The 72,089-nt window shown below is 39.8% G+C and overlaps 3 protein-coding genes and 1 long non-coding RNA gene across 6 annotated transcripts; 2 read left to right on the top strand and 2 right to left on the bottom strand.

Annotated features, from left to right (window-relative positions):
- Positions 1 to 52,939: 52,939 nt before the first annotated feature.
- LOC145937638 (uncharacterized) lies at positions 52,940 to 57,082 on the bottom strand. Its single transcript, XR_014425593.1, has 3 exons — positions 56,937 to 57,082; positions 53,453 to 53,743; positions 52,940 to 53,078 (listed from the first exon to the last, which is right to left on the bottom strand). It is a non-coding gene; the product is annotated as an uncharacterized LOC145937638 (long non-coding RNA).
- A 1,793-nt stretch (positions 57,083 to 58,875) lies between these two features.
- Aos1 (SUMO1 activating enzyme subunit 1) lies at positions 58,876 to 61,931 on the bottom strand. Its single transcript, XM_083040166.1, has 6 exons — positions 61,815 to 61,931; positions 61,418 to 61,589; positions 61,083 to 61,339; positions 60,823 to 61,004; positions 60,612 to 60,744; positions 58,876 to 60,510 (listed from the first exon to the last, which is right to left on the bottom strand). Exons 1-6 carry the CDS (start codon positions 61,910 to 61,912, stop codon positions 60,348 to 60,350), a joined length of 1,005 nt encoding a protein of 334 aa, XP_082896292.1. The 5' UTR covers positions 61,913 to 61,931; the 3' UTR covers positions 58,876 to 60,347.
- Positions 61,932 to 62,277: 346 nt separating this feature from the next.
- Positions 62,278 to 66,132, top strand: LOC145937230 (FERRY endosomal RAB5 effector complex subunit 3). Its single transcript, XM_083040165.1, has 10 exons — positions 62,278 to 62,573; positions 63,243 to 63,751; positions 63,950 to 64,171; positions 64,274 to 64,477; positions 64,584 to 64,699; positions 64,804 to 64,940; positions 65,026 to 65,146; positions 65,229 to 65,347; positions 65,432 to 65,557; positions 65,644 to 66,132. Exons 1-10 carry the CDS (start codon positions 62,547 to 62,549, stop codon positions 65,755 to 65,757), a joined length of 1,695 nt encoding a protein of 564 aa, XP_082896291.1. The 5' UTR covers positions 62,278 to 62,546; the 3' UTR covers positions 65,758 to 66,132.
- Positions 66,133 to 66,395: 263 nt separating this feature from the next.
- LOC145937188 (uncharacterized) lies at positions 66,396 to 71,380 on the top strand. 3 transcript variants are annotated; one of them, XM_083040112.1, is made up of 5 exons: positions 66,396 to 66,603; positions 67,123 to 67,325; positions 67,735 to 68,091; positions 68,217 to 68,818; positions 69,251 to 71,380. In XM_083040112.1, the coding sequence occupies exons 2-5, from the start codon at positions 67,212 to 67,214 to the stop codon at positions 69,543 to 69,545; spliced, it is 1,368 nt and encodes a 455-aa protein (XP_082896238.1). In that variant the 5' UTR covers positions 66,396 to 66,603; positions 67,123 to 67,211; the 3' UTR covers positions 69,546 to 71,380. The 3 variants fall into 3 exon arrangements, with proteins under 3 accessions (XP_082896238.1, XP_082896236.1, XP_082896237.1); XM_083040110.1 differs by having other exon boundaries at positions 66,931 to 67,325; XM_083040111.1 differs by lacking the exon at positions 66,396 to 66,603 and having other exon boundaries at positions 66,788 to 67,325.
- The last annotated feature ends 709 nt before the right edge of the window (positions 71,381 to 72,089 follow it).

Genomic DNA, 72,089 nt, shown 5'->3' with positions numbered 1-72,089 from the left:
TTTTTTAGGAGAGGATAAAATATTATGTCGCTTGAAAGCAATTATTCCACTCTCTGCGATTTTCATGAAAAATGATCATCATGACTCGGCATGATGAATACACGAGCATAAAATACACGACCGACTGCAGCCAGTCCCATAAAAAGCGACGCTTAATGTCAGTTCCATGCAAAGCTCGCGCTGCAATTTCTTCGTGAAAAAAAAAAGAGTGAACATTTCGTTATACTTGGAAAACGCATCCAATTAATGACCGTAATCCCGTCGTATCCCTCAGCTCAATAAACGTCAGCTCTTTATCATTCGTCAGTCATGCGATGATAACGACCTCACTTTCTATCGAGCACGTTTCCGATTTTCTACTTTTTATTTCTTTTATTTCTTTTTTTTTTATTTTTGCGTAAAAGGGAAATGCTCGCTCTCGTTCGATAAAAAAGCGCCGAAGCGAAAACGAGACGTGGACGCGCGGGACCTATCGCAAACGCGGCTGGCTTTATATTCGCGTAACAGGGTAAACAAGCTCGTAGATCAAACGGTATCCACAAGAGTGTATGCGTCGCGCATGGAAAAGAGCGACAAACGCGATATCTGATTTTCAAGAGCCTCGATAGAACGCGAAAAAATATGAGAAAAGGAATAAAAAAAGGAGTAAAAAAAAAGAAAAGTTCTTATAATCCGGTGGAAATTCGTTCAAAAGATAAATAGAAGAGTGAGGAAGATCTGTAGGTCTCTCTCGATACTTTGAAACGCGAAAATCAAACACTCGAGCGAATGTATATCGAAACCACGCGCATCCCGACGCGTCGTGGCTTTCTCGCTGCGGCTTGAGCCATCAAATGATCGGTGATAGATAGAGGTAAATGACGGGTTTCGCAACGTAGGGTCACGGCGTGCAAAATACCGCGGAGGACATCGCATGACCGCACCCGGCTGCAATACAGAGTGCCAGGCCTGAGAGACTGGATGTTATAACGCTGTTAACACCAGCGATCGCTTTCAATCCACGCAGTTCATCATCCTATATTGATTCCGTCGCGGCGAACCGACAACGAGACGAGAGGTGAAAAGGACCGACCGTCACGACATACGTTCTTAATAAAATACAATCCTCTTGTTATGTTATACACAGAATATCCTAAAATCACGAAATGTTCTCTTAATAATGATTTTTTTTGAACATGATTTTTCCTTAGTAAAAATATCGATAACTTTCAAGTTACAAATAATAGAAGTTTTTCACAAATTAAATTTTTGTGTGGAGTTAAAAAATTAATGAAACATTCAACAATTAATTTTATGTGAAATTTATTTTAATAAAAATTTAATTTGACGTTTAATTACAAAGATATATGATAAAAATTGGAAATTTACAAAAAATGATGATTTCCCTCGTTTTTTTTGCTAGAAAAAAATCAACCGGAAAATCTAGAAGAACATCCAATAATTTTAGAACATTTTTATTATATCACATACACGTTTTAAAAATATTAATCATGACTACTGATTATTGAAAAAGTCCTCTCCGAAAGTGGACATTTTCGACGCCATGCTGTTATCCACTCAAAGCAATCACCGTATTTCATTGCATTGTATGCGTCATCCACGGCAGAAACCATCGAAACTCTAACGAGATCATCAGCTCGGGCTACAATGATAGTCATCATCATCGCCGTTCTGCACGTGGATAGACGATCGCCTACTCAACTGTGCCCCGAGGGTCGATGATGATTGCGCGGGGCTTGATTTATACTTTCATTCGGTTATACTGCCGCGAAACAAGACGAAAACATTCATCCTGTTATTTCATCAGTTTTAAAGCCGCTTATAATGAACGTCCGATAGGATTAAATTTCGTAAATAATACATTGTGAAAGTGATAGTGCAATTGCAGCGTGCCGATCCGTTCGTTACCTCATATTGACGGAAGGGACAGTGCTGCGATATAAAGGGTGAGAGAATAAGAGAGAAGATGAGAGAATCGGGGGAAGGAGAGCCGGGAGCTAATGAGCGTCCGTGCATCATTGGAGCTGCAGCTCAGCGGTCATCGTATATCGGGACACCGTAACGATGACCATCGTCATCATCATCATCGTCGTCTCTGCGGCCAACAGTCACTCATTTGCTTTTCAGCGAGGGACGACGGCGTAAAAGCCACGTGATTGCAGTCGCCCGATTCGTCGAATGAATATCCGCGAACTCCCCACACTTTTGATACCTCATCGCGGCTACTCGAATCTCTATATATATTCTCCTATCGCGATTCGATATCGAAAAATACGTTCGCAAAATTTCGTAACTTTTCTTTAAATCAACGTGTCTGTAAGAAAAAAAAAACGAGAGATGCATACATTTAATTCTCCCTCCCCCCGCCGCGAAATGCACTACTATATGTCGCGTATAATTTTGTTTACGGTACACAAAATTGCTTTACGCCAGACGGTTTTCGGAAACAGCCCAGGGGACGAAAATTTCGGACGCGAGCTAAACGGATTATTGAAATTCGAGTTAATTCGTTTATGCGTTTAAATGCGACAGCGAGCAGGCGCGTCATGCGATCCGACGCGGGAGAGCAAATCTTTTCCGGGGCGTCGGCTTGCAAAAACAGCCGGTATACGTCCGCGGTAATAGCGTTAGCGCGAATTTTAAAAAACACAGAGAGGAAAGAGAGAGAGAGAGAGAGAGAGAGAGAGAGAGAGAGAGAGAGAGAGAGAGGCCTACTCCGATATAATACACCGTGAAAGTTCGCGAGGGTGAAATAACGGGTGCCATTTCTCGAAACCGGGCGCGTGGACGGCCGTCGGAAAATCCAGGGAAAATTCGACGCGAAAAATCCTGTAAAACGCAACGTCCGCCAAACTGAAAAGTTAAAAGAAAATTTGATCAAATTCGGCGGTGTACGCGCGTGCTATTTCATTTTGTTTACAATATGCCACGATCGTTAAAATGATATAATAATATATAACTTGTAAATAACACTGTATTATTTTTTAACTTGCTTTCTGAGCAGTACATTCTCGATAGTTTCGTTCAAAGATTTTCTAACGTTATATTCCAAATTAAACAAACCACTCTCTTTTCCTTTGCGTTTCTTTGAAAAAAGTTATCTTTTTTATCTTGCAGTGTATTTACTTATATAAAAAAATGTAATTTAATTTATACCATAGCAAAAAGTATATTTAAATACTCGATGCAAAATACGCCCAGGAGGGATTAATAGGATTTCTGTCGAAACGGTCAATTGTACGTTCGTTTCAGCTTTTAATTTCATAAAACGAAGTCGTGAACGTCGAACATTGCGAAATGGCTAACGCGCGATTTCAAAGCATTGACGAGCGCGTTGGAAAATCTGGAAAATCTCGAGCCCGAAAATTCCATTGAATAAAAGAGGGGCGGGAGGGAAGGAGGGCTACTAGCGATGGTGCTCAACGCTGGACGGTTTATGGCCATTGTGCTTTCGCCCATGGCGCAATCAAAGCGAGAATCGAATGGCGACCCGAGTGAGCGCAATTTCACAGGGCATGAAACACTGACTTCATTATCCGGTTGTTAATCCTACGCCATGGACTCCTCTCATCTCGCTCGCTCCACCTCCCGCTGCGGTGTTAAATTCGAAATCGACGAGCCACCCGTCGGTGTTCCGAGGCCACAGTTTGAGATATTTGTCGAAAACGATAGTTTCCAAGTTGATCGTTCAAGTAAATTTTCCATAAATATTAATAACATGCACATGTTCCCAAGAGATTTGATTCGCATTTGTATAATACGCAATGTTTTTATACAAAATAAAACGAATATATAGTCAGATAACTGTGATCGGGAAACATAATTTCGTTAAGATAATTAAATATAAAAATAATGAAAAACAAAAACTATTTTATATTAAAATATGTGATGGATGAAATAATTGTATTTTATTTTATTTTATTTTATTATAAGAGTCCAGCGAATTGTGAAAAATTTTTATTTAAACAGATATATGTTTTTTTATCTCGATAAATTCCTATAATCCCTTAAAGATATTTTTGCTTCGATCAGAAACAGAGCATCAAATTCAACGCGACTCGATATATCTCTTCCTCGGCTATCAACCATCCTCGACGACACACCGCCTTCAACTAACACCTGCGACGCCCGATTTATTATTCATCGCGGAATAAGACTGTCGTATCTCGCGAGTATATACGCGCCGACTTAGCCCGCTTATAAAAGATGCAGGTGCCGTTTGCACCATTTGCGTTCGCGCATTTGCACAACCACGCAACCATTACCTTTTACCTTGCCCCGAAAAAGAGGGAATTAGGTCGAGCATTCGAAAAATTTCTTTTTTTCTTCGTTTCCTGCATATACATCCGGATGTATTCATTTCGTTTCGGTTGCAACCCGCAAAGTTGCCGCACGCAAAAACGGCTATTCTTTGAGAACGAACCTACGTGCGCGCATGTATGCGACGACTCGTACATGCGTTTCGTGCGTACTTGGTTGAGAGAGGAGGGCCGCGGTATGTAGGAAGTAATAAGCGGGGTGAATAGTAGCGTATTCATAATGCAACGCCGCCCTCTTCTTCCCTATATTGTGCATGCGTTTCCCACCGGGTTGCGATCTCTCTCTCTCTCTCTCTCTCCTTCCTTTCCTACCCAACGCGATTCAACATTATCCCGGACCTCTCCAACCATCGTCGCCGTATTGCATACACCACCAACCCTTTCTAGCGTATTGCATAAGACTGCACTTACATGCGCATTCATCGCAGCAGCCGGATTGACCGGGTCAATGCGCTCGGCTGCGCGCGAATGTTGACACGTCGTCGTATTTCGATTCGATGACGCGCTTGCAATTTTTTTCTCCGATATCGATTTCCGTTATTCGACATTTCTTCGTCACTTTTACTTTCAACGATAAGAGATTGAATTATTGCACGTTATAACTGACACAACATAGATGTAAATTTATCTTTGATGATGATGTGAGAATATATATTATAGAATTTAAATCTTATAAAGTATGGCGAGATAATAAAATGTGTACGATTATACGAAACGATAAAAATGACAATATTAAAGTGTAGCGTGCGCAAAAAGATATAGTTTAGACGACCCGAAGCAAACCTCTTCAGAGGGCAACCCACCACTATTTGATCGCTATTAAATTATTCATTCGCGCGGCTCCTCTCTCCGTGCTCTTCTGAAATGTCAGCAAGGTTCAAAGCCTGGCGGCACAAGCTGTTATGATTAATAGAACGCATAAATCGTATTGATACCGGTTTCACAGCGCAGCTATATCGTGTCTAGAATTTTCGATACATGTACAAGGTCTATTTGTAATCTCTCGGTACGAAATACAAAAATACAGAAAGATTTAAAATCACAGGCGAACAAAGAACCCGTACTTTGCTCGGAATGAGAAAAATTTAATCATGCGACACGTTATCGCGCAATTATGCCATATAAATCACCGAGCAAGAACGTACATCACCGCGTGACTCGTTACCAGGCTTACACACACGTCCCATATTCCCCGAGAGCACGGGGTAGCGAATGAACGATATTTCGCGAGAGCGGTGAGGGCAGAAGAGGACGGAAGAGGAGAGAACTCGCATTCAACGAAAGAAAGAGAAAGGATCGCCCGCGGTGCGAATAAACGACGTTCCGCGAGTGCGTATAACGAAACGGAGGGATAGAGGAGAGAAGAGAAAGACAGCCTAATACGTTGACTCCTCTCTCCTCTGTATATATATATATATGCGTACATGTCTATCACCCTCCGTGCTTTCGCATTTTCATACGACCGTCATCGCCTACCCCTCGCTGTGTCGCAAAGAAGTCTCTGTAATATCCTCTCGTCTCTGAACGGTGCGCGATACACGGTTCAGAGTCCGCGTAAGGACTACCCTCGTATGTGTTTCACCAGGTCAGGTCAACGTCCTGCGCCTGACGCGGCGGTCCGTGGCGAACGGAGGGCTGAGCGGGGAAAAAAGAGGCAAACGCGGAAGAGAAGGAGAGACGAGAAACGAGGTCCTCCAGATATTGCGTCTCCCTTCCTCCCCCGATGAATGCACTCCCTTTTCCCTCCTTGTGCGCGATGCGACGCAAAAGATCGCGCACTTCGCGTCGCTGCAGCTTGCAGCAGCATCCACGTGCGTGTGCCGCTACATCCGCTCGCCGTTGTATTATTCAATAATAGTGCATACGCTTCCGCCAGCTCGGCGCGAGGTAATTATTCTCTGAAATCTGAATGTGCGAGGCGAAATGTCATTGTACCGCGCAACACAGTTTCGTTATATATTGTTTTAGCGTATTTTCGACATGAGTCTCACACACATGCGCTTAGCGAGGCAATCGTAAGATCTGAATGTAATGCAAAATGTGTTAATCGAGCAATGTGCTAGTCTACGATAAAAAAAAAGTCAGTATTGTATATATATAATCGATTGTAATCAATTTAATCACGATATTAAAGTCCTCGATGAATCTGCCCTAGTTGAAGTGGACCTTATCAATCATCGATTTTAACTTCACGAACCCTCTGAGAAACGAACAGGTGCGTCTACCGATATTAACATCGCATAATGAAATAGAGGTGCTATATAGAAAATTAAATGCTATTCTATAAATATCCACAAACGTATTTTGCATATACTTTACATCGATTATGAATAAATATTTCATCGATATATTTGAATTATATGTATTTTCGAATTTCCTGTGACAGATCGCGCGCGGTATCTTCTTCGGTTGATTTACTTCACTTAAAGAGAGTTACACGCTGAAACGTACTAACAGCCACTTGAGAGCTTCATATCATCAGATTCTAGGTCTCTCTCAAGCTCTCGGGTTATTCGGTCGCGTATCTCTGTGGTCATCGGTTAGATGACCATCATTAGCTGCGAGCGAGTCGTCCTTTTCATCCCCCCGATCGAATTGAACGCGGAACGATGCTTTCGAAAACCGAACTCATCGAGCGAAAACACTCGTCGGGAGCGATGTGAAAAGCAGTTTGGTCAAAGGAAAAAGAGGCAGAGTGGATTGCGAGTGGGAAAATGCGTAGAGTGGGATTCGATTTTAAAGGCGTGGCGTCGGTGCCTCTCCGACGAATCGCTTCTCGAATCGATTGTACTCGCTTTCGTTGTGTAGCTCATCATCTTTCGAGCTTCCATCTATCGCGATGGTCGTAACCTTCCGGGACAGATGACGCGTTGCGCGACTATCGCGAAAGGGAACGCAGATTTAATATTTCGCATACATCCTCCACTTCTACACGATTGCTACTGAATAGAGAACACCTTTCGACGGAATGCAATATGTGACGGCAATGAGTACGACGTATATCGAATAGCTTCGACTCGAATTCTCCGTTATTGCAGTTGCGCGACATCGAGAATGATTGCGCCGTTTCATGTTTTAATATTATTGGCTACTACACACATATGTACACGAGAAGATATTTACATAAGAAAATCAATAGAGATATGTATTTAATAGTGAATTAGTTATGTTCCTTGCACTAAAAGGAATATCTAATGATTCAGCTATAGAAGAGAGTGTGAATAATACACGTGAGATATATACCTATGATATAATATGTACGTAATTGGAATTTCCCTTTCTCTCCTAATACATGTCATATTGAAATCGACAACAATATAATATGCGAAAGGGAAGCAAAATATGTGCGAGCATAAAAAAGTGCGTTCTATTAACGAGAATTTTATTTATTACCCTAATAATAGAGATAATGATACGTGACTATATGCGTTAAATTGACCTAAGCCTATATATCATAGGTATATTGTGTAAAATCATGTCTTTCATACGAGAAATATATAAAATTAAAAAATTCTGAAAAAAATATCGCTTTTTACGAAATTAAGTTGCTATCGAGATTTGTTGATAATATTATAATCAAAAGAAAGGCGTAAGATGACACTAATGTATTTAATCCGCATGGGATTATCAAAAGAGAACCGGTTATTATCGTAATATTCGCCGTTACATTGAGAACAATTTTCAAACCGTGGCGAGCTCGTTGACGACACCTTTCACGTGACGTGACGAGCAATAAATCGCCGTGAAAAAAAAAATACATTTTAGTAGGTTGATACGAGGTTGGTGAACCGGTTTCACGCTGCGTCCGATGCAGATGCGCCGAGACCCCCTACGAAATCTTGTAATGAGACGATTTAGACGCGAAATCCACGTCTAAGAGCCGAATGTCGACGTCGCTTTCTTTCGAGACCGGTAGAGATAGAGAGACTGATCCTCTCCGTCGAAATAATGTCACGAGTCTTTTCAAGTTCGTACATTGTTAACAGCTCGGTACAATCATAAAGGAAAAGTAATATCGCAGTCGTCCCTAAATCTCAGCTGTCTAGACTAGATCTGCTTCGCATTTGCTAGCCGGAATGCTCGCGTGCAATCAATGTAGGAATAAAACTCGATAGTCACACCGATTGAAAAAAATTATAAATGTAATTTTGAGATATTATTTTCATTTCCGATCAGATAAAAAAAAATATGCAATTTCAAAATCTTATTGAAATCGTAATCATTTGAATAAAAGATTCATACAAGAAAACATAATAAGGAGAAGAAAAAGACAATTTTCTGGGAGCACTATATCGCCTAATTCCACTCGTGTCACGTGAGAGCTTTTCTCGAGAGTTCGCGAAGGAGATGAAGCGATCGTTTCTGCCGGCATGACAAATCGCGAGCCGCGGTATCGTTTCGCGGCGACAACGCAACTATTCCATTAAAATTCGCAGCGACGGCGGCGACGATAGCGAACGATAACGGCGCCGGAGGTATAGCTGGGTGTGTCGTCATCGTCGTCGTCGTCGTCGTCGGCGGCGACGGCGCCGACTAAACGCACGCGAAAGTTTCGTCCGTCGCATTGCGCGACGCGACGCGTCGCGGCGCTGCTTCAACCGTCGGCGGAGATTATATGCGGAATCCGTATCTCTCTCGGCGCGGCGGTAAACGGGTTTCTATAGGCTCGTGCGAAATACCGGGTGGCTTGACAAGAGCAATTTATCATGCTCGATCTGTATTTGCATACGTCGTCGGAGAGCCCCACGTCGCTCATGCCTGCCGCGACATCACATAGTCGAGTGCCTTTTGAAATTTGCGTGTTTGCGAATACGGGGCTGTTCTCTCTCTCTTCGTCTTTCTCCCGCACCTTCACACGCACGGCAATTCGCCCTCTGAACTCGGCGAACCCTCTTCCCCTCTTTCTCTCGCTCCGTAGCTCATCGCTTCAAACGTCCCCGACGAATGCCTGCGAGCTTCTGTTCGAGACAAACGATGCGCGAGATATGAATTCGTGCGAGAGACTTAACTGATCGTTTTCGAGGGATCCCGCCGATATCCACGACGCGGTGCTAATCGCGGGGATGCCGGACGCTACGAAAGAGGTCCATCCATATAATCTATATAGCTGTCAGTCGGCGGTATTGAAAGAGCCATCCCCGTAAATTCAGTTACGTGGACGTCCGTATTCGAGTCTCATCAGGCGCGTTTACCTGTTCGCGCAATGTAATGCGATGAGCGACTGACCTGGGAAAAGCGATGAACTAACCCGGGGTAGATAATATCGAGACTATATTTCACATTTCCGTTTACATTCGAGAGGATCTTTTAAGCCCCTCTCTACCTTTCTCGCGACACCAGAGTGTCCAGTTTCCAGCTCTCGGTCCCAGCTCAAAGCGGTGGTCACGCCTCTTCTTCTCAAACGGCCGTCGGGACGACGGCAATCCTCGATACAGATAAGTCATGTCCGTCATTTTTCAACACTCGCGCGATTCTACCCTTCCGAGGCCCCGACGATGGGAGAAGTCTTCCCTCTTTCAACGGTCGCAGCGGCGACCGGGCGATATCGGACGGACAACGATTTCTCATCGGCCGGACTTTTCCAGCAGCGCGAGTTTTATCTCGCGCTTCCACCCTTAATTTGATTAATCGACGAGGATCTTGACCCTCCGCGCCGGCATTAATCACCGTCCGGTCGTATGCATACATGGCCGCGGCATTAGTAGGAGCGCGCGCACGGAAGACGCGGAGACGGGCAATGCCATTTGTTAGAACCGCTTGTTTAGAGAAGCTTTACACACTCGACCGGCTCTTCCGCCCCGGCGCGCCGATATTAATGGCGGATTAATTCGCCGGAGATCCGTCCTCTCGACGCAACGTGAGAGACTCTCTCGTACGGGTTGCGAGGCCTCGCGCCTCCTGTCACCTGCCCCGATCCTCTTTCGATTGCAACAATACACTTTCTCAATATACGCAGAGCCCATTTTATTTTAAGCCAGAAAACATTGGAAAGCAAATATAAAATTTAATTATCGTTGACTTGTGTATGTGTGAAGATAGAGAGAAATTTGTATTTTTTAATTTTCAAATTCAAATTTATTTTTAAGTTTTCTTCGCCTTTTGCCTTATTTCGCATTTTCACGTCGAAATAATTATGTTTATATAATTCATTCGATATTAACGCACGCAGTAAAGCGTCAACGTGATGATCACCTGAGCGAGCAGCAGGCGAGCAAAAACGGCCGCGATTAAGAAAAGACTCGCTATTGCGAGCGCTAAACATTCGCCCTGATTTCGAGTCGGTGGCACAGACCCCTGTTACCGGAGGGTCGCAGGTCGTGATTTACTAGCTGTTTATACCCTTTTCAACCCCTAGAGCCTGCATTATAACCGTATTTATACTAATAGCTTCGCGCTAGGTTCACAAGTCTAGGTGTGATTTACTGACAATGTTGTCGCTATTAACGTGACGGTAAGAAGAGTAAAAAAAGAGCGACACAATGGCCGCGCATACGACTAAAAGGTGACGACAATGACATTCAGCTATTACCTGTCAGCCGCGTAAGATTATGACTTCCGTCTCAAAGAACATTGGAAGAGAAGAGCCTTGGGAAATATCGAAATACGTGTGGAACAAGTATCTAGTAGTTTTTGTTGATGGAAATTAAATTGCGCGTCCGTTTAAAAATATCGTATGTCACTGCTCAAGAAAAGAAAATCTGAGCAATAAACTGAGCAATAAAACATATGATAAGTGAGAGTATCTCGAATAGAGAGAATATACGAAGCATAAGTTTATATATCTCTTTCTCGATACACATTTATAAAATCAACTCTTATTTATCCTATCCTCGCAAAAAATATCTTATATATAATTAATTAGAAATTAATTTAAACGGTAAAAGATGTTTTCGAATAATTTCGTGCTTCGATAAACAAATAAAATAAACTGGGCTTTGTCAACAAAACTGCGGAAGATTGAGCCGTTTCTCTGAAAGTCAATAAATCAGTAATTCCTGGAGGATGTCATCGCGGAGAGCGAGTAGATGTAGGAGGAAGGAAGGAAGGAAGGAAGGAGAGGAACTAATGCTGGGATCTCCAGTAACAGGATGTAATTATGATCGGTGAGATACGTCACGCATAACCCCCGTATTGACGTCCACAAATCACGCTGCACGACCGGCCATGCGGTATCTCGCGCTACTCGGGGGACTACGATCCTCAAACTCAGACGGCCTAACGCGACACTAAATCCAGAATTATGTACGCCGTTGCGCGTAGACGTCGACGTGGACGCGCGGAATCTCCCGAGGATTCGCCGTGTCAAACGTGGGAAATGTAACGCCCACGAAATTAGCACTTAAGGCGCACACGTGAGATACCGATCATCTGTTTGAGAAGACTGGAACATCTGTTAGAACGCGTATGTAGCATGTCACGGCGAACGATTCATCTACAATTTCTAAAATATTATTTTAGATTATATATTAGATTCAATTTTTCATAAAACATGCTACTTTATCGTTATCCGTAGCTAACATACAAATATTCATAGCTTAATAAACATATAGATAAATATATCTCTTAATATATCTTCTTCTCTCTCTCTGTGTGCACAACTTATCTTATTTTACTACATTTTATTGCATTTAAAACATTGAATTATACAACTAATGCCCTCTCTTTACGCTTGCTGCCTTTAATTACTGTGAAAATAACTTTACAATTTACACACGATTTTCTCTCTGCCGTCTTCTCGTACGGCAGCATCCCGAACGTGATATCTGTATATACGACGGCATCGTTCACAGACGCGAACGGTTAATTCGTCGCGGATAATTGCATTTCGCCAATGCGTCGGTGCAGAATGTGCGCGAATGTGTCTCGCTAGCCGTAGGCGCCACGAAGCATCCAGGAACCTGTCCGGGACTTCCGTCTCGCCGGATGTATCTCTCTCTACGCGGCCTACCATCCTATCCTCTCCAGCTCCCTTTAAACTCCCTCCCGCCCCTCCTCCCCCCCGATAATGCTGCGTTTCTATACGGCCCCGGCCATTAACTGCGATATAGCGGACCATCACGTGACGTAACCATGGGTAACATCAAAGCCAAAGGCATAGTTGCACCCCCGGGACAGCCTATGACGTTAGCCTATCTCGCTGCAGTCCGTCTGCAACTGCACCGCCTCGAGGCGTCAGTTGACGTTACCGCCGACGCAGTTAGCTAGGAATTTCGGCTTTAATGCTTAACCACTTTCCAGATTGTCGTGGCTGACGTGTATGCGTAGTTGCGAATTATTCAGTCAACACGTTCCCCTACGCCGAGTATGCTTTTACATGCAATCGATAATACGATAATTATTTTATATCATCGCGCAGTCGATTAATTGATTTTCATCTACTTAAATGTATATACTAAACTTGCTATTTCAATACTTGATATTAGAAACGAATCGTATATGTATCGCAATGTGTTACGAGTGGACGAACAAAAGTCGAGAGCTCTCTGAGACTAACAAGAGAAAAATACAATTTGTGTATTCCGGAACCTACAATCAAACATCCGCACGAAGGAAGTAGCAAAGAAATAGAGACGGCTTCCATACTATTTATCGTATTCTCGTAGCTTCCTTCCTTCCGCCCATCTTTGCCTGCCCCCATTGCGAACGACGAAAGAGTTTCACGGTATTTAAGCAAGTTGCGCATAAAATAGTGGCAAACCGTCAGCCATATGTCGTCTACTATACAATGTAGAATCGCTCCGTGAGACTTGATAATTGCTCCCAATTTGTTCCGTTCTGATTCCTGAACGATCACGGAAACTGACCTGAGATAACTATTACTTACAAAGTCTATTCAATCCATCCCCCTAGCACGCTTACGATACGTTATTTCATATAGGGATTCAACTAAAGAAGATTATTGTAATACACGCTCTGAGAGAAGTATTATATTTTTTTCGGTAAGATAATCAAATAAAGCGAAAATTTATTTTACGAAAATTCGCATGTAATTAAAGAGTTTTACCTTCCAAAAAAACATTTTTTTATTTTCTCAAAAAATAATGATATATAACAATGATATTAAATATAATTTTTATGTATAGATATAATTTTTTTAATATAATAAATATTTATCATAAATATGTGCATATAAATGCAATATTTTGCGATATAATCTCTATTAAAGAAAGAATTGAAAAAATAGATAAAGAATTACAGAACAAGTGCCAAGGGACGACAAAAATAGGAGGGACATGCAGAAAAGGAGGAAATGGTATAGCAGCGCAAACGTTTTTCGCAACAATAGACAGGATGTGCGAAGGGTTACCATTGCAAATCACAATAGCGACCGCAAAATGCGAACGACAGGTTGAATAGACGTGGCTAGAGAAGCGAGTCCTGACGGTAACCTATTATTACCGCGATCTCTTTTATACAGACTATGTTCTGTGGGAAAACTACAGTCCGTAAGGTTTTTAATTCATCGATGAAATAGAAATACCGCATCTTCGTCTCGTAGAATTTTTTTTCAGATCCTATATATATTCGATAAATAGTCTGACAATAGCTAAAGTAACGCGATCGATGGTTGAGGAGATAAAACACAAGATAAAAATAAGATTTACGAAAGGAAGTAAAATATATCCTTTATTTTTAAAATTATATTGTTAAAGAAATTATATGTCCCCTGAATTTAAAAAATAAGAATTCCCAATTTAAAGATTCACGTTTTAAGTATAAAATATATTCAATAAAAATAAAATTTATTTAATCCTTAAATATTTCTATAAAAGTAAATTTTTATTTGCTGTAAAAAAAAGATCTGAAATATCGTGTTGGCGTTAATAAAATGTTTCATTACAGTCTCTAATGACTTAAATCGCGCACACCTGAAAGCGACTGTGAAATATGCCTGATCGCGTCTCTCGCAATCTTTCACACGTCCTAAAGCTCAGGTGCGTCGAAGTTTAATTTGAAATGTTTCCACGCGGAGCACACAATGCTCTAATCGTCGAAAGTTGAAACACTTTGTTACGTGAAAGGCAGAAAACGAGCGGAATTATTAAAACGAAATTGCGACGACGACGAGAATAAGCGTGATAATAATACATACTTCTTGGCACGCCATATGCGGATAAACGACGTCGTGGAAAATAGTGGCTCGAACCTGAAACCTTGAAATATTCGCCGCGCAGGTACTCCGTTTGATTATCCAACATGCCGCGAGATAATACCGTCTCCATTTGCCAAGTAGTCAACGATATAATACCGCAAAATCGCTTTACCTTTAATTCACTGTCCGCGGTCACGTAAGCGCATGACTTATCCCTGTTACGATACCGTCACGGATTTCCGTAAGAGAATACAGATGGTGTAGATACATCAATGTTGAGAATAAACTAGCTTTGCCAATGACGCTATAAATCTTTAATCATGTAATCACGTTCAATTATCGAGGTACAACACAATATGCAAGTTAACAAAAGAATTATTATCTCGAAGTGAACTAAAATGGATGAGACTCGTAAACTGTGTCATTCTAATTAAGCATTGATTAACTTGTTCTTATGTATAATAGATAGTCTATATTAAAATGCGAAGAAAGATTTTAAAATTTCATGTTATTTCCACAATTATTCTAGCAATAACATTTCAGTCGCGTTGTTTGTCTCTCATGCATAATTTTTTCTTACGATCAGCTTTTGCACATTTACACTACGTGCAAAATACATCATTTCTGATTTGACAAAATTCACAATTTACTTAATCAATTTGTCTCCAATATTTTTGATGAATTTTACAAACGTGAGCTTCACTGACGTTAATAAAAGAGAATGCAGCATCATTGACTTATATATGCTATATATACATTTTATCGTAACACGTAAGAAATTATTATTGCAAAAAAGTGGAATATTAAAAAAGTGGAAGTAAACAAATTTATAAGGTAATAATGAGAACTATAGAATAACTGAAAATGGCTACATATATATATCTACATCTTCAATTTTCTCTTTAGCGCAATAGAATCCACGAAAATCATCTCGTCGTAATATTATATTATAATTTTAATAACAGCGCATTCCTAATGAAATAGTGTTGTCGCATAGCATTATTATTATTATTAGACATAGAGCATACTCCATGCACAGTCATTTCTCCTTTCTCTCTCCCTTCTTCTCTCTTTTCTGTAGACTTACGAGGCACTTGGACAACAGCCATTACGGTTTATAATACAGTTCTGCGCGGAATAGCAGTTGGCGCAATACGAGCCACGGGAGGAGATAACACTGATTTCATTAGCGCAAATGAACTCGCATCACAGCACTCGGCCCGGCCGTTCGTCTGATTAAAAGTCATAAAAGTTTTCGTCCCGCTTTCCTCCATACGTACACGCACGCGAGAGCATATACGTCACTAACAAATGATCGTGGCGTATCAACCGACATTTTCCAGAGTCGCCAGAATACTCTCGCATATCCTCGGAAATTTAACAGTCGCGTTCGCCCCGGCATGGCTTCGACACAAATAAGATAACGGCTAGTGGTTAGAGGAATATGATATAATCGGGAAAGGAATAGACAGCACAATTTACAATGATGCGCATATAGGTGAATCGTATGAATAAAATGCGTTCTCGTAAAAGAAATATTTTTAATTCATAGTTAATAAAATATTAGTACGAAATAAAATTTGCTCGGTCGGATAATTATATTTTTAATTTTTCATTAAAAATTAATGTATATAAAGAAAAATTAAATAAAAATAATACAATAAAAAATTGCGATTTTGTCGAAATTTCCGGATGTTTAAGCTACGGGTTCAACACGAAATGAAAAGGAGGGAAAAAGAACTGGAGAAAGAAAGAACGCGAAGGAAAAGAGTCGAAAGATTGAGTCGAAACCGCGCGAAACACTTTGAATAATATCCCAATTCAAAGTCCGTGAGGAAACGAATTTCATATTTCTCGCTGTTCGTGCAACGAAAATTGCACCCCGTCGGTGCCAGCCAGTCCGTCTAAGTTTTCCTTATATAAATGGACGAGTGCGACGAACACGAATTTATGGCGCGAGATATTTTATTTCACCCACCCTGTAATGTATAATTAAATAACGCTACAAAAAAGTCAACAGCTAGTGTCCTAAGTACATTTCTGACATTTTACAGAATAAGATGCCGCCCATCTTTTTTCAAGCGTTTAATTCATGATAAGATTTATGAGTTTCTCTTCGCGTGAAGGGCGGAACGATAATGATAGGTATCAAGATGGAGAATCGACGATAAGATTTCAATTTCTGCGATAAATGTAGCGGTACGAGATAATCATCACGGGGCGCCACTAAAACGTAACCCATTCCAGCGGGTTACATACATGTAACTGCGCCGATTACACGGTCCCGCGATAAGAGAGAGAGTGCGCGAATGCGCATCAGACTCGGGGCATCTTCGTTCCGTGAAATCATATTCCACGGTAATTAACTGTGCCAACGATGAGAGACGAGAAAGGGCCGGCGCCTCCGCGCGCCCATTACCTTTTCCCCTTTCGTTCGAACTTCGTACGACCTCCGTCAGTGGGATAGGTCAGCGCGCCCTTTTACGCGTGCTAATGCCATATTACCTTCTCCTACGGCTATAATGGATCATGCTGCCGTCGTATATACATCCCCGAGCAGCTCTTTATGTCGATAAGCTAAGACGAACTTCGTCACGGCATGCGCCTTGTTCGAATTTTCAAGTGCGGATAATTGAAAATCAATAATAAGAGTTTTTTTCAGGCAAACGATAGAAAATAATAACGTATTGATAAGTGGAAGAATTTTCAAGAGATATAAATATAAAACACAGACGTCAATAGTCAATTTTGTCATAACATGACAGGAAAATATAAATTATTCCGATAAACAAGAGAGATGCGTAGGGTATATGGAAAACATGAAAAACTTTCGCGATATAGAACCAAGTAATGACTGTGGAATTAATAGCGGCTTCGAAGTAAACCGGCACGAATGACACTCGTTATCACGATAATTCGCCCTCGAACCTAATTGAAAGTGGCGCAATTTGAACGAGTAGCCTCGGGACTCTTTGACGCCCTTGCGCAGCGTTTCTCAAATTTAAATATACGCCTACAAAAAAGCCTTTTAAAGCCCACAAAAATGTCGTGTTTATCAAACATTTTAGTTGCAAATACTTTCAGAGCTTACTTCTGAATATTTTTCAAACACATGCTTGGACTGGATCTAGAGGGTCGAATATCTTCCTGTTTACAGCAAACATTAACAAGGTTTGAGAAACACTGCCTTGAATACGCGCTGTTGCGAAGGTCAGTCTGCGTGCACGCAACCGTCCTCGCACGTCCGAAGGAAAGAGGATGGTGCACGCAGCACGCACCGTAAGGCATATATATATGCGTGTCTCACGTGTAGACGGCGACAGGAGGGTGCTCGCGGAGACACGCATTCGATCTTATCGCGTTCCCGCCTTTACGCACAAGCTACGCAGCTAGGTACAATACGTACGAATGCTACATATCCCCACCGAGGCCTCTCGATCGTAATAATTATTATAGGACGCGTCATTGTCGTCGATGCAAATGCGCTTCGCTCATCAGGAGAAATAGACGTGCTAGATCGGAGGAAGGGGCGAGAGAAGTCGGTTAGGGGATGTTATAATAGAAACTGCGATTGTGACTTGCATCACAGCTATGTAGAAAAAATGTAGAGATTGTAATAACTCAGTTATATACGTAAAAACTCTCAAATAGCGAAACAAAGATATTTCGCGTTTGTATTATAATTTAATTGTATAATTAATTCAATATTATTTTCAATAAAAAATGTATCAAGTTTCTGATAATTTTTTTCACACGAATGAAATTTATCCAAAGTAACGTTGAGCGAGTATATTTCAATTATATCGTGGACAACCGTGGAAATTGCATCTTTTCCCGATGATGGATTTTCGGAAATGCGCTTGTTTCACGGCCTGCATTCGGAACGCAGCGGTATCAAAACGCACGGAAACACGAAACGGCGCGTAATTTGCATAGAGCAGAACATTAGTTAATTACCAGAGACATAAACAATGATTGGTGATCGAGCGGAAGCCACAACTCACGCCGCAGTTAAGCCCGAAGTTATTGCCCGGATCATCGTTAAAACTCGAAATGTATCAGTCAGCCGCACGCGCGCAAATGCCGATATGCCTGAGCTTTAATCCTGTAAAATGTGTGAGAGCCATCGCGATATCGTGGCCGGCTATCATACGTTGATATTTAAAGGCATTATTTCTTTTCCATGCCGCGTTAATTCGCAATAATTCTCCTAACAAAATTTATGAGGAAAGAGCTGCAACACATGTAATTTTCAAACTACACACGACCAAATAAAAATAATTACATACATATATAAAAATATTCATAAAATTAAAATTTATAAGTAAGTATATATATGTGCGTATTTTCTCTTTCTACCTAATTAACATAAAACGCGATTATAAATAAAGCTATTAATATCGCGATTCAAACGCAACAGATTTCTTTCATATACGGTTATGTAATTTTTCTTAAACGGGAAGACTCGGTGAAAAATTCAAATAAGCCATCGATGTGTCCAAGATTATTATCGGATGTTTTATCCGCTGGATTAAGAGAGAGAGAGAAAAAAAAAAAAGAAAGAGAGAAAGGCGGAATATGAAAAAGTTGTTATACTCCGAGCAGGAGCAATGCAGATCTCGGCAGTAAATCTCTTTTTCTCATCGACGCGAATAACGAGTTCCACGTGTACAAGGAAGATTTACATATACGGATAGCGATCATGAGGACTGTTCACTATGACGACGATGACGACGACGATGTTACTCGTCCAGTGTATCTCGCGTCTTTTCGAGTTATCAACAGGGGTTTTATTAATGACAGTTAGACGGGGATCGTCCGGGTTTATGGAGGGACATAAACTCTAAACTGATTAACAGTAGCCAGTAGCCTTGGCTCTCCCTCCCTCTCGCTCTCTCTTTCTCTTCGTTCGTTCTCTCACTTCGCTCATGGTATGCAATACATATGCAATCGCGGCTGGACCAGGGAAACCAAACTACCCCGCATTGCGTCTCGTTAGCAATACACCCATGGTTTATAGGCCATCGTCGGCGGAATGAACATTGCTCAATTAAATTGATAGATGTCTCCGATGGCATAAAATAGACAATACCTGAGTAGAAAGAGGCGTAAATAAATTGTGAATCAAATGCAACGTTGAAACTCGAAAGCGCGAGTAACTGCGGTCGGATTTTATCTGGAAAATCGTAAAGCTTACCATAAATCTTCGTAAGATAAATGTTTTGAGAAGATATTACAGTCGTTTCGAGAAACACGACGAACAACGATAATATATTCGGCTTATCGGAAAATACAGCGGAATACCGAGCGTTGAAATAAAGCGCGATTAAATACACACCACGCCAGTGGCGTTGACCCGATCTTCGTTCTTTGATCCTCTCTCCGTTGTAGTTAAAAAAAAGGCTCCTTTGATCACCGTGAAACGCAGAGAGGATTAAAAGGCAGCATGAAAATTTCCCCTCGGACATTTCGTCATTCACCGCAACCTCTTTCTATTCCGGGTATTTCTCGCGTAAAAATGGAAGGGTCAAACGCGAGATCTACTTGACTCGTATATCTGACAAGTGCGCTGCAAAACGATCATTACCTATTCAAAGCCAACATTCATAGAAATATATATATATATATATATATAATCGAGGTCATTCGATTCCTCTCTATTGATTCGTCGTGTCGTGTGTTATCGGCGAAATAGTCGTAAACCGCGAATAAATAATATCTATTAATTACGTGCACCCGGATGAACTCATCGCGCATAGACACAGAGAGCTACTCGTACGATCCTTCAAGGGTGGTAGAGGGTGGGTTTTTCAACGGGTGGGAAAAGGGGGGAGAGGGAGGGAAGATACCAGTGGCCAGGATAGCACAGGCAATAAACGGCGGACGCGGTTTATCACGGTGCGGAATTAAACGGTTTACGACTGGACCACAGATTAGTACGGACGCGATGGACGAATGCGAGGGTGGACCGCGGCCACCCTCCCCCTTCCACCCGCGATCCACGATATGGGTTAGGTTACCGAACTGTGCATCCCTCCCTCTCTTCGTCGCGCGTCCCAATCACCCTCAACGGTCACCACGACCCTATCGCGTGTTCGCCCAAACCCTATGTAGTGGTGACGCTTCCGATTCGAATAGCGTCGGATCCGCTCGCGCGAGCGTTTAAAATCCTCGAAAATTTGGAGCTCGATGATTTCGGCTGGAATCGGCGCGAAGATAAAATGTTACTGCATACGCGGGTCGATATGTCCCGATATACAATGCTCCCCGTTGTTTAATGCGGTCGCCTATATTACACGCGTAAAGTGAAATATGTTTTAATCTCGCGTGCAAAACCGATATTTTCGCTCGCAAATTTACCGTCTCTCATACATTCCATATAATGATTTTAATTTTGATACTTGACTTAAGTTATATTTAAAAAATATACTAAAAAAAAAACAATTTTTATATACTTTAAACCTATAGAGATACGAGAAATGAATCGTATATCTACGCGAATCGCCGTTTTCATTATAAATAACTAGCAAATTGGGAATAAACGAATTCGACGAAAGACATCAGGCAGTATATCGTGATTCTCCGATAATTGACTCGGTTGTTTGCAGTCTAGAACGCGAACGACGATGAAATCGTTAATTCGAGAAAATTCTATGGAAATGCATAGCCCAATATTCCATTCCCGTAATAATAATAACGTGTTCCCGGAACATTTCATAACGAGTTCCGCGACGCGCAAGTGAAATTCACGATAAACGCCGAGAATGTCGCGGCAGTAAAGCGAGAGATGCACGTTACAAGGCCGTAAAATCGGCCGGATGAGTTCGTCACGGACAATCAGCCCCCTCCGCCCTTTACCCCTCCTTCCCTCACTTCACCCCAAAGTTTATGCCAATCCTCCCCCTGTGTCCCTTCTTCTGGAAAGCGTCAATTCTACACGCGATCACGAAGCCGGATCGGGAAGTTCGGCGCGGCTGATTTATTCAGAGGCCATTTTCCGAGTTCCTCCACTTGGCGGTGAACCGCCGAGGGAAGAGGTACTCGATAAGAGAATTACGATAATTGGACGTCGCGCGCGCTACCCCGCCGATCGATCTAACGAGGTTCTCAACGCCTCCGCACACAACTGCGCGATCTAAAGGGACGACACAGTCTGCACGACGATCGTATAAACTCGATAGCGGGAACATCTTAGACGCGTTTAAACCCCCAGAGACAACCGTTATCAGATTTCGCTTCCGCTGTATACGGAATTTTCTCTCTCTCTGCCGCGAGAGAATGGAAATCCGGAAAGAGATAATACAACTTGTGTCTTTGGAGAACCTTGCGCTTTCTTCTAGCTTGCAGTTTTCAACGAAAACTTTGAGAGACAAAGGTCTTTCAACATTAATTACAATTTATTGAGAAAAATAAGAGATTTTATTACCCACATATTCTCTCTCGTATAAAATAATATTAAATAGGTTTTTATAATTTTAATTTCTACCGCTAATTAAATGTATCGCGAGCAATAATCACCTCCGCATTTTCCGGAGAAAAAAAAACGCGTCTCGGGGTTGCTCGATATATATAATAGGGGCAAGTACGCGAGAGTATCCCGTTTCACCGTGGCGGCGTATTATTTCAATGATCGTCGTGTTCTCATTACCGCGGCGGCGCTGATGGAAGATCGTGGATATAACTCTTTCCGCAACCCTCCCGACCTTTCCCCCGCGAGGGTGAGAGCGAGCGGACTGAGGGGCTGGAAGGATATAAACAGAGTATTATGCGCCGTCGGTCTCGCGGTCTGCGCGACGTCGAGGGCATCGGAGACGCACACGGAGAAGACCAAGGGCGGATACCCTGCGGGCGATCCGCCTGCACGTGTATTAAATTAACCCCCACGAGAAGCTCGCGTGTCCGGGAATGCTCGAAAGCCGAGCGCGCGCGGACACTAAGAATTCATTAGCCGCTCGCTCGCTTGCTCATCGCTCGTGCTGCACGTTGCTGGTTTAACACGTGACAACGTTATTTGCGCTGTCCGTGGAGATCGATATATCACGTTCCAGGACTGATACAAAGATCGATACGCTGATAACGGTATCACGATCCGCCTAAAATGAGACCGGAACGAGCGCATAAACATAAAAGCCGTTTTATGCGCTGCATACGAAAGTATTAAAACCTGAAATATATCATTCGTGTATCTCACGAATAATATTCTAATTATTAATAAGTATTTTTTAAAATTTTAATAATTTTGAATTCGAATGTATCTTTTTTGCTATTTTTATTTTAAATAAAGTTGAACAGTTCGCGCATGTTTTAAATATATACTTTTTATACTTATATCAATTATTACTCATAAAGTAATAAAGAGTAATGTCAATTGTCATCTGATAAAACATTGCGGTAAACGATTTAATAGTCTGTCTCACATGTAATCACCACATGCGGTTGGACGAATGATAAATGTACCGAGATGAATGATACACGAATGAAACAATACTACGACGCTTTAAGTACACGCATAAAGCTTGAAGGTAACGTTGTGTATGGCAGCGTCAAAATTAAGCAAATTTGACGGAGCCCATTCCCTCTTCATTTACTAAAATAAATCGTACACCGGAAGAGAGAGACAGTACGGCGGGAACAGCACTTAGCTGATGAACGCGCACGTATTGCACTATACTACGTGCACGCAAGTCTGTCGCGTGTTCTGTCGCGCGCGCGATGCGCGCACGCTTGTTTTCCGCGTGTCGAACCGAATTTGAATAAAGCACATTTGTCGGGAAGGGAGAAATTCCCGCATATATACCGTCCGATCGGCGTCTTTCGTTTTTCGTGCGTGTCGGCCGATCGTTCTTTTAAAAAAACACGTGTAATCCCACGCCCTCGTCCCTGTAAATCGTACGCAAATGCACGCCTAACATCTGAACTATGTAATTAAAGAGCGATAATCTTGGATAACAAACGGTCCTTTATTTATCTGCTATCAAAGAAACATAACGAGATTGTCTGTCTGTCTGTTTCTCTCTTTTTCTTTGACTGACTATAAAATGATATTAATAAAATTTCTGAAGATTGTTCGTAATACGATTATAATAGAATAACATATTCTTTGCATAAAAATATATAATAAAATTCTTTATATCCTCATTTGTAAGCTGACATAAAGCCAGATAATTTGTATGCATTTCAATCTATTATTTAATCTTAATTCCCACGTCTATTCGACCACGAATCAGTTGAAGATTGCAATTGACTTCGTCGACGAAGAAAAATCGATAGAAAAGGGGTAATATAATATACGAGGTAGCGCTCACGCATATCCGGAATACTATATTCGTAATGCGGTTGAACAAAGGGGTTAAACGTGCTAGTGCCCGAACCTATCGTTAACTTTCCACAGATCACGTGCAGCGTTCGAGAATAACCGAATATTATCGAGCGGACACGCGTCGAGAAAAATATTCGATACGTGATAGCGGATCCCTTTCCCCACCGATGACACATGACATTATAAATACGTTATAATTTTGCCGCGACAGGCAGCTCCGATCGTGGGATTGTGATTTAACGTACAAAAGAAAATTACACAAGATAATTATATGTTCTAAGTAAGTGGATTTCCGGTATCGAAACCGTGTAATACGATGTATATATTCGTTAGCGCGATATACCACACGTGACACTTGTGGGAAAATTTATTTTTTAACAGAAAATGCAAACATGTTGTTTCGAAAGACAATAGATATTACGTCTATCGTATAAGATAATAATTTATAAAAATTCCAATCTATAGAATATTTATATATTTTATATATAAGTATATATAATAGAATAGATCAATAAATATGTGTATGTAAAGAATAAAACTTTGTTATATACACGTTTGCGTTCTTTTCGATATAGAATTCAGGAAAAAAAGAACTTACTCATAAAATATAAACGAAAAACCCTGCTGGACTATTACCCCATGAAATATTTATCCGCCAGCTATCATAGATTCGATACATAGACCGGAAATACGAAGCAAAATAACAATAATAATAAAAAGACAATTCAGGTTTCATGATCATAGCTACGCCGTATCATTCAACAATAATGATGTATCATTATCGTAATCGCTTTATCAAAAAGTGAACATTACACACTGCTGCTATTATGCAGAGACCAAGTTGTATCATTATTTGCACGTTATCATACCTTCCAATGTCGCTCATTTTGATCACGAGTATTGTATTATGCAGTTGGAAATTTTGAATAGTTTCGCGAAGGAACAATTGCATAGATTGCATAAATGAAGTAATTATTAATTTATATCAAATATTATAATATGTGAAATTGCCCAACTACTGTCAAATTGTTAATTATTGAATATTATTCACGAACTATTCTTCTTGATTTTTTGAAAGAAATCAATAAAGTTTCGCGTTTCTTATTAATCTCGGTCGCAAGAATAAGAATCGAGCGACGAGCCGGAAGTGCGCTAACTATCATATCAAATAAATGCACGTCATTAGGCACGAGTCGTTATCATCCGTCTAACCCCGAACGTCTGCGACAGGGGAACGGGGTTAGAAAAATCGCTGCCGCGCCGCACAATGGCGCACTTTATCCGCGTAATTGACTCAATGACCACTTACCAACTGTGGAAGCCCATCGCGCAGCCGTCCGTCGTCATCTTCGTCGACATCGTTCCCCGACGATGCGAACATCGGAGGAGCTTTCTTTATCCAGCTGACCCATTCGGACTGCAACGCAAAAGATCTGCCATTAACGAACGGAGCGGGCGAATAATGAGGAATGAAGAAACGAAAAGGGGAAGATGGATGAAAAATTTGCCACATAAATGATTACAGCGTCGTAAAATTTCACGACGCAAAATATCCAATTAAATCTACTTCTAAACATTTATCAATTAAATATTAGAAGATCGCTGCGCGTCATGAATTCGGCATTAATTAATAATCACTATGTTATTAATTAGATCTAGTGTAAAAATTAAACGCTCTTTCTTGAAAAGAAAAAATTCTTTGATTAAAACGCTGAAAATGTAACGAATAATAGACTGTAACATATGACTGCTATAATTCTCTTCAACTAGAAAAAAAAAGGAATGGTGTGCGAAAAAATGGCCGTGAAGAAAAACGAGAAATAAAAGATACGTATGACGAGTAGAGAGAAAAATCAAAAAGTGTCGTAAAGAGAGAAATGCTCAAAATAGATAAAAAAGATGGAACGAGGCAAATTATTATTTTAAACTAAATGAGTCGCGGTCCCCATGCAATGAGATAGGAAGAAAGAGGAAGATTCGCTTGGCAAAAACTGGCCGATAACCGCTATCTATATAACCGCAGCCATTGTACATGCCATCGCGACTGATATTTATATATCGCGTCTCGTTGACTAACGAGCGATTAACGAAATTCGATGCTTCAATCAATCAGCGGGTAATCGCCCCTCCGAAATAACGACGATCGGCATTCGCCAACAATGCGATCGCGCCGATTCCACGAACGTCGTTACCAAGGATTCGACTCGGGTGAAAATAAACGTATTAGCGCACATCTCGGGGACGATGCACCGGCCAAGTGGGTTACTCTTTAATGCGTTTTCTGTAGCGCCTCGCTGATTAGTACAGTCGGAGATAACATTCAGGCGCGCTCTTAGACACCAAAGAATTTTTATTCTCTCTCTTCAACGAAATAAATCATAAAAAAATATAATTCCATTTAATACGAACGTAATAAAGCGATATGCCCACGACAATCCTTTCCCCGAGCTTGTAATTTATCGTAAAAAAAATGATCCATCTCTATTGTTCCTTCCCTCGGTTTCCTTTATTTTCTCTCTCTCTGATCCGCGGTGAGGAAGTAAATTCCTACTGTCTCGCGGGAAGCGAACTTTGAATATAGAAGTTCGGGAACTTTAAACCCCGAGGTTTATCGACTAATTTTCGCTCAAAACCCAAGGACAGTCCGGGTCTCGAGAGACAGACTTTGTGCGATGCTCCGTCCGATTGGACGGTCGACTAGTTTCGAACTCGATAAACTCGAAGGCGAGAGAATCGCGGCAAAGTTTCGATTCCGAGCGTGGTTACGATGCACCGCCAATCAGGTGAGGAAAATGCTAGAGAGAGAGAGAGAGAGAGAGAGAGAGAGAGAGAGAGAGAGAGAGAGAGAGAGAGAGAGAGAGAGAGGAAGGACGAAAAGATTTCGTTAAAATCAACACGAAATCCCACTCAACTTTAATCCGATTAAAGTACGTTTCACTTCCGGCATTGTATGAGGCATCGCATCGTATACGCAGTTATTGTCGACGCCAATTCCGTGTATATCCCGCCCATCTAAAATGCATCGTTTCGAAAGTAATTCGCGCAATCGTTTAAATATTAACGAGCTAGGCGAAAAAAATCGAGTCTCGCAGACGCGTTATCGAAAGCTGATAATGGCCCATCGATGCGAAATTAAAACGGTAAATTATCGCGCGCGTCTCTGCGTAATTACCAACGACGATTGAAATATCGATACGTAAATAAATAAGGATACATCGAGCACAATCGAACGCCGCGATTACGAAACAGGTATAGGCATTTTTTCACGAATGTAAATTTATTTCGTTACATCGCGCAATCTCGCGCCTGTTGATACAAAATTCTCATTGTACGTTATCTCACCTTTAACCCCTTTCCTCATCGCGCACGCAACGACAAAATAGAAATGTAACTTGTCACGTTTCTCGCTACTCCTCTCGCGCGTTCCTGCTTATTACATACTTACGTACAAGCGCAGGCTCTAATCGCGCTCGCGCTCCGACTATTATTATATACGTACGCACGATGTGCGTAACGTTTGCGCGCGTGCAGGCACACATGCACATACGCATAAACATACACATCGGCCGCCAAGTTAGTTCTCGCAACGTAAACACTCTCTTCGTGTTGCTGTTGTGAAAGTCGAAACGTTTACCGGTTTCAACTCTATCGCGCGCTGTCTTCAGCTGTATCGTAAACTCAAATAGTTGGAAATTACAGTGTTTGTTCATTTAAATCCGATAATTTTGTATAATATTAATAAATATATTATATATATTTTTTTTTCATCGTGTGTTTTATATATGTAGGAATCAAGATGCAGCTTTAATCAAAATGATGAAAAAATTATGGCAGAGTTGGAGAAATAGAATTCATTATATAAAAAAAGGCAACCGCAGATTCGAATGAATTTCTCTCAAATTAAATTTCTATTTTTATCAAAAAGCTTATCGTCTAACAGCATTTCTCTATTTGCATGCAATTCCATTGAAAGGCCGATGAAGGAGTTTAAAGCTTTCCAACAAACACTGTCCTCCCTCGCTTTCGCCATCGATTTGTTTTGACACTCGGTGACAATTTCAGACAAATCCATTAATCTATTGCGGCCTTTTGTGTTCCAGATAGGTCCCCATTACATTATCAGTGTAAAGTAGAGGCGGCGCGCAGTCCCGGCTACAGCGGAGCCTCGGTCCAGCTGTTGGCGTCCAATTAGCCTCACTTGATAAGCTCAACAATACTGGTATTATTGCAGAACAACCGGCCGCTTGTACGTGCCTCGTAGCGCCGTTACATTTTGACGTTTCCATCATTCACTCCCCTTTCTCCTAACGCGCCGTTTATTGTTGCCCCATTTTGTTACTTCCCGGTCTCGTTTCCTTTTTTACACGACTACTGCTAAGCTCGCGTCGCGATGCACGACCACGTATCAATTTGCTAAGTCCTTGAGTGTACTCGCGCGTTCTTTTATGTAAATCGAAATTTTTATCGTAAAATGGAGCAAAACTGCGTGAACAGAGTTAGTTCACCGCAATAATGTACGTATCCTTTAAAACAATGCGACATATGAGAAAGTTTTCGTAAGTTTTACTTTGTATCTATGTAATATATATTTATTAATATATTATCCGACAATCTCTTTACTCTTTTTATTTAAATTCCCCCTCTGGAAATATAATCTATACTATAAAAAATAAATGTTAGAAAAAAATGTATAGCAAAGATATGAGAAATAACGACAAAAAATTTACGTGACATTAAAGTATGATGAAAAGCTGCTGTCGAATAATTTCATCGTCCATCCTGATAATAGAAGAATTAATATTATTTCTTGTAACATAAATAACTTACGAATGACAACTGTACTCATGACAGAGTTTAATTTAAACCGTTTAATTTAATATAACTTGTTATGATCTATCTCCTTTAATATAAGAAATAAAGAAGGGTAGCCACTTGTAATAAGATAGCCTGTATAATATTCCGCTCATTGTCGCATGTAGTCTCTTTAAATTCGTAATGTGAATAATAAGGAAAACTTGTCCGTGGCCTGATCCACGTGTCCACCCACGCATCCGCAATACATCCTCCCGCGATATGAAAGCTATCAGTCATCCTGCAGAACGTGTTATCGTTGCACCGTGCGCCGCGAAGCTCGCGGGCTCCCAGTTCTTCTTCCTCTTTTCTTTTTTTTTATTCTTTTTTTACGCTCGCCCTCCGGCGTCCTCATCCCTATCCCTTCTCTATCTGTCTTTCTCCCGTATTCGCCGTCGTATTACGTGTTACACAGATACGAGCCATTATTACTCTCAGGGTCGGCCGTCGAACTGACATATGTAAATCGCGCGTAATGCAGTAAGCATCAGTGCGTGAATCTGAAATAGACGTGCATAATCAATCGGGGATCGATCGCTTCGCATTGACAGCCGTGCGGTGAATACCTCTCTTCTGAATTGACGATTCGACAATTTTCTGAACTTTCTGTTCTGCAAATTTTCGAAGGAAATTTTGTCTCTCCGGCGAGGAAAGCTTAGGAAAAATTGAGAAAAGAATATCGCGAGAAAAATTTCATCGAATAATAACATTACAAGAAAGATGCAGTGCGCTAAATGACGCATATATATCAATGCACTATAAATATATATCACAAACATCCTGATACACACATAATATATATATATATATATATATATATATATATTTCAACATATTTTCTAAAAATATTTCGGGATCGGAATAAAGAAACATTACTCGCTTATTTTGGCTGAAAATTCGACACGGTCCATTTTACGATACGCAAGCGCATCTCTCGCGAGCGATGGATTCCGTCAGGCGCGTCGCCGACCCTGATCGCGCACTCGATGCGCTTTATCAAGCAGGCCGATGCACTTGTGTGCGCGAGCGTACGTCCGCGAGCCAATGCGTGCACTCTCGTTAACGTCTTACACACGCACGTGCGTATAGTACGAGGCGTAGTACTACGCCACCGCCCTTCCCCCGCTGCGTCCAACGACCCTTTATCCCCCCGTTGAAACCGGCAGCAGATCAGCCAGTTCCCCCCTCATTCCCTTTGCCCCCCTGTCCTGTCCCGCTTGTTCGCCGTACTACACGCGTGATCCCCACCCATGCGGCCTGTTTTATCACCGTCACGTGAACAGCCTTCCCCCATTCTGGGTTGTGACGTCACGCGGTCACTAACCATATTATGTTCGCGGCACTGACCTTAGCCCGCGCCGACGAGATCACTTTTAAAAACCTTTTCCAACCTTCGGGAAAAACACTCGCTTTTGGTTTTCTCGCGAACGGTAAACGGCGGTACCGTTAACCGCTACCGATTAAAACAGCAGAAATAATTGGTACCGCCACGATCGTCCATCAGATATACAATTAACGTAATCTCATGATGATTAGATTGAAATAAAAAAGTTAGGAATTATGTAAAAGAGCTGGAAGAACGAAAATTAAGTACATCATCCATTTGTCATTTCGACAGAAAATTTCACGGATATTTTTATCTAACGATATATAATTCTGTCATTAAATTATCAGAGAATTTGTCGATATTCAACGCCTGAGATAATTTAGTAACAGATGCTTGAAAATTGATGACATCTCTTTATTTTCATATTCGAAATTTCCAATCTTACAAACCTATATAATTAAATCAATGTTAAATTTTTGAGATAATGGTAATTGAGACAAGGGAGTAATTGATTCATTAAATTGTGTTTAGAGGATCGTGACATTACCTCGGTAGATTGAGGACCAAACATGTTTGTGAACAATTAACTAGCTAAACCGGTGTGTCCTGTATTATACACACCATAGGCTGCTTAAACTTAATCAATTTGAAGCATATCGATTGGACAAATTAATTAATTATTCCGGAAACTTTCACAGAGAAAGGACCTTACCTTAACCGGCTTGTTCCCGAGCCAGCGTCTCAAAGGCATCCTTTATGCGAACGGATTAAAGTGCCATTAGGCTCATTAAATTGCATTCAGTGTCGGATTCGTGGAAGACGATGTAATTTCGCTTCTAACGATTATGAAGTGACATTCGATCAGTCATCAAGCTATAGTAATTACGCGCGGCCTTTAATTACTTTTCCTCTTATTTCGCGAGCGCATGTCGTCGACATGGCAATTAAAATGTATTGCAAGTGTATATTTTAACTGAGATTATCCCTCGTGTGAGATTTTAAAACATCCATATGTATTTGACTTATGTAACGTTGAATATAAGCTCGATCGCTGCATAGTCAAGAAATATGCAACGACGATAGCAGATAAAATAGCAATCGTAGAAAGAAGGAAGAGGGATATGATGGCAAAAATTAGAGGGTAGCCAAGAGGATCATAAAAGGCGGAGGGGTTCACCGTCATAAATCTTTCGATGAACCACCGATATCGATAACCACACGTTAAATGAATTTATGCGGGCCGCATATACGCGCGAGTGGTAGCTATCGCTATTATCGCCTCTTCGCCATTTATCATCATAACATAAGAATAAATATAGAAAAGAAATGTAATGAATTATATATACTTTATGGCTTACAGCTCCAACGAAAAATATTTTCATTATTTTTTTATCAATCTATCATTTACATTTCTCTATAAATTTGCACGATAGATAATTTTGCATAATAATATCATTCGAGATAATAACATAATTTGCTAGATAAAATAATATCATTCGAGGAAAAAAACGTTGGAGTATAATATTTTATGCGGAGGAAAAAAAGAGATGTTATATTCTCATTTTTTTCACACACTGTAAAGTTTATATGCAGTTCAATTACGCTCGACTCGACCGTACGTACAATAAACCTTCCTGCATCGTGTATCAATTTCATGCGCAATATTTTGCCACAGGACGATCTGAGGTCCATGGCACCGTTGACGCGGCTATACTCCACTTCTCCCTCATTCGCGATCGCAATATACTGACACAAACCCGTTCCATAATAAAATAATAAAAGACCTTCCTTGCAGGAAGCAAAAGGACGATGAGCATGCGATACGTGCGCATACACAGGCATGTAGTATATAAGTGTACTTATATATAGGGTGTGCCTCGGAGAATTATCATCTTTAAAATATACATTATACTCGATACTCATTTTATTATAGTAACTATAATATAAAACTATAATATACTGTAATATATAAAGAATTAGAAATTTCTAACTTTTCGCGCAAAAATATATTATTTAACTTATGACAATTATTTTTACGTTATTTAATTTGTAACATCTTGTGCAGAAAATTATCACTCTGTAGCGCCAATAAACTCTTTACTAAGTTTTAATAATTCATTTCTTCGGCAGAAATTTATATTATAAATCCAAACAATACAAAAATTAAATACATGTCCATACTTTTAAATAAATTATTTTAATCTTCCTTCTAAATTGAACATTTCTCAATTCTTTATGTTGTATGTGAATATACCCTGTTTTACGATTCACCCTATATATATAAGCGTTGCACTGCGTGCATCTCAGTGGAAAAAAGGCAAGTATAGCTGGACGCGAGAGGCAGGAGGAAAAAAAGAGAAGCTCTACGGTGAGTCAGGAGCAGAGCAAGCAAAAAAAAGTAAGAAGGCAGAAGTAACGGCCGAGGGGTCGGAACACACGTGGTTGAACACGTGTCCACGCGGAAAGAGCATACGGTGAGTTTGTTCCTACCTTCTCCGTCGATTCTCGCGCGTTCGATTAGTCCCGGTGCATCTTCGTCATCGTCAACTCCGATCTCCGAGATACCTCGAATAATTGTACGATCATAGAGATACCTCGAAGATCTCGCACGTCTTTTTGCGCATTACGCGCTTGAATTTACGATTGAATAAGCCCCGCTAACGCCATTGGATACTGAGCGTAAGTCGTTAGACACGCTCAATTACGACTGCAATTAATTATTTCGAAAAACACAATTTTTATTAATATAAAGAGAAAGAGAAGTAGACATATAGCTTCTCCTCGATACTAATTGTAAGAGTACTAAAAGTACGAAAGGATTACGACGTGGAGTAGGAAAGATTACGTGGAAACTATCAAGGTTTAGAAACTGGCAATCGTTATAAAAGATGGACGTAACATCTCGCGATAAAATCATACTCGTGCTAAGACACGAAGACGTGCTTTTCGAGACAAACTCGAAATTAATTTCGGAAATAAAATTTAAGGGCCTGTCACACATAATTTCGTAGTTAACGACCGCATATCCCGCAGCCAATAACTATATCTCAGATTGACAGCGGGCGTAATTATTACGAGAATTTTGTTTAATACGGTTCATTAAGCAGGTATATATCCATTAAAACTCGCGCAGCAGATCGGTCAGAAAATACGGATGATCATCAATAATAAAAACGATAGAGGGACGAGACGGGATGAGAGCCGTAAAAGCATAAGGTGCATCGGACACGCAAGAGTATGCTCGCTCGCTATTATAAATACCGGTAGCACGACGGATTTACATTAGCAAACACAGATATCACGATTACATCTCCATCATGCGACCCGCTGTGATGCGCGGCTCACCGTAATATAATGTCATAATGAACGAAATAATCCTACGAGAGAAGAAACGGAAGTCTCTAAGAATAGCACCCCCCTCGTTTATATTCTCTCACTCACTCTCTCTCAAAAAGCAAGTGTTACGATATCCTACACTGCACGGAAAATGCACTGACGATGCATTTTAACGATATTTATGCGTTTGCGACATTCGTGTATGTGATGCACAATTCGCGAATAGAAATATTATCATAAAATATAATATTATTATTAGAAATAAATACTATAAAGTATATTATCTGAAACAATTAACTTTTTAGAATACAGTTAATAATTTAAATAATTTTTATATAAATAATGCTTTTCATGTTTCGTGCAATTGTCATATATAATAGCCAATAAACGGCATAAGAATTTCTAGCAATTGCAACGCTTCGTTAAGCTTCGTTAGCGTGACCAAACATTCGCGTAAAACACTCGCGCCTCTCTGTTAGCCTGTCATTAAGAGGATTCTCGCCGCGACCCTTTCGTCAGCGGCGACGTCGAATCCAATCAGACCGGTCGACCGCACTTACACCTGGACAAGCGAGTCAGAAACAATCACCTGTTCTCCTCGCGTAATCGGAACGTCTCGAATTTCCGATTGCGAAACCGACACGTTCAAACGCTCCTAACCCCCGGAGGGACCCACAACCGCAGTAGTCAAGGAGACACACAAGCGGAACGGAGGCGGCCGTGGCCGGATCAGGTCGTACCAGATCGGACCGCATCCTCAACCTAGGTCCGTAGATTGGCCCGAAGGATCTATCCCGCCTGGATCAAGTAGCAGAGACCAATCAACGAACTTCTACCGATCTATCGCGCACGGCTGATGATTTACTGCGATTATAACGCATGCTGCAAGGATCCTCGCGCATTTGCACAATCGTACCTTACCTCTGTCTCCCTGTCTATCTCCCTCTCTCTCTCTCTCTCTCTTACTCTCTTCTCGCTCTCTATGATCCTCACCCTCCGGAACACGCTCACGCTCACGTTCCACGTATTCACGCGTACGTGAGCGTGCGGTGTACGGTTATAGGTAACCCGGTCCGATAATTGCCGGTACATCCAGAGGTCCAGATGCTCCCCAATCGAACCGTGGTCCTCCTCTTCCGCCTCCTCCTGCGCCAGCAAGCTTCTCTCTTACGGAAAGAGAGAGAGAGAGAGAGAGAGAGAGAGAGAGAGAGAGAGAAAGAGAGAGAGAGAGAGAGAGAGAGGGAGAGAGACAAACCCGCGCTGGGACGTGCAAACGCGTGTGCGTGCAGATCCGTGACCGTGTTGAGAACGGCCGGTTAGTTCCTGACCATACGCATGGCAGCACCGTTTAATTGGCACTGGACACAATGGATTATGGAACGCCGCGTCCCCTCTCTCCCCTCCCCCCTGGTCCGTACGCACCCTCTCCCGCACTTCATGTCAAAACCATTTCGCTCGTTTTATGTCGGAAAACGCTGGTCGCTCGGTCGAGACGAGCGAGAGATGAGCCATGGACCGACCCGATCCCGGTACTTTCGCGATTTTGCGCCACTTTGCCCCGGGTTCTTGGAATGAAAGTGACAGTGGTGACGATAGGCACGAAAACGTGGAAACGATTTCGCTCGAATAATGACGGAGAATATTCGGTTAAGTCGAAGTACTTACGATAGAATACGAGAAAGAATCGATTCGATTGACACGCATGGATAAAAATGCATTCCGCTCTCTGTCTGTTTCTCTTCGCGTTACGCGTTGCTTTATATATATCATCGGTCATCAAATTATAAATTACCAAAGAGCATAATATAATATGATTGTCGGAGTATTCCGGAAGGACATCACCGCTCGGCGTGTGACAAATAAATGTCATTTCTCATCGTCAATATATGTATTTTCGACCCTTTGATTCATCCTTTCGATGTCGAAATGTCGAAATTATAATTAGCTATTATTAATCACGATCATTTTACGTTTATTAAAAAAAAACGTATAGCGATAAAAATTTTATTTAAAAAACGATAGAACTTGCGATTTCTCCTCCTCGCGATATTTTTAATAATCTACACCTACACGGGTCATATACTCGTGTTTTACGACGAAAACGCGATGATCTGACATCAAGACGATTTCGCGGCGGCTCTTCGCGAAACAACAAGCGAAACGGGCCGTCCGTGACGATTCGCAATTACGAGAAATACTTCGAATTTTACGACGGTACCTTTCTCTTTCTCGCCGCAGCCATGCATCGCGATAACGATAATAATGACGGTAATAAAAGTGCGACCTCACCTTTTTGCTGGCAGCGCCGTAGCGCTCCGGACTTTGTACTATAGTCATGTGGCCGCGAGGCGAGCGAAAAAAGATGGAGAGATAATAAGAGGTGACGGCGCAACCGGGCAATATCTGCGGCAGCGCAGATAAATCGTTACAGTTAGGAATTCCGTCTAATAAAACCCGTCCCGTACCGATATTCTCTCCCCGGTGACGTGGCAATAACAGACAAGCGAGAGTAAAGAGAAAGATAGAAAGAGAGAGAAAAATAAAGCTCAACCGAGGCCGACCAATCTAGATGTGCGAGCTACATTTCCAATTTCAGCGATGGCCGAGTACACACGCGGGTGGAATATTGCCAATTTGGCGTGCAACTGTTTTGTCTGTGTGTCCGCGAGTAGGTAGGAAATAGTATCTACGCGGCGTGGGCCATATTTTTGCGGCCCAGGTTTAACGCGACCAACTATTACGATAAGCTCTTGCTTACGTTTGATTACGACGCCTCTTGAATTGGAGCCGTCCGAATTACCGTTGTGAAATTCACGACAGATCAGATATATTACGTATTTCTTTTATATATTTCATTAAAATTGCATATATTTATAAATACATTATGATTTCAATATGTATGATTAAAGAGGTCGCGAAAAAAGGATATATCACCGCCCAAAGAAACGGAGACTTTGTATAACGTTCTCAACTTCCAAGTAAGAGACTGATTGTGAGAGGAAAGTGATATAAACTAGATTTCTTTCAAGGTCGAAGAGATAAAGCGCGGCACACACCTTGTCCGCGCTATAAACTGAAGACAACTACCGAGATAAATCTCTGGATTGCAACCACATTGCGCTCTCACAGATAACGTCGCGCCATAATTCCGGTAGCTGCCACAGAGTTTATCGTTCCGTTCTTATTTCCTCTCAATATTTTTCGGAAGCTCATCGCCGCAGCAGTCACTCAATTTCGTTCCTCACGTCGCACCATCGCATCGGGCAGGCAGTAAGCGTCTTAAATTTATCGTTCGACCGTATCGACAGAGGCCAGGGAGTGTGAGAGGACCTTCTCCGAAACGGAGGGAGACCGAGAGACAGGAAGAACACCATGTAAGGAGGAAGGCGAGGCGGAAGGGAAATAATAAAAATGGACAGTTGCAGTTAAGGCACGGTAGACTAACCCTCGACAATCGTCCTTAGCTATATTTTGAGAGTCTCATTACGCGATTCCCAGAGATCGCGTCCCCTCCCCCCCCTCCGATTTCCTCTTACCCTCATCTGCGCATCCCGTTCTATTTCCTTCCTACCTCCTGACGTAGCGGCGGCGATTCGCCCATAAAACTTGGTCTTTTCCTGTCTCCGCGTTGGTCCCTCGTTACCAGACGCGAAACACGAATTCTGGAGAAGAAAGGGATAAGACGAATCAGATTCTCCGGAGAGGGTAAAGAAAATCGGAGCGCCCCCGAATGGCCTCGGACTCTCGTCCGAGATTTCTTATCGCGACGAATCGTCTCCCGCTGTCGTTTACACTTTTCGGAAAAGGAAACGATTTCCACGGTAGATGAGTGGCGAAAATCGATGTGTTCTAGATAATGGGATACTTAATGAGCATCATAAAATTTTTTTACACACCTAATCTATCTAATTTAAAAAATGCCGAATTTACAACTTTCTGAAAAGAAAACAAAGAACAAAAAGGATAGGATGCATCGAAGAAATAATAATTTTCTAATTATATTTCTAATGTTAATTAGTCCGATCAAGTACGCAATCATGCGTAATTGCTTGTACATATATAAAGGAGCAAAGAGACGCAATAATTCCAACTGTATATTTCTCGTTTCGTGCACATTCAAGGGTCTAGATGCATCGTCCCGATCGAGACAAGGCATAATTTAACGCGCCCATTGGCCAAGGGTGGACGGTACATAACTCGAGCTCTCCGCTCTCCACGACTCTCGTTCCATTCGGCAGACTTGGCGCCCTTCTCACTTATTCCTCTTCACCCTATTCGACCCTCATGCCCATCTTTCTCCGTTCCCTCCTCGCTCCCTCACGCCGTTCGCCTCTCACTCCATCGTAATATCGTATGGTCAGACTACGTCGTACAATGCGGCGCATTCAATTCTACGCCCGGGACTGTATAGAATCCTCCCCGGTGTTGTATGGCCGAAAAGAGAATAAGGAGAGAGTGACGGAGTCCCTAGCGGGAATAGCAGGAACGGAGAGAAGGAGTGCGTCTATAGGAGACACTCATGTGTCATTTAACTGAAATACCTCCGATGCGCCGAATTGATTTACAACCGGACGTTACGCGGGTAAAATGCGCGTGTGTTGTAAGGCTCTATGTGTGTGTGTGTATATGTGGGTGGGTTGCCCGAGTCAGTCGGTGCCGATCCACGAAATGGGTGGCGCGATTTCTGTAGCCCGGCGAAGAATTGTGAGCGTCGCGTGGCAAAACTTATTTATTGCCCCGAGACCGAAGCGGGTCGCGCGAGACCCACAAAGGATCGCGATAAATACTGCGCAAAGGATCGATGATCGATATCGCCCACGAGGCGTTTAATGCCATGTATAAAATCTCGTACAAGCTATTTGAAAATCATGTACAAATTGTGCTGATTTATAATCGGTTTTGTTTGGATCATTAATCGCTTAAAATTGATGACAATTAAAATTTTTTTTAAATTATATTTTTATATCATTTTATGAAAATATATACGTCTTGTATAAATTAAGGATATCTTATTTAATTCCTGATAAAACGAGTAATCAAATATCCACCCTATACGTACCGAGATTATATTTAGTCTACACGTTTAATCTACAATTAAGTTTGACGTCATAATCAATTATTAGCTTCATGCCAGAGGCTATTTGCTTTTGACTCGAACTTTGCGACAAGTTCCTGGCCGCAAATTCACGTACAAATCTTGCTTAAGCAGTAAAACTGTGAAGATGAGCATATACATAACGTGAACATATAATGTAACGCGATATTACCACGTGCATTAAACTTTTTAAAAAACATATCAGGAATGCTACAACTTTTTAAGAAAAAAATTTTTTCGTCAATTATATCGAAATTTCGATATCGAATTTTTATCAAGAATAAAGTGCTAACTTTGAAGATCAGATAAAGCATTTTTATCGAATAACTTCACAAATTCACGATGTGTTTGCAGTTCTAAGAACGTTTAAATTACTTGTCGCAATATAAAAATACAAACCAAGGTACTAGTTTCGAAATTGCAAAGATTTTCGCAAAGATAGTACTTATAAGACACACGAATCTCTTCCAATTTTACATGAATGCATGTCGAAGGTACGGAATATAATTCTGCGTAATTGTAATTAGTAGACACGTTTCCATCAACATCAAAAGCGGTAATCACGCCAAGTGCTGTATCCATCGTCGAATTGAAATTGCAACCCAGTTGGCGGAGTCAAACTAGTAGCTAGTGGCGGAAAAGTTCTCTAATACGTACGGTATATGTTGTAAAAGAAATTATAAGCTAATTATTTAAAGGAAATCTTCGTAGAAATGTGTTATTTAGGTGATTTTGGAAATGATAAATGCTCTCTCCTATATACTACCGGCATATAGCTGTCCGCATCAACCCTTTGAACGCAACTCGAACGTCATTCATTAACACAAGTTGCATCTCCAATATCGCAACCGTGTCGTGCAACACGTTGCACCTTCCGTCGAACCGTAGATTCGCATTAGGGAATGGCAGAACGCAGATGACAGCAATCGCGGTAGCTCGGCTGATGATAATCATCTCGAATGGATACGCGATCGATCAAGCTCTACCTTGGAGATTGCATGCGAGTTTGCAAGATTCCCTCTCCCTCTCTCTCTCTCTCTCTGTAGCTGCGCCTCATCTTGCCTTTATTTACGCTCACCTGTCACCTCAGATCGATTCAAACGTGACATTTTCATCTTTTCACATCGAAGCCGTAATTCGTCCCAAATAGCGGTATACCGGTTTTACCTCGAGAGAGATTAAAGTTTAATGATCATTGCACGAGCGCTGTCATTCGTCATGAAGTAGCGACGTATCGATACGCGATTGCATCGCGGCGAAGACCAGAGGTCTTCTAACAACAACACCAATCATAGTAATTTCCATCGTAATAGCCTCGACAACACGATGTATCATAACCAGAGAAAATGCAGCGGTTATGTTCTAGGATCCATTAACGATATAATTTTTTTTTAACGCACACACCCTTACTCGGCTTTTCTAATCTCGCGCGACTTACGTCGTGTTCTTGTTTTGACAGGTAGATGCCATGCGTGTTGCAGCTATGTCATGCTACACGTCGCGCAACGCATTGATTTGTAGACGCATTAGAGAGAACGTGCGAGAGAGAGAGAGAGAGAATGCAGAGACATGCAGCACCTGTAGCAGCTTCCGAGGCTATAATTATCTTGAGTAGCCGGAATCGATCAGGCGTATTTGGAAATTGCATGGAATTGATTAATACTGATGTCTCACGTTACTGTATCTCGGGTGTAATCATGTGTACAAGCTTAAATCAAATTTGAGCCTTGGCAAACTCGTTAATAAGATCATTTCGATTGTCGCGAATTAAAGGCGATATCGTTAAGTTCGCGAAAAAAAAGAAAAGAAAGAAAATGGACTCTATCCAAATTTATATCGGCTTCCTAATTCCGATGTAGAACATAAGATACAAACTTTGTACATTATATTGCACACATATATAAATAGCGTAAACCAGCGCAAGAAGCCCGAGTTTGCATGACCGGGGGTTTATCGTAAGCACAGTATTGTTATCACAGCACAGACCGTAGCATTTGCTCTGTAATATACAACCTGCTGTGTATTCAGGTTTAGACGGATCGAAGCGCACATAACACTATGTTGTATTAACTGCAGGCGCGATTATCATCTGCGTAGACGACAATGCTACACTGCATAGACGCGATAAATTGATCTTGATACCCTCGCGACGTATTGGACGGGCCATCGGTTTATTCAACCGCATTCGAGAGCCGCGACTACAATCTCGACGTAAATCGTCCCAAAAGAACCGATATAACAGCGACGAAAGAATGTCTCTTCATCGTTTGTAATTCGAAAGAACGCTTTGAACGTTCAAGTATTTTCCATGAAATCTCGTAATGTCGGAAATGGGAAAACGTTGTCCGTGTAAGCGTCAGTTAGTCGATATCGCGACAGTTCCGCAGTCCGATGCGCAATAGACAACTCGAGATATATCGAGATTAAAGACGATGAGACAGTAGTTAAAGCCATGTCGCTACCAGCCGTCGCTGATAATTATCATATCTAGCCACGCAACACGCAGAAATACACTCAAACCCGTACAACGCCTTAGAAAGTCGTAGAAAGCCTAATGAAATTGCCGGCGCTATGTTACTTATTTAAAAAAAAACATATTACATAATTCAACAAAAAAATAATCAATGACCAATTATTTTATTAAATTGCGTTATTATTGAAATTATATATTTATGAAATAAAGCCCAGTCCGTTACGAAATATAATAAAATATAAAAAAGAATCATTGAAATATAATAAATTATAGTAATCGAAAATATAAAATATTTCTATACAATTCTAGATATAATAGTAGAATAATAATCTCTTTTACCGGATAATTCTGCTCTTCGAAAGTTAAGCCCGGTAAAAATGCAGCGAATGTAAAATTGCATTTTTCGTACACTTGAGAATCTAAATATAGTTGCGGTTACGCACACGCACGTATAAACGCACGCAAAGTATCGCGTGCAAAATTGCTGCGTTGCAGAACTCCCGTCTCAAAGTTATAACCGTCGCTTCTTTTAATCTCTTTCTATTATCGGCAATTAGAGGAAGAGTGATACCCGCATCTCGCATTGCCAGTTGCACGAGCGGGATACATCGGCCATTACGCGATTTGCCGCTTGGTAGAAGCTCTAAAATAAACTGGTGAACGCGATAAAATTGTATTTGCGCTATGCTGTGTAACTCGCATGGTTCGTATCTCTGTCAATGTATTTAGATCGTATATCAGAATGTATGCGAGAAACTTATGATATTGGTTGCAATCTCGTACTACCGACGATAATTATAATTATTTCACGCTTCGAGTCACGTGCATTAATTGATGTAAGCGAGCCGATTTATACAGATATATTAATTTTATATAATTTTTTATTTTATATTATTAAATTAATTTTGTTTCTCGTTATTATTATTTCAATCATGAAGCACTTGACTCACGTCTTTACAACAATCAATCGAATCAATTGTTAAATATTTGACATGATGTACAAATTATCGCTTTGTTGATAGAGAAATGATAATTTCAAAATAGTCATATTTAGAATACAGACGACTATTGTTCTGCTGTATTAACTCTTGCTCGATGCAAACACACATCACGCTGACTTTCTCTTTTTCTCTCTCGCTCAATTCCTTCTCGCTACCACCGATCGCTTAGGCGCATGACGTGTTTTCAGCACCCGCCGCCGGAAGTACCATCCATTAAGAGCACCATGTTTAATCAGAACTCTAAAGTTTCTCTCCGGCACGGCATAATTGGTCGCTCGCCGAGAGCGAGTATTTGCATGGCGCTTTTGACTAAACTCGCGGAAATAAAAAAAAAAGAAGAAAGAAGAGAAGAGAGCGCGAAGCAGGAGGAAGAAAGCGACGAGGGAGAGAGAGAGGCTGGGTTGTGTACGACTGTATCGCTCTCGCTGAAAAAGAATAGAAAGGTAGGAGAGAGGCGGGAGTGCGAGGAGGCTCAAGGGGTTGCGTCCAGAGTAAACATGTCAAGCACAGTGCCACCCATTAATTAGAATCCTCCCCCGTCTCGCGTCCTCCCTCCAGCTCTGCGCGGGAGAAAGAACGGAGAGGAAACGAGGTACAGAGCGAACGCTAATGCCTCCCTCATCCTCTCGCGGATGTATCATGCCAAAATCTATCGAGCCGGGAGCCGCCTCCGCGACGAATCAGGTTGCATGGGTGACGCGATGCTAAACTCTTCTCTCGCTCGCTGATCGCGCGACAAAGAGTTTAATTAATGGCGCAGCTCTCTCGGCCCCGTTCTAAAGTAGGCAGAGCCGACTCTCGCAGCAGCGCACCGAGACGTTCCTATTTATCCTCGGGATGTTTCCGCGAACGTTTGATTTATGGCGCTTCGCGTGTCATTCGCGAGAGTGTATAAATTTTCCAAGTCGGTCTGTTGTGAACACGTCACTCTTCCGCGATGAAACTCTGGCGCGATTCAAAATAATCTTTGATAGTTGCAAGATAATGTAATAAGAAATTAACTATGGAACAATAGAAATATTCTTGATGCAATACTAATGTTTCGAATAAATTAATCTTTCGTTAGTGCACGCGGGTGTGTGAAGTTGGCACCCCTATGTTATGCTATCATAGTTCTGTTAAGAGTTCTGAGTTATTTAGAACCATAAAAAGAGTTCTTGATAATTTTTAAAAATAGTTCCGGTCATTAACGAAAATCAGTTTCAAAAAATAGGGGTGCCAACTTCACATTTTTTTACACATCGAGTTCTAATAGTTTTGAGCAGAGTTTTAATCTTTTAAATAGTTATACAGTTCCTGATTATTTTTTGAAAGAGTTCTGCAATTTTTAGATAAAAAAACGTACCTTCAATATCGAAGATATTTTTAAAATATCTTCGATATTGAAAGTATATTTTTCTATCTCTATAAAAATTGCAAAACTCTTTCCAAAAAATAATCAGGAACTGTAAATCCGATCGCGTCGCACGTACCGACATCGTAATCGCAATCGCACACGTGAAATTAATCTCGTCGATCGTGATGAATCGCGCTCAATGTTCGTTTCGCTGCATCCTTCGGCAACTTCAGTGCGTCACGGCGAAGTCGCTCTCTTGATCATCTTCGTTCGATAAGCCCCTGCGAAAAGTGGGTCTTGGAAAAAGCGGCGACGCGAAAATGGAGCTTTGGTTTTATTCGCGCGCGAATAAGCTCTCGCGAGTCTCGCGTTTTACCGAAACGCGTCGAAGATTGTGATAGCTAAAACCCGGGCGTCGCCGCGCGTCGCGAACGAAAAAAAATAACGCGAGTGCAAGTGTTTCGAAACTTCTACGAGAAGGAGGCCCGGGGAGGCATCGGGCAACAAAGGAGCAACCGTGAGGTGAGTAAATTTAAATTGTTAATAGTTACATAGTTCCTGATTATTTTTTGAAAGAGTTTTGCAATTTTTATAGAGATAAAAAAACATACTTTGAATATCGAAGATATTTTAGAAATATCTTTGATATTGAAGGTACGTTTTTTTATCTAAAATTTGCAGAACTCTAAAAGTAAAAAGCGCCTTCCCACGCCTCACCTGTCCGACAGAGATTCGTATCTCCCAACTGCGCGATTAAAGTACACTCGAAACCGCATACGAAACAAATCGATATCGCCCCGTCCTCGAAACGCGACCGAATATTCGGCCGAGACAACGAGCGGAAAATATAAAAGAGTAAGCACGTGAATACGCTGGCACAAAAGGTCGGACAATCAAAGGGCTCGCAGGACGACCGAGAAAGCAACAAAGCGAAAGGTCGATAAGTCGCGACGGACCGGGCGCTTTCGGTGGGAGTGGAAGGCAGCAAGCGAGGGGGTGGTGGCCGGGACGACAATATTATAGTCGTTCATTATTTCTTGAGCACGTAATTACGCTACCACGAAAAAGACCTCTCGTGAAGGCACGCGACCAACGGCGACATATGGCGGGCGACGTGTGTACGCGCGAGGATCATTTTCGTCTGTCTCGATTCTCGATCCTGTGACTCGTGTGACAAGTTGGAAATTGACGCACAATTAAAACTCTATAGCTCTTTCCTTATTGTTCGCATGATTGGCATCGAGGGAAAAGATTATTGCAACTCATACAAGTGTCAAATGTCATAAATTACTATTTAATTCGGCAAACAAAAAAATTTATTTTTTAGCAGATGCTTTTTTCCCTTTCTAAGTCTCGATTCGCGTTGTGCGTTATATTCATAACATCGAGCAGCTATCGTCGCGAGGGTTAGCAGTTTGACAGTTTGTCCAAAATAAAATTAAATAAAATAATGTTTTAAATAATGTTATAATACTTTAAACTCGATTAATATTTTTGATAATCATCAGCTGATTTCTGTCAAAAAATATTAATCGCGGATAAAGCATTGTAACATATTATATTACTTACAAAATATTATTATTTTAATTATAATAATATGTTGTAAATAATAGAATATGATATAATATATATACTTATATGATATTATATATATACTTATATATGTATATAATACATATACATATACTTTGTCGCGATTAATATTTTTTGACAGAAATCAGCTGATAACTGTCAAGAATATTAATCGAATTTAAAGTATATTAAAACATATTTAAAACATATTATTATTTTATTTAATTTTATTTTGGATAAACTGTCAAACTGCTAACCCTCGCAATGACAGCCTCTCGATGCTATGAATATAACGCACAACGCAAATCGAGGCAGCTAATCAATCGCGAAAAAGAGGCAACAATACTTGCGAGAATCAACTTTACATATTACCTTTTTTAGAATGGGACTAGAACAACACAAGCGCGATTCATCGATTTTATGTTAAAAAGAATGATACAGAAATCAGCTGATAACTGTCAAAAAATATTAATCGAGTTTAAAGTACTATAAAAATATTATTCAAGTTTAAACTATTATAACATATCATTTCTAACATTATTTTAATTTTTTTAACACATTTTTATTTTAAAATTTAATTAGCAAATTAACGCTTTAATCAACTGATTTCTATCAAAAAATATTAATCAAGTTTAAACAAACTTTATTATAAGTTTAACAAACTTTATATAAATGTATCATTTTGTTTTATATAAAATCGAGGAATAGCGCGTGCTGTTTTAGTGTTTAAAATTTTGTATATTGCTTGTGTTGTTTTAGTGTTTAAAATTTTGTATATTTTCTCTAAGCGTAAAATTGTTTAATTTTTAGCATCATTAATTAATGGATAAAGCATTATAAGCATTAAGCACATCATTGACATCGAGAGAAAAGATATTGCAAATTGCAACTCTGTATAAAATGTCAAATATCATAAATTACTATTTAACGCGACGAATAAAAATTTTATTTTTTATTATAACGTTTATATTCGAAAATATAGGCAGATGCTTTGTTTGTCGAAAATATATATTTTTCCTCGGCGCGCGATTTTCTAATTTGTAGACGTTAAGCATTATTAATTAATCGATGAAGCATTATTTATTTAAATGGTAAAAAAGTATTGGTAAAATCACAATCGAATAATCTAGTACGTATCAGACTTGCATTTGAATCTCATCCAAATGATAATCAAATATAAGCGCTTCTCTCTGAACGGACGTGTTTCCATTTGTAACGCAATTAGCGGCGCCAGTACAATTCGCTTAAATTTCCGGCATGATCATCGCGCGGGCAAAGTGAATTAAGACAGACGGGATCAATGAGGTCGCGTTATATATATATCGCCATGTAACGCGAGTTACGGTGAATGTGTCGAATTAGGTGGCAATGAAGAAGGCCGTAGGAATGGGGGCTAGTGTCGCACTTTAAGAATAATATGCTTCTCCCCGTCGCGCAGGTTAATGTCCGGGATGCAAAACAGGCGGAACGATAAAGTCCTTCGCGCCGTGAAAAGAGAAACACACCAGAGCGCCGGCCGTCGAGTGAGACGCGAATAAGGTTGAGAGACGCCGAGGCACGGAAAATGAAACGCGGAGAGTCGGAGGAAAGGGCCTTCGGGTTTTGTTTTGAGTTTAACGGCCCCCGACGCGGAATAAATTCCTTGGAAGGAAACCCTTTGGACCCCGGAGCGTCACGGCGTAAGAGCGAGCCGTCGTCGGTGTCTTCATTACTTTAATGGAGTGCGAGCGGTAAGATACGCCGGAAGCGCGGAGAGGGAACGCGAAGAAGGAGGCAGCGTCGCCTCGAACGATGTTATGAGATCGGTAGGATAATAATCTCGAGAATGGAACTGGGGATCCGACGAAAACGCTAATAGTGGAAGCGGCATTCAGCACCGTGATGCCTTGTTTCGCCTTTTCTTCACGGAAAATTCTTGCGACTTAAGCCGTGTCTTTCGAGAAGTTAATAATGAGCGGTGGTATTTTAATGAAAATGGAGAGACGGACAAGGAGAAATTATATCGCGAAACGCGACGTCGAAATAAATTAACGATCAAGTTAAAAAATTATTTAATTAGGTTTCATCTTTTTTTTTTGTTGTGAAAAGAATTCGCCCTAATCTCTACTCCAAAGTGAACTGTCCATAACTTTATTACGGATGATTTTAACTTATTTCTTTACAGTTATTAAATCAGACCTTTTGACGCGCATATATACGTCAGGCGAGGAAATCCAATTCTCAGAACGCGCGGGGAAGAAAAGAAATCCCGACCCGAGACGCGGCATGGAAACGGAAATACATGAGCTTCCGGTCGATAGCTCGCGTTCTCCGGAATACCAATACGAGTATCTGTCGGTGACATATTGCCAGCATCGCCGTTACGTCGGGGAACGAAGAGAGAGCGTCTCCTCGCACGCTTTTCCCTCTTCAGCATCACCCTGTCTCTCCCTCCGGGGGGGAGAACTCGCTCTCTCATTCCGTACATCTCTCTATATCTGGCCGCCCCCTCGTTCCCTCGCGAACTGCCATTTCACTGACAGCCTCTTCTGCGAAAATCGTCTCCATTCGGATTCAAATGAGGCCTCGTTCACACCATGCCACGCGTCATATACCCCTTAGGCACTCGCGGCAGTTCGACGCGTCAGACGAGCCGGCGGCGAGAGGGAGACGACGTAGTGATTCGTCCATTGACACTCAGCGTTTTATCGTTATCGGTTCCTACTCCCTCTCTTCCAAAATCCCATTCTAATTTCGCATTTTCGTCTCGCTCGAAATGATTAAGCGACAAAGATATTATTGAAGCGCTTCGCGAATTGATCCGTGATTGGCTTGGCTAATGTAATCTCGATTTCGCGAACGGAGAGTTCATAATTTAAATCGAAATTAACTTCTTCGGATACGTAAAATCTCCACGTTGAGAGATCAGTCCTTTCTTTGATTATCTCGTACGTATATAGATATATCAGCGCAAGTTATTATTTTTTTTTTTACTTAATTTATAGTATATGATATATAGAGCATCATGATTCCTAGATTAATTAAAAGCAGCGTGAAATGTTTATTAACACCGCGCGCGTTACTCTGGAGCAATTATTACCCTTTTTATTTTACCACCACCTCTCCCTGGACAGTTGCGCGCTTGTCCATCGTCTCTAATGAATACCTAACGCGGTCGAAATTTCTCTCGCGAGCTCATAAACCCAGCAGCCTATGCTGGGAGGACAAGCCGTATGATAAAAGGCTGGACAGCAGCCTTTTTTAATTTAACATCGAGAGGCGTGAATCTCTTTCTCTCTCTCTTTCTCTCCGCGAAGGTATTTCGTCGTCAGACCCGAGAGGAGACAGACAAAGACGGGCTGTTCGCGTGTTGTGTGCGCGCCTCTTGAATTATTTAGTTAATTTCCGGTAAACTCACATCGTCGGCGAAGCCAGCCGAGTGTTCCTCCCTCGAATGCCGCGCAAGTCTCCACCGCGCTTTCCAACATTTCACGAGGAAACTTGCGGAGAGTCTATAGAGGACTATACGCACAACATAAAGGCGAGACGAAGGCGAGAGATGGAGGAGCAGAGTTGAAGTGAGTAGAAAGAGAGAGTAAAGTAAAATAGAACGCGTTAAGTGTTCCAGACAACTTGTGCATTTTAAAAACACTCCAATATTATAATATATTAAATAGTTATGAATAAATTTTAGTTCCAGATTTTTAAATTGCAAAAATAAAATTATACTTATACACTTTCGCGTCCAACAAAAATAATAAGAAAAGAAACTGTATGTGTGTGTGGAAAGTCCAAGTTACAATCGTAATAAAAAAAAGTACGAACAATTTACAACTATAAGCAACTATAAGCAAGGTCATTAGAGGAGTGAGAAGGAACACGATAGAGCGCAAAACTGCACCGTAAGAGAAATAGATAATGGTAGACAAGAGATAGGTACGAAATAGCGGAGAAAGAGGAAACTCGGGGTGGAATCGCGGAAGATGAAGTAGCGAACAGAGAAGGAGAAGAGTAAGACAGCCGCAGCAAGTTAGTACGGTAACGGATCAGACCTAAGTACGTACTTAGTAGACCCCAAGCGCAGCCGGAGGCGTCTTAATCACGTAATTGCTCGCGAAATCCCGTGGCAGTGTAAGCGGGTGTCCTCCGTCTCTCGTGCAAAGCTTCTGCCCCCCCCCCCTGCTCTTGATTCGCCCCCCGGATCCCACATCGACGGCGGTCGAAGTACAAAGTGAGCGCAAACGGCTCGAGGCTCGATATCTTCTTACTTATTCATCCGCCGTTTCGCCTTGGCAATCGAAAATTACTCGGGCGCTGGATTTCGGCGGGGTGAATCGTCGACAGCCAAGGGGTTATATTTCCGCGGTGCTCTCTCTCTCTCTCTCTCTCTCTCTCTCTCTCTCTCTCTCTTTGGAGAACGCGAATCTAATTAAAATCTCTGCGCGGTACTTTTAACCGGGGATGCTTAATGGCTATTTAAGGGAGATACCCAAGGAATAAAGTAGCGTATGATTTATTCCTAACTAATATTTCCCGGGATATTATAATTTTAAAAACGAGCCTTTTTTTCTTAGCTGTTACGACGATACAATACGGTGGAAGCAAAGTTTCGACACGCCAATTAGTTTTCTTAAATTCAACTTTAAGTCTCCTCTACTTCTTAACGCGTAATTATTTTATCTGCAAAGAACAACACGCGTAATGGGCTGGCAAAGTGATGTCTTCTTACTTATTCATCCGCCCTTTCGTTTCCACAGGCGAAAATTATTCGGTTTGGCGGCGCCCATCATGTAACGGATACGGAGGGTGCAGCTACGCGCTCTCTAAAGAGCGCCTTTTGGAAGCGCGAATCTAATTCTGACGAGTGCGCGGTGCTTAGAAAACGGCTGACGGCAGCATGCGAAGCTTAATTTGATCGGGGTGGCGAATTAAGAAGCCAGACAGTAAATGACTGCTGTCGCGGGAGAAGGATTCTCGACGAAGAAGGATTAATCGTTACGCAAAATAAACTCTCTCTCTCGCCATTCGCAATTCAGATAGAATGCCAATTTAGAATATGCACTACAGTATAAAAAACTTTTTCCCCCTCCCCAAATAAACTCGATTTCAATGAAAGCGATAAATAAAAATAGATGTAATAAAAGTTTTCTTTTTATAATATATCGTAAAAAATCATAAATGTCTCTCTGTACAATAAATTGAGAGATCGTACGCTGCATGATGACGCAAATGTAACGATATATACATGAATAATCGCGTCAGAGATCATTTCTTCCCTAAACTATGTCCGAGCGATATTTGTACGTAAATCACAGTGCATTTGGAGCATTGTTTCCCGTTTCCCTTCCGATGGTGATCACGAAGAAGTGGCTTTCTCCCTCCCCTGCTCAATATTCAATAATTCGCTCGGCCATCGGAGCACGATATCTCAACAGCCCCGTCACCGTTTGTTTGACCCCCGTAGTGGACTCGCATAAAATATAACCGAATCAAATCGTAAGCATTACTTTCCCGGCGGGCAGCACGAAATCGAGGTTAAATTCTTTCCGGTTTTCGAAGACGCTCATCGCGATATCTCACATTAATGACGCCATAAACACTAATGCCTATCAACGGTGGCCGATTATTCCTAAGTGCATTCGACAAAGCGCGGTAATTTTGATAGCTAGACGATTGATGTGGGATGAATGATGTTTAATAGTGGTGAACGAGATAAACGCGCGATTCACTGATCTGTGCAGAAAATATTGTTTTGCTTGCCAATTAATCCTGGTAATATCGAATGTTACCAAAATGTTTGCTTACACTTCATAAAATCCGCTTTGACTCAATATCTATTATTAATGTTTAAATATATTATACATACGCATTCTCTGTCGTTTACTTATTTATGTATACAATTGCATATATATATGATAAAATTAAATAAGTTTAAATAACACATTAAATTAAATTAAATTAAATTTAATTTAATTTAATTATTAAAAATTATAGCTTAATTTTAATAAAATCAATTTTAGCATGCAATGTTTCGTATATATGTATATATTTCAAGCAGCGTAGTATAAACACGCGCTGCAAGTTGGCGGCACCAGTCGGACCTGCATCGTTCGTAACTATATACTTGCAATCTCGGTGCGCCATTTCACGTAATATTAAAGAGCCTTGCTAAAATATGCGTCTCATCTAGATCCGTCTTAAAACCGTTATACACATAAATTGATGAATCATTTTTGCTACCCGACGAATCACTTTCGCGTCTTTATATCGTTCTATATGCGGCAATCGCCGCGAATACAAATGGTCCAATTGCAAGAGCTAAGAAAAATATTTCACGTTCAACTCGCAATAAGCTCGGCGTAAAATCCGCCGGATTGTGGAACGTGGTACGAAAACTACGCGCAACTCGTGCCATTTCCCCGGGAAATAATATTCCGGTGTGGCGAACGCGGATATTCGCCCGCTTGAAAACGGCGCGGCCTTACATCCCAATGGCTCTAACGTTATTTCCGACCGAGATTTGCCTGAAATTTGCTTCCGTGCCGGGACCAGAAGCCCATAAATATGTAATACCTCCCATATCGCGCGGCTCGGTTGCCCTTCTCCCCATTTTCCCTCGTCGTTCCTCCCTTTACCCCCTTTCCCTTTCCCGTTGTCGTCATCGTCGTCGCTTTTGGTGACTCTTGCAACCCCTTACGTGTTTTTGCGGGGCTGTAGCTCGCGGCGGTACACAAGGGGAAACGCGGTAAATCATTTGTCCCGAAAGAAAGCACAATGCAATATCTCGGTCGTCCTGCTCGAGACGCCACCATCTCTCGTGTGTGTGTGTGTGTGTGTGTGTGTCTCTTTCTCTCTATCTCTCTCACTCTATTTTTTAAGGGAATTGCGAAAGCCATAAGTCAGCCCTTATATTGCCGAAAATATTTTAAAGTGCCACTCGCCTCGCAGACTCGTATAGGCGCACCTCGAGAACGAGCGCTTTAGCCTCTTACGAAAGCCTAGACATGTTTTATCGCTGCTGTTAAACGGACAACAGAAGAATGACACACGGACCCGAACGGAGGTGGATGCGCTTTTGGGTGACGATTTTCGAGAGGAGCGCGACGCGCCTGGGATCGTTAAAATCGCAATCGGGGCCCGCCAAAAGGGGGTAACGTTCCCTTCGGTTATTTATAACAGATAGATTTCTTTCTCGAGCACTTTACGAGCACGCGAATATTAAGCAAAATTGTGACAATATAGTCGTGCAAATTTTGACACGCTTACAAAATAAATAAAGAAGGTAATAATCTGTCATAGAATATCTTTCTCTCGTTCCATACATGTATAACACATATACACATTATTAAATTATTATATCAAAGTATTTCCCTTTTATAATTTATGCGACGGTTATAATTTTTTATAGTATGTTTTCAATATAACATTATATATATATATATACATATATACTGATGCATGAATAAGAAATATGTAATTCGTTAATTTTTCAAGAAAATTGATAGAAACAGGTAAAAGGAGAGCGCGGTGTTTTTTAATTTTTCCATATAAATTTCATATTACGAAATCTCTATGCAATGTATATAGATAAATGCTACTTTTTCCCGTCTCGAGTACTAAAGAATAATGCAAACGCTACAGCGTATATCGCCATCGAACAAGGGTGACGCGCATTAGACCCCCGGTAAGCTCGGCCAGGCGGCAGGAAACTCGGCATATTTTTCTCCCGGTTATCGAGGAAAAAAAAGGAAAGAGGACGGTAAACCGCGATCCCGAAAGCATTTCTCGACGTAACCTAAAATAATGCCCGACAGAATCGAACAAAAGCATGAATTATGGACCGAACCGCCGCCATAGATCTCGACTATCCGGTAACTTATGATACACTTCCTTTCGGCATATGTGAAGGAAAACATTGTAACGCACGTACGACTGCGATCCTTTTGTAATTTAACGGAACGCGTTTTCTTCTCCCGGTCGCGACCTCTTAAGCTTTTTGCCGGGAAGAAACCCGTCCTGTTCACGATGTTCGCAAAGAGTAACAAGACTACGCGAAGAGAAAAAGCGAAAAGCCGATGATAAAGTGGTGCAAAACATTTGCCAGTTTATCGCTATTATCGCTGTCGTATAAAATCGGAGCAAAGAGCTTTTGATTCAATAAAACATGCGTAATAATCGTATTAGAATGTGACGAAATTTGTTAGACAAAAAAAATTTTTTGTCGTAAAAAATCCTGTTTCAAATTACATCATTCGCGTCTTATCAAACTGGCGAATTAAATGTCTAGAAGTTAAAAAGTAACGCTACAGAAATGATATCAATTTCTCTCACTCACCGATACTTGCAATAGCAGAGTTGTAGTACACAGCAGATTGATCTGAAAACAAAATATTCAAATTATGTATATACATATATATATAAATTTTAATTATTTATTAATATTATTTATTTAAGTATTAATATTATTATTTATTGATATTAATTATTAAGTATTTATTAATAAATAATTCTGTATAAATAAGCTATAACTATATCTATGTAAAAACTTTTATATATAAAAATCTAAATAGTTATAAATATTTTATTATAAATATTTTAAGAGGAGATTTTGAAATAAAGTTTTTAAAATATTTTATATGCATAAAACTAGTATATATAATGTAAAGTAAATTCCGCGGAGATAAAGCAAGTAATTTTATCAATAGCGAATTAATCAATTAAATATATTATAAATTGTGTTTATATGCATACCTCACAGTTGCCCCGTTGTCGCCCGATGCCTCCCCGGGCCTCCTCCTCCTCTCTTGGTCCACTCACGAGACTCGCGAAAAACACGAATAATTACGATCGCCCGACACTTTACACGGCACTCCCGACTCGCGAGATTTTACACGGCACTCCCGACACGACGCGTGAGTCGCACGCGTATTTCGCGTATTGCACTTGCAATAAGAAAAAAACGATGCGAAAACTATAATCGCACGAAGCATTCGTTCGACAATCTCGCGGTCAAATTCGCGCGCAGCTTATCAGCAATGCTATCTGTAACAAATAAAATACATACATATATTAGAGCAATCTTATTATTTCGCATTATAACATACATGATATAAATATGCAAGCTAAAATTAAAGATAGATATATGCACAAGTCGCAACAATTGCGCGCGCAAAAACAGATCAGGTTAGGTTGAGTTGGCATAGATTTTGCATCGAATTTCTCGCGAAATATGCGTTTCAAACAATTACGACTACATATAAACGTTGAAATTATGATATGCGATTGATAAATATTACAATACAAAGGTTAGAAACAATTATGCTTACTAATTATTCTAATTAATCACAGCGGAACGTAGCTCGAACTGTCTGGTACTCGCGGCGTTTCGGTAATGGCCGACGCTATTCTACAAACATGAGCAACTTCATTCTAGTAGCGCGCGCGAGCGCGCTATACAAATAATAATAGGTTATATAAAATTTAAAATAGTAATATGTTGTAAATAATATGTTATAATGCCTCATCTGCGATTAATATTTTTTGAGATAAATCAGCTGATAGCTGTCAAAAATATTAATCGAGTTTAAGGAATTATAACATATTATTTAAAACATATTATTTTAACTTTTATAATATATTTTTATTTTAAAATTTAATTAACAAATTAACACTTATTATTTTTTTACAGAAATCAGCTGATTAAAACGTTAATTTGCTAATTAAATTTTAAAATAAAAATATGTTATAAAAATTAAAATAATAGTGTTTTAAATAATATGTCATAATTCTTTAAACTCGATTAATATTTTTTACAGTTATCAGCTGATTTCTGTGAAAAACTATTCAAGTTTAAAGTTTTATATAACATATTATATTTATAACATTATTATTTTAATTTTTATAACATATTTTTATTTTAAAATTTAATTAGCAAATTAACGCTTTAATCAGCTGATTTCTGTCAAAATATATTACTCAAGTTTAAACGAACTTTATATAAAAATATAATTCTTTTTATATATAAAATCGAGGAATGGCGTGCGCGTAGCGCGCGCTTGTGTTGTTTTAGTAACTAATTAAAATGAAAAAGAGCTTTCGTTCGAAAAGCTTTAGAATAAGAAGTATATAATTCTCGAAAATCCACTGGCGTTTCATCTCGATATAAATATAGAGATCCGATTGTCTTTATTGCAGCTTAATTAATATTTTTTTTTGTTTCTAAAAGGCAGAAGTTATGTAGAACTATAAATCTTTTTAATCCTGATAATTGAAAAGGAATGACGTAGGACAAGGGACAAGATGAGACGCTGCGCAAAGTTGGTGTCTCAGTTTGTACTAAGGCATTTTCGTGGCTTTAATGACGAAAACTATTTGTTCAAACTATCAAGAACTATCTAGAACTATTGAAATATTGAAAATAAAGTCAGAACTCTTAATTATTTATGAGTTTCGAAATGAGACGCCAGCTTCACACACACAAAGATCTGCTCTCTATATAATACGACACAACGAAACATCGCGTTAACTCAATAACGACAAATGCTTCGAAGTTTCTTGGAAGAAGTCGGTATAGAAATTCGGCAGAACGCAATTCGGCAGTTTCGTCGCCGGCAGTAATTTTGCGATTGATTCGCCATTAAATTCATGGCCCTCATGAGGAATTTATCGACGACCGACCGGTCGTCGCCGAAACTCCTCGTCGGCCATGAATACTTAGCCGCTCTCTGATGTTTCAGTCCCGATCGATTCGCGTACGAGCCAAGAGTGTCCGAGGCTGTTGACCCCCCCATCCTCCCTTTCAATCCCTTCGTCCTCTTGCTCCTGCTCTTCCTACTTTACCCCGCCCTCTCCCTGGTTTTCGGCCGGTTCCAGTTTGCTCTCTGCATAGGCGCAAATTATAATGCCGGGGCTTAGAGACCGCTACTCTGACAAATTACAGGTTTGTTCTCCAGGCAACAGGAGATAGATTCCGTCGTTCCATCACCGTCGCTTCCAAGCGGACTCACGCGCGGGCATGCATATTAATTCGATTTTAATCTAGCGCGTCCTTTTTTTCATTTTTTTCACGTCGCAATAAGAACGGCGACAATATATTTCAGATCAAATTCAATAATCGAGCGCGATCTAAGAGTGCGGAGAAAGTTATTTTATCGCACATTAATTAGCTCTGGATATATTGATTCTATCACATCCCGAAACTTGAGATTATCGCGCGATCGACATTAATGAGCGTCAAATTGCAAGTTTGCCGAATTGAGCGTACTTGATTTATCGCGCATTTAATTGCAGTTGTATGAATGGATCTGTTTCCGGTCTCCACAAATCAGCGTGCATTCAGAGTCACTTCGAGACACCGGGAGAAGAGAGATCGTTACCCTCAGACACACGCGCGATCTCATTCACGTACACGTCGCGATCGTATCCGTCCTTCACGAAGGACGATTCCTTCGCGTAAGACGACGCCGTTTCCGTCTGCCGTTTCCAGCGAGACCGGGACGACCGGCCGCGGAATTAATTGCAACGACCGTGTCTTAATTGATAACGAAGGGCATTAAGATTTCGCGCAATGCACTCGCAGCGAAGGCGAATGAAAGGATAGACGAGACGAACGAGCGAAGCAGAAGAAGGAGCGAGATCCTCGACGCCGAGAAGCCCAGACTAACGGCCGCGACTACAGGGGAAGTGAAATAATGCCGGGCGCGAGAGAAGCCGTATTTGCATTAGCTATTCGTTTGACCCTAAAAACTGTCTGAATTGCACCGATGGCTGCTCGTAAAGCCTCCCGGGCAATATCGCGGCGAATCACCGCGGTTTCTCAGGCGTGCTCGAAACTCGGAAACTCGCGAAAGCCGCTGCAAAGGCTCGCGCGAAATTAATGTCGCGAAACCCGAAGAAAAGACATCAGTTATCGCGAAAGAGTTTTATAGCCACAACCCAACGCTTATCGCATATTTATTTATTTTCTGACATTATAGAAAAATATGTTTATATGCGCATTTAATTGGTGTAATTAGTGGAATGAGCAGGAGCATGGATATTCTTTGAAGCATTGATTTTAATGACAAAAGATTTTGAGTAGACTGGAGAGAAACTCTCCACGTAATCGAAAATGCCTATACTAGAATATTAAAGACGGACGCGCGCGCAGGATGGATTCAATAAATCATAGAGCAGTGGCGAAAAAACCTTTTTGTTCACGACCATTCGTGAATTAATCAAGAAAAAGGCGACTCACCGTCACATGTCGCACTGTCAGTGATCGCAGACATCGAGAGCGGGATGTCGATCCTTTCGTCGATCGCGTGTCGTCCATCGCCGTCGACGATTACAGCTGTGACGAATATAACTCTCGGTGCACAATGTATCGGATTTTACGAGTGCCCACCTAGAAAAAGAAGGATCACGAGATGATGGAATAGCTATGGCGAGACAGGGTGAAAAGAGGGAAAGGGAGAGAGAGAGAGAGAGAGAGAAGAGCAAGAAAGCCGGTGGAGCGCACTCAGATTTTATTACGTTATTTTGTTAATGCAACGAGAGAGAGAGAAAGAAGTGGTCCACGTGTGCCTCTCGAATATCCAGTCACAAAAAATATTATGTCCCTCAGTCAGGAAACGGGCCATGAAATCCTTTTATGCTTTCTGCGCCCTACAATGCCATCATCAACCCGCAGAATTTCACCTATGCACCTTTTTCGCAGATTGATATTGGCATCGAATCACTTTAAACGTTAAGCGACACGACACGTAATACAAAGCACTATGACACATAGATAAGGCATTTATCGACATTATTTTAATACAATTACGTAATTATTATATATAGTATAAAAAACTTAAAAAATAATTATAGTTTTCACGATAAAACGTACAAAAAAATTGATCGAGAAAGGAATTGAAGAAATTTCTACGCAATTGACAGTTCCATCCAATTTTAAATTCAATTAAACTTTGTAATTAAAAGAGAATGTATATATATATATATATATATATATATATATATTTCGTGACACAGTCTAGGTTTAATTGTTGACATTATAGTAATTTTTTTTATCAGGACAGAATAATTCATTATATAATTGAATTCTCTACATTCTACATGAACGTGACTTTGTCTCGAAACATTTCAACGTTCTATCAGATTGCATAGTCTCTTTTTCTCTTTTTTGTTTTAAAACGGTGGCGGTGGCATACCACGTACAAGCTGGGGTTAATAAAGAAACCGCGGTACACGGCGCCGACAATAAGACACTGATAAGCGAAAAATATGTTACGGCACATATAAATACTAACCGCTATCGGCGAAAGAAGCCGTAAGCAGTTGCCGCACGTACGCAATTCTTGCCGCGACGACGCTCTTTCGCGGAGTCTCATTGCAGATATCGCGTAACACATGCAACTTAAATAGCGTATTTTTTTCGGTATTGCAACGAAAAAAATGACTGCACTCCGATAAATATAATAATGCTAAACATTTGCATTAACATCCGCGATACTTTGACATTTAACTATTGACTCAAGTAGTCTTTTGTTTGCTTGACCCGTTATGTTTTTTGACAAAGTCGTAAAAAGTATTATGTCAATAAATACGCCCAGAGAGATATTTTAATAATAATAATTTTCGTCAATCTAAATAAATTAATGAATTAATTTTCGCGTGCGCGGAGGATTTGACAACATATGAGAATTTCAAGATGACATTTATATCTTAGATTTTTAATAAAATAAATATAATCCCGGCATTTTCAAGATCAAAATATTTCTCGAAAAATTCAGGAAAATATTTCTCGAAAAAATATCTAGATTTATGATACAGAATTTATCGCGCGAATAATAGTAGCTTTCTTTCTTTCTCTCTGATATGTGCATTAACAATACATGTAAAAGATAACTTAATAGTGTGAAGTAAATTGTACTATGGGAAACTAACATTCCTAAGAGTATACGTGTCATATCGATTCTCTGCAGTGGAACATGTACATATAATAGCGACGGTAGCCTCAGTGAATTCCTTGCATGAGTCACGGGAAGTACCAGTACGTCTCCTACTCCACTTAGAGCAGGCGGATAATAATCACGCGATCGCATAAAGTCGCGAAGGCGCTTTTTGATCGCATGTTTTTCAACGAAGAAGTCTATATATTTCTGCATAGAACTTGCGCGTGCGATACATTATCGAATGAACGTTTTTTTGGCCGAAAAAACACACATCATTGTTAAAACCTAATAAACAAATCTGCATGAATAAGTGCAGATACATATAATGTGTTCTTATCACGCGCGAATTAAATATTTCTTACAAGATTGCGAACATGTGATTAATCATTCCGTATAATTTCATTTTAAGTAATCCGCGTGAAGCTACGTTAATGACAAATTAAAGAATCTATCTTAGATACTTGGAACGAAATAAATTCGACATAAGGGTGATCGCAAAAAACTCAAACGACATCGTGCTATTAAATTTATATGAATCGTCAGTCGATGCGATTCGTCGCGCTTGTCGAAACGTGACGGCGAGATCCGTCACGAACTACCATTACCCTCTATTTCAATCTACCGTATAGAGAGATATACTAACAAAATGTCAAATTAGAGAAGCGTTTACGTCGCGTCGACTAATGGTTTTCCGACGAGCACGAAATAAAACGTCCTACGAGATAATTCGACAGCCGTAAAAGCACGTGGCCGCATCGTTAAGAAAACACGTCATGTATACCTGCGACGAGAGAAGGGGTTTACATGTTTACCCCATGCATTTACATACTGCGGTAAAGCTCGATTGTGCAATGACATCGTGTACATACACGGGAAAAGACGATACATCATAATTCCGGACTAAAGATCGAATCAATCACTCATCCGTGTATATATGCATGTAAAGCAGCGCACGTGGTTATACACTTTGCCGAATACAGAGGAATAGAGGAATATTAAAGGATATTGATTAAAGAAATATATATTGATAAAAAATATTAATTTTGAAAAACGTCAAATTATTATATCGTTATTACACAATAAAGCTTTTAGTGTGTATACGCACGTATATATTTAATCAACGAAAACTATACTGTAATAAATTTTCTGCAAAATGGGATGTAAACGCGCGGAATGTGTTCCCTTGAAAATAATATGGGTAAACCGATAGAATACAACGAGGCATACCCTAATCGGTTCCCCTTTCAATTTTTCAATCCCCGTTTTACGTTTCGCGACGCGTTTTCCACTCGAAAGCGCACGATAAAAGATCCACAAAGCGAGTTTGAAATTGCTTTGCCGGAAGTTTCGATAGTGAATCATACGCGCGAAAAATGTATTTCTTTCTCTTTCTTTCTCTTTCTCTCTCTCTCTCTCTCTCTATACTTAAAATATATTGCATAAAAAACATATAATAAAGATACCATGTATATATTAAATTTATAACTGTGTATCATACATACATACATACATATACATATATATGTATGTATGTGTGTATGCATAGTTTTATTTTCCACAAAATTATATAATTATATAATTATATAATTTATTTTCCTTTTACGACAAATTCTCTCCTTGTTTAACACAAAGATTATAAAAAAAGGATAAAGGAAAGGTGAAAAAATGTAATATTTAGTATATCACAGTAAGAAATGTGGTCACACCTTTGATTAATAGCCCAATTTCAAAATAACTCCGCATGATGTAACTGGATTAAATGTAAACAAGTTGTTGATTGGAGCATGTTTCTGCGATGCTGCTTTGATTATTTCCTGAGCCATGATACCGCCAACGATAGAACAAACTGGACTGAGTTGTGCGTACAAGTCACTCCTGTAATTACATAAATATACCATACATTAGAATAATAAATACAAATTTTTCAAAAGATTGATATATGTGCGTAATATAGCAATGCTATATTATATACATACTCTACTAAATGATCTATTTTGTTTCCCAGTTCATATTTTTTAATAATTGCAGAAGCTCTATTCTTTAGATTTTCACAACCTCTTTCACTAGGCAATGGATCTTCACCATATTTTTCGCGATAATTTAATAGTACTAAAAAAAAGAGCCAATTATCACTTAAAATACTTATTAAATGAAAACTTTCTCACACTTTATAATATCACAACTTACTTAACATCATGTAATAAATCTCTTCCTCTCTAACTAAAGATGATTTTGGAGCATTTAGAATAAATTCGAAAGGAACAAATGTATCAGTACGCTTTTCATTAACTATTATAGTTTCAATCTTTTCTTTTCCCCCAGGTTCGCCACCTTCTGGTATCTTAACTTTTTTTTGTTTTGAAACATCCCTGAAAAATTTTGCATGATTTGTTTAGATTAAGAGATTAAGCTCTTAATACATCAAGTTCATATATAAATATACATACTCTCCATATTCATGTTCTTGTAAATCTACAAATACATATCCAAGTGCTCCCCATACATCGCCAGCAAAAAATTTGACTTTTTGATTTCTGCAAGCTCGATTAATTCTCTTTAGCTGCGTAATGGTACAATGCATAGCACATACCACATTAAACTGTCCAAAATATTCATCGGGTTTATCGTCAACTTTGCCTGAGTCCGCAATAACATTAACCATAGAGTTTAAATTTTGTGCTCTTGGTAATGAAGCTTCAGCTCTCTAAAAATATACAATTATTTTAATATACAATTAATGATGCACAGCAGAATGTGGTATATGTTGCTGTTTAACATTTACATTCTTTCCGATATCTTCTTTCGGTACAAAGAATTGTGAACATCTGTCTAATTCCGTTACATTTCTATGATCTAAAAATGTAACAGAATTGACTCCAGCTAGAATGATATTTTTAGCAATCTCTGCTCCAAAACCATCCAGTCCTATCAAAAGAACTTTCGCAGCTCGCAATCTTAAAAAAAGAACAAATTAAAAAACATTTAATATAATAATTTTAATCGAAAATTCTAAGGCAAGCTCTAAAATATTTTACTTATTCGTTAGGAAACGTATAATCGACAATCAAGAAACGTATTTCGTCCACTTTAAAGATCTTTTGCAGCTATACGCATATTATATTGGTACTTGGCAGTTTCGCAAAACGCCGGTATCCGAGTCGGAACATGAGAGAGCTTACCGTTTCTGTGAATCTAAGCCCCACAAACGTAATTGCCTATCATACAACTCGGCTTCGTGATCTGTTAATTCTTCCGCCAGTTTATTCTCGTCTACCATCGTGAAAATTTCTATTTCTATTCGCTACGAAACTCTGTTACCGCCAAAAACGTGTTACAAGACTTTTTTTATAAACTAATATGGCGTCCAAACACAACGTACTTCACACACACATTTACATTTAATTCGTGACGCTGTCGTAATTCAAAAGCGCAGCTATGCCATAGAATAAATGAACGCTAGATCGGAAACACAGTGACTGACAATTAGCAACTAAGCTGTGATTGGTGGATATTTCTACATCCACCAATCACGACTCTTCTCTAAAAATGTACTACACAATCGTATATTTTCCGAACATAACCATTCGTTGTCACAGGAGGAGGCGTATCTTCACGCATTGTGCATGTATGTCTATTTTATTGACAGCTGACAGTACATACGTCATATATGAATGACAGTATACGTACATGAATGATTTTTCAGTTATTGTCAGTATTTGCGGTCATAGAGTGTATCCCCAAATTTTGATGAATAATGAAATGGGAAAAATAAACATCGCATCTACCTGTGTTTATATCAAATTTCTTATCCTCTAATAATGGTACAAAGAATTTCTTATGTAGAGACAGAGAGGTTATATGCCTTAATTGCAAATTGACAGCTTGATCAATTGAAATATACAGACGATTGGATGACCCATATCAATGAAACAATGAATGTGAGTAATATACAATAAGATTCGTTAGTCTCAAGCAAAATTTTTACTATACCAGTATTTACTATATCAGTATTGTGACATTTATCGCAGCACCCCCAATCAAAATATACTCTCAAAAAAATTTATTATCTGAATTATTTGAAAATTTATACTTAGCATTTCAAGAAAAATATATATATTTAGACTGAGAAGTGTTAGAAGTAGTTGCAAAAAAATATTTTTTTCTCTTTTGCTGATATTTTACAATTTATTTTACCAATAAATATGTTATTGTAATATGTATTTATTTAATTTAAATATAGTATTTGCTTTATGTTATACATTCAAATTTGTAATTAATTTCCGATTAAAATTTATGATTAATGACCATTATCATTGAGAAATAAATATAAGCAATAAATGTAATCAAACTTACTATATATATACTAAGAATTATCTTTGCCCTTTTAACCCGAATGTTGTGAAAGCTGACCTTGATGGCATAAGTGTTTTTATTTTAAATCTCATAACGTCTGCCTACATGCTGATAAAAGTTAATTACATGGAATACATTACTCTAATCTGCTATTAACTATTTCACATAATTATTTTACTGTACTATTTGGGAAAGATATGATTTTACAAATATGCCATAAAAATCATATGAAGACTAAATAAATATCATTACAGATAATGAATAAAGCGGAAGAGGAACACATCGAAAAGACATTCATCTACAAATTTCCAACATGCACTACGAATCAAGAATACACATTGGAAGTTCCGATAAAAATACCATACCATGGTTCCATAGAAGAATTAATGCATCGTATAATGACATCATTCAAGCTACCATGTTATGTAGAATCAGACTTATTGGAAGCTCTGCAACGTAGCATCAAAGAGCTTACACTGCAGTTTTATAATGATAAGTCTGAGAAACTTATTGAAGCAGTCAAAATAGGCACTTTAGATTTAGAAGATATAATTAAAAATTGGGAAAAGATATACAAACAGAAGACAGTAGAATACTCTGATCCCATTGGAACCACAGATGAGGAATTATTTGCTGCGGCGTATCACAGATTAGTGCATTCTCCATCTTTGGAACCAATTTTGCAAGCAGAGCACAAATTTGGACGGGATGTCACTGAAGTAATTCAAATGAGGGATACTGACTATGAGCATCTCACGCAAAAGTTAGTAAAATTAATTTCTTTCCATGTTTGTTTTTTTTTTCTTTTTTTTTTTACACTTGATAAATTCTTTTAAAAAATACATAAAAAATATACATAAAACATAAAAAAAATTATTTGTGACTTAGAATTTTAATAAGAAATATTTTAAAAAAGACAAAATTAATTTCTCATGAAAAAAAAATCTTTTATAAATTTCAGACAAACCAACGAAATGCGTGTTGCCGTCGAGGCTCTCGAAGCAGGATCCACCGAAAAATCAATAAACGATATGGCAGGTCGTCACTTCGAGGAGCAGAGTTTATTACAAGGATATTGGGGATCTAGAATCGATGCTTTAAGATTAGATCAACGACGACAGTATCGAAATTGGATCATGAGGATGCTCGAGGAACAACAAACCAGTATGATACCCACGCCAGTGTACGTTTTTTGCGTATTTCGATTTTAGTCAATAAAGCAACAAAACTTAAAAAATTATATTAAAATTAAAAAAATATATATATATATTTTTTTTTTTTACAGTGGTTCGCCTATAGTACCATTGCCACCGTTGCGTCCGGCTTTAGACAAATTCGTTCACAGCGAAGAGAAACAAACGACTAATTATCCTCTATTGGAAGAAAGCTTTACGATACATTTGGGATCGCAAATGAAACAAATGCATAACATACGTATATTGACCGGAGACGTGCTGGACTTTTGTCGTACGAAAAATAGCGAATCCGGGTATCTTGAAATAATTTTATTCTCAATATAGAGTATACTGAATCAATGCCTTCTTTCTCTCTTTCTCTCTCTCAGACAATTATAATAGAAAATATATTAAATTTAGGATGGATCCAACGCCGCAAAGATTGCAAACAGCTTTAGGACTGTACTCGAACGATCTGTGTGGATTAGTTCTTCTAAGTGATAATCATTTAGGCAGTTACTCCGGAATAACGAAAGGTACTTATTAGGCTGTAGTAAATCGTATATCAGCGGTTCTAAAAATTTTTTTTATAACGTTAGCAAAACATTTCTACTACATTAAAATACTATTGTTGTTGCAGAATTATGCTCGATATGTCAATTAACAACGGAATTTCATTTTCCGCCAATCGATGAACAGCTGGAAAAGATTCGAGAAGACGTGAAAGATGCGGTTGCTTGGAGGCAGGCGCATTACAGAGAAGGAAGTGATTCTCATGTAGGTGACATTGTTAAAAATTTGACTTGAAATTGATAATTATCACATGCACACAATTATATACATAATTATGTATTGTTTACAGGCGAAAAAATCCACGACGAGCAAGAGCTTGCAAACGGGCGATGTTTTTATCACTAGACATTCCAATCTAGCACAAGTTCACGTAGTGTTTCACATGGTGGTGAATGACTCTTTAAGATCTGGTAAATGATTGTATTCACACAGTCATCTTCATGTTATACACTCCCCGATTATATACTAAATACGCGATCTTAATTTTATTAGGCGATATCAATTCAAGGCATCCCGCTATTTTGGGACTGAGAAATATCTTGAAGACGGCGTGTTGCAACGATGTGACAACACTGACAATACCTGTGCTACTCGTCCACGAAATGTCAGAAGTAATCTATCGCGCAAATAATTCAGACAAATAATTCTTAGATAATTAGACGAAAATATATAATTAATCGATGTGATATCGATAGGATATGACGGTCGCCTGGTGCACGAAGCGAGCCGAGCTAGTCTTCAAGTGCGTGAAAGGTTTCATGATCGAAATGGCGTCTTGGGGTGGAGCCGAGCTGAAGAATCTCCAGTTTCTCGTGCCGAAAGTAAGTACAACGCGATAAGAGTAATCCGTCGAGATTAAAAAAAAGGATATAAATATGCTGATATCGTTGTTATTTATTGCTTGTAGGGAATGTCGGAGGAGGTGTTCGGAACATTAGCCACAATGTTGCCCAGCATATTTCGAGTGTCAAATCCACTGGTTTTCAAGGCCACCAGCACGCCGCAAACCCCGAAAAAATGAATAACTCTTTTTGCCTCTGTTATCGTTGTACATACATTCGCACGGGAAACATTGCAATATTTATAACTATATGTGATGTTTATATGCAGTCACAATTATCCGTTGCAGGCGTGAAAAAGATACGATTCTGTGAATAAATGTCTGACTTTTAATGAGCTGTTTATACTTTCACACATTTAATTTCACAACGAGTCGGTCCGATATTCGCAATGCCAAATTTTTCCTTAAAATATTTCGAAATTCATATTCGATCTATCAAACAAAAGCAATGCATATTTTACTATTCTTTGGTTTTTTGTTAATGTAATTAATAAAATTTTAACATCTAATTTATTTTATTTCTTCATCTGACATTAATTTCACAGAAACTATGTATCTGCAAAATTCGCTCAACGCTCAAAAATTCAATATGTTTATAAAAATATCTAAAAAAAGACACAAAATTTGTTAAATAATTTCAGTAAATAAATAAATCATTTCAACAAATAATATCGAATAAGATGAGCAAAACGAACATGAGCAGCATTATCGCCGTTAGACGCGCGACACGGAGAGCGAGGTTTATCTCTTAGCCGTATTTTTATTTTTTTTTTTTCATGGCAGAGCAGATATGCTAACAGCAGAATTCGGACGCGAGTCTCATCGCGAAAGATACAACGTTAACTCATCTGTCCGCGCGTTCTAACGAATCGTAAATTTCGCAAACTCTACCGTTCCAATGTTGTTTAATTGAAAAAATATATGCGATTAATTGTGGCGAGGAGACCATCGCCGACCAGCTGTCGCAAATCGGTGGACGTTTACGTGCGCGGCATCGCCTCGTAATCGCCAATTTATCTGAAAGCGGTACGTTAGCCTCGATGATTTTGAACTTCTGACCGAGAACGGATTAAATTTAACGCGCGGCGCCGATGCGAAGTCGTTCGAACGAAAAAATATTTGCCTTCGATGCGACCTTCGTAACTAGTAGCATCGCGCATTCGCGAGTTTTATCATATTGCAATAGATAAAATATACAAGCAGATAAACATTTTAGTTTTAAACATTTCTCTGTTAATTAAATTATTCGATAACACGCAGGAATTTATTATTAATTTATATACGAATATAGAAAGCAAAAACAGTGATATCGCGTCGTTAATATGACGAAACAATTTTTTGTTGATTGATCAGCTTACGCTGGTCCACTGGAGGAGGATTCTACTAGAAAAATAAGAATGGCAAATCACGATTTCCCGAATCACTAGAGCAATAAGCGGATAACAGACGTGCGATTATATTTCCGATCGAAGCGTGGAGTGCATTATAATATACAATTGACACTCTTTTATCCCCCTCTTAATTCGACACTGCAATCTTCGGCAGAGAGTGTCGCGGATGAATTCGTTGCCATTTCATCGAATCGCGGTGTGAGAAGCATAGTTCACGCTAGGTGGTCCCGGCGGTGCGGTTGGATGCATCAAGAAATCGGATCGCTCCAAAAAAGAACGTCGACTAATCAGATACCACCTGGCATGATGAGGCTCATATTTTTGGCCATCGTCGTTTCGTTCGTCTCGGCGAAAACGGTGGGTTTTTTTCGCGATGATTTTCTTTTTTTCTAATCGAATCATCGTCGTCGTCGTCGTCGTCGGCGATGATAATAATTTATTACAATTTTCCGGGACACTCGGTGACTTCCCGTTTATATCGCGAATATCATTTCCGGTCGCGTTTATCGCTTTCATAAATTTCGCTGCTTTCTTGCGGAAATAATTGCCATTCGCGATTTAAATATGCTGCCATAAACTCATAATTTATATTTTGCGCGCGTTTAGACATTCTCATTCTCTATTTCTAATGTAAAGATATGTGTCGTTAATTTAACGTCAATTTCAATATTGTTAAATCTCGTTTGATCGTACACGTGTTCCTATAACAATCGGAAAACGTATTGTGAATGAGTAAAAATTTCTTAAAAGGCTATTTGCGTTGCAGGTTGACCTATCGTTCCATAAATTAAAGAAAGAAGATTTTTTTGTGAAAAAGCAATTGCAAATTAATCTGCATGAAGTGACAGATCTCAATTTGAGGGGGAACGAGTTTGACAGTTTTCTCGATTGCTCCACTAATCTGGAAAATCTTAGAACGCTGGATTTGTCTCAGAATCATCTCCAGCGATTCTTTTTCCTGTGCAAAGAGGAATATAATCTACAAGTGTTAAATGTGAGCCACAATAAATTAGAATACATCGATGACAATGCTCTCAACGATCGGATACCAAGGCTGAAGATATTAGATCTTTCCTTCAACAAACTCTCTGTCGTCAATGAAACCATGCTGCAATATCTAACGGTAATGATAAATTTAATAAAGACAATTTTACTTTTACAGATACCTTTCTAAAAATTAAATAAATTAATAAAAATTTTCTAACGCGTTTAAAGTTCGTGAAAACGACTGATTAATTTTTTTTTTAGATTCTCGAATATCTGTCACTATCTCATAATCCTATAGGAGATGGAATACATGAAAAGGCATTTTGGAACTTAAGGGCATTGAAGCACCTCGAATTGAAAAATATATCCGCGCCGTATTTTTCGTCCGACTTCTTCAAAACCTTGACGAATCTGTCAACCCTCGACCTATCCTGGAATCCAATCGGCGCGATATCTCTATTGCCGATAAGCTTGCAAGAGCTGGATTTATCTGGCACGCAAGTGATAACTCTCGAAAATTTATATCTACCACAGTTACGAGAACTGAGACTGAACTATATGCCGAATTTAACGTCATTGGTTCTGAATGATCTCGAAAACCTCACTGGTCTGGAGATATTATCAATAATCGGTTGCAAACGGTTGATTCAGCTCAGCCTTTGGCCGCAGCTCGGTATGGTGCTACCTCGGTTGCAGCGTCTCTCGATAAAAGAGTGCGGCTTTGAAACTCTGAATATCGAGCTACGTGCATTGGTGCAACGAATACCGGTCATCGAGCTGAGGAATAATCCCTGGAGATGCGATTGCAAATTAGAATGGATCGGTCTGTTAAATTCGACCAGAAATCTCAGTCAAGATATCAGGTAAGAGCCCAAAGACGATGTTACTCTCAGTTGATACAGTATCGATTAAAAGTAAAATAGATTGTGAACATTTTATTGCATAATCACCTTATTTCGCTTTTATCTGGATTATTTTTTAAAATATTTTTTAATAATTATTACACATGAGTAATCTCTATCTTAAATAATATATTGTAAAATAAAATGATAACAGTCCTCGTGTCTTGCCATTACATCAAGCTTCATCTCTTTACCTTTAGATGTCTCGAGAATTCCGTGAATTAAAACTTTATTCATGAAATTGAAAATATTTTGCTAAAATAATGAGCTTGATTGAAGTTCTATATTTATATATGAATATTATGATCGTCATTATAATCTAACTTTATTTTATAGTATATTAAATCATTAAAAATGATGAAAATATAGATTAAATATTCGTTATATTTGTAGATGCTATGCACCGGATCGACATCATGGCAAACTACTCGCTGAAATACCGAACTACGAGTTGCAATGTGAATACGATTCGTCAATTCTTTATCCGATCCTATGGACATGCATCTCGCTATTAATTGTTTCCCTAATCATCGTCATGGTGTTAGTCCTTCTCAAACGACCGATAAGTCAATGGAGCTTTAAGGGAAGGAACGGGGATACTGTCACGTACAAGAACGTCGTCGAATCGAACAATGATCTGGTCCGAATATTGGCGGTATCCGAGGGGCACGAACGCAACGAAGAATAAAGCCAAATTAGGATAAGGAAAGAGAAAGAATTCACAAAAGTATACGAACAAAATCATCATAAGCAGGTTAATCATAGACATTTCATCGAGTTTTTTTGAAATTTTGTCGCAATATTTACTTTGAATAATGTAATGTAACATTTTGTTAACAATTATGCAACGCTAAATGTCAATGATGCGAAGCAATCTCAAAATTATTTCTTTACAAGTTATTAAAATTTTCATGCGCATGGTAATAAGATTAATTCCAGGATTATGCCATTAAGTAACAAATTATTGCGCAATCAAATATACATATATTGTAGTAAACGTGAAGAAAAGTCACTCATGCCACGCTTTGTAAATTCGAAAGACCAAGTGCCGCGGATTCGAGTATTCGAAGGGCGTTCTCAGTGTCCGATAATAATGCGAAACTCTTCTACGGTCGAATAAAACGTCTGCGTTTTTTTTCTGTCGGTAAGAATCGGTGTGTTTAAAAAACCCTTTTACCTTTGTTGCGGCGCGTCCGTTGCCGTAGCACAAAAGAAAAGCAGATACAAAGAACGCAATGGCTCATTTGCCCTGAATGACGGTAAGATCCTCTTCCGCGTAATGACGCGGCAACGCGTAGCTGAATGCACGAATTATCGTGCGTGGCATCTTGAGAACGCACGTAACTAATTGAAATTCTACGAGATTCCGCTGGAATGAATTCAGAGTCTGTGATTGAACCTCTTTCGAATGATGAGCGAAAGGAGCTCTCTATGCGGTCTTTAGAATCGAAGTAAAAAAATATATATATATATACATGAGTTTTATTCTGATACATTGTTTACTTTAGAATAGAAAAAAAGATACTTTTTTCCCAAGTATCGTTGTCTTTTGCTTTGAAGAAGAAATTATTAATGATCGAACAAATGGTTTTCTATAAAACCTATTATTTCCCCAAAAACCGGCTTGCTGCGAAATGTAAATTAATGATCGAACAAATGGTTTTCTATACAACCTATTATTTCCCAAAAAATCGGCTTGCTGCAAAATGTAAAAAAAAATTACCCTTTGTAATAAGCTACATTGAAGCTACGACTTGCATATTATACTTCACATTGGAAGACTGTCTCGAAAAGATTTTTTTATAATTATTTTTCTTTTTAGTTTACACTTTTATATTTATTTTTCAACACAGCTATTTAGATCACAATAAACACGATCGTGCGAGCGATCCAATCAGATCTTGGTACGCGCGATACTTCGATCGTTGATGAAACGTTAAGGTGCAGGGTGTTACGAGCTCTGTTCTAGGAAGGGGCGCAATATATTGGCGTGTTATACGATGAGCCAGCAAATGGTGCTATGAAGATCGTCAGTTTACGTGACGTGCACCGTGATCGCGTGCGATGTAGCGATCAGCTATTGTATCGAGGTATGATCTTCCTATGGGAGGCCTATATTGGGTTACGCCCGAGCAGAAAGAGAGGCCCCCATGGGCAAGGATGCCCGGGGAGTCACAACATGCAGAAGAGTGGAACGCAAAAAATCATTGAGGAAGATGCGCCGCGCCACGTCGAGAACGGAAGCCCGCGATTACAATAACTCTCTGCGTGTGAGAGGGTACGCCCGACATAAATGCACAGTTCTCTTTAACTCTACACGCCTTTTTTCCACATACCAGGAATAACACGTCAGGGTGCGGTAAATTCCGTTTGTTTCCCATTTCATATCTTGTTAATCATCCTTTAATTACATGTTTCCGTTTCATATTTTTTTCAAAAATTTTACGAAAGTGTTTGACGAAAGTTCAACTCTCTATATCCTATTATAATAGCTTTTCATGATTTTGTAAATAACAAAATATGTAAAACTTCTTCACGCGTTATGCCAAAATTTCCATCTGATAATCTTTTAATTTTATTTCATTTTTATTTGATTCGAATTTAATTCAATCTTTATTAATGACGGAAACATTCGCTGCTTTGCAGTATCGCATATCTCTTACATGAAGTATCAATTTGAATCAATAAGAATTCCGCACGTTTTCCATCTGGAGTGCGGATAAAGCGATTGAACATTGCGGGATATTTTTTTTCGCCATGCCAGAGAGCGAGCACAGGGGTTGAAGGGAAGGAAGGGGAGGTTTTAGCAACAAGAGGAAACGAGAAAGAGAGAGGGAGGAAAGAGGAGAAGGAGGTGAACCCCATAGAGAGGTTCTACCCTCCTCGCGCGATGGTTTCGAGTATCTGTAATTCGAGATTCCATGCGAGCCAATTTGGCGAGAGCCGGTGGAAAAATAATACACCACCTACCAGCACGAGATATCGCGAGAGCGTGCGGAGGCGAATTTTAACGGTCAAACGGCGAAACACGTGGGCGGACCATGTCGTGAAATATCGTGTTTCGAACCATGAAGAGAAGATCTTATACCGGGGACCTTAAGACGTCTCGCTCTAGCGTTTTGTTGGAAAAACAGCGTGGGCGATATTGCCCATACCCGATGATGAGATACTTGCCCCCAAGTATTTAGCCAAACGAGACGATATATATCGACACCTTGGGACAAGCAATATC

The sequence above is a fragment of the Prenolepis imparis genome, unplaced genomic scaffold, assembly GCF_030444845.1.
Source record: "Prenolepis imparis isolate NDT839.2.m4 unplaced genomic scaffold, iyPreImpa1.0 SCAF_6, whole genome shotgun sequence".
In the NCBI taxonomy this organism is placed as follows: Eukaryota; Metazoa; Arthropoda; class Insecta; order Hymenoptera; family Formicidae; genus Prenolepis; species Prenolepis imparis.
This window is presented reverse-complemented; position numbering and strand designations above follow the sequence as displayed.

What these genes read in the sequence shown, in the direction of transcription:
- Aos1 (XM_083040166.1), bottom strand. Translation starts at nt 61,912, where the DNA reads ATGGTAGACGAGAATAAACTGGCGGAAGAATTAACAGATCACGAAGCC. An exon ending in CAAGAACATGAATATGGAGA is followed by an intron (nt 61,005 to 61,082) that starts GTATGTATATTT and finishes AAAATTTTTCAG; the next exon opens with GGATGTTTCAAAACAAAAAA. An exon ending in AAAATAGATCATTTAGTAGA is followed by an intron (nt 60,511 to 60,611) that starts GTATGTATATAA and finishes ATGTAATTACAG; the next exon opens with GAGTGACTTGTACGCACAAC.
- LOC145937230 (XM_083040165.1), top strand. Translation starts at nt 62,547, where the DNA reads ATGACCCATATCAATGAAACAATGAAT. An exon ending in GAATGACTCTTTAAGATCTG is followed by an intron (nt 65,147 to 65,228) that starts GTAAATGATTGT and finishes TAATTTTATTAG; the next exon opens with GCGATATCAATTCAAGGCAT. An exon ending in TCGTCCACGAAATGTCAGAA is followed by an intron (nt 65,348 to 65,431) that starts GTAATCTATCGC and finishes TGATATCGATAG; the next exon opens with GATATGACGGTCGCCTGGTG.
- LOC145937188 (XM_083040112.1), top strand. Translation starts at nt 67,212, where the DNA reads ATGCATCAAGAAATCGGATCGCTCCAAAAAAGAACGTCGACTAATCAG. An exon ending in CGTTCGTCTCGGCGAAAACG is followed by an intron (nt 67,326 to 67,734) that starts GTGGGTTTTTTT and finishes TTTGCGTTGCAG; the next exon opens with GTTGACCTATCGTTCCATAA. An exon ending in CCATGCTGCAATATCTAACG is followed by an intron (nt 68,092 to 68,216) that starts GTAATGATAAAT and finishes TTTTTTTTTTAG; the next exon opens with ATTCTCGAATATCTGTCACT.